Source organism: Lissotriton helveticus, chromosome 3_1 (assembly GCF_964261635.1).
Source record: "Lissotriton helveticus chromosome 3_1, aLisHel1.1, whole genome shotgun sequence".
NCBI classification, from domain to species: domain Eukaryota; kingdom Metazoa; phylum Chordata; class Amphibia; order Caudata; family Salamandridae; genus Lissotriton; species Lissotriton helveticus.
In genome coordinates, this window is record NC_136061.1 from 40,443,775 (window position 1) to 40,515,863 (window position 72,089).

A 72,089-nucleotide genomic window follows, 5' to 3' on the forward strand; every position below is an offset into this window, starting at 1 on the left:
CAAGGATGGGGTGGGGGCCCTACAAGAGTAGAGACAGGGACAAGGATGGCGGTGGGGGCCCTACAAGAGAAGAGACGGGGACAAGGATGGGGTGGGGGCCCTACAAGAGTAGAGACAGGGACAAGGATGGGGTGGGGGCCCTACAAGAGTAGAGACAGGGACAAGGATGGGGTGGGGGCCCTACAAGAGTAGAGACAGGGACAAGGATGGGGTGGGGGCCCTACAAGAGTAGAGACAGGGACAAGGATGGCGTGGGGGCCCTACAAGAGTAGAGACAGGGACAAGGATGGGGTGGGGGCCCTACAAGAGTAGAGACAGGGACAAGGATGGGGTGGGGGCCCTACAAGAGTAGAGACAGGGACAAGGATGGGGTGGGGGCCCTACAAGAGTAGAGACGGGGACAAGGATGGGGTGGGGGCCCTACAAGAGAAGAGACGGGGACAAGGATGGCGGTGGGGGCCCTACAAGAGTAGAGACAGGGACAAGGATGGAGTGGGGGCCCTACAAGAGTAGAGACAGGGACAAGGATGGGGTGGGGGCCCTACAAGAGTAGAGACGGGGACAAGGATGGGGTGGGGGCCCTACAAGAGTAGAGACAGGGACAAGGATGGGGTGGGGGCCCTACAAGAGAAGAGACGGGGACAAGGATGGGGTGGGGGCCCTACAAGAGTAGAGACAGGGACAAGGATGGGGTGGGGGCCCTACAAGAGTAGAGACAGGGACAAGGATGGGGTGGGGGCCCTACAAGAGTAGAGACGGGGACAAGGATGGCGGTGGGGGCCCTACAAGAGTAGAGACAGGGACAAGGATGGGGTGGGGGCCCTACAAGAGTAGAGACAGGGACAAGGATGGGGTGGGGGCCCTACAAGAGTAGAGACAGGGACAATGATGGGGTGGGGGCCCTACAAGAGTAGAGACAGGGACAAGGATGGGGTGGGGGCCCTACAAGAGAAGAGACGGGGACAAGGATGGGGTGGGGGCCCTACAAGAGTAGAGACAGGGACAAGGATGGGGTGGGGGCCCTACAAGAGTAGAGACAGGGACAAGGATGGCGGTGGGGGCCCTACAAGAGAAGAGACGGGGACAAGGATGGGGTGGGGGCCCTACAAGAGTAGAGACAGGGACAAGGATGGGGTGGGGGCCCTACAAGAGTAGAGACAGGGACAAGGATGGGGTGGGGGCCCTACAAGAGTAGAGACAGGGACAAGGATGGGGTGGGGGCCCTACAAGAGTAGAGACAGGGACAAGGATGGCGTGGGGGCCCTACAAGAGTAGAGACAGGGACAAGGATGGGGTGGGGGCCCTACAAGAGTAGAGACAGGGACAAGGATGGGGTGGGGGCCCTACAAGAGTAGAGACGGGGACAAGGATGGGGTGGGGGCCCTACAAGAGTAGAGACGGGGACAAGGATGGGGTGGGGGCCCTACAAGAGAAGAGACGGGGACAAGGATGGGGTGGGGGCCCTACAAGAGTAGAGACAGGGACAAGGATGGGGTGGGGGCCCTACAAGAGTAGAGACAGGGACAAGGATGGGGTGGGGGCCCTACAAGAGTAGAGGCGGGGACAAGGATGGGGTGGGGGCCCTACAAGAGAAGAGACGGGGACAAGGATGGGGTGGGGGCCCTACAAGAGTAGAGACAGGGACAAGAATGGGGTGGGGGCCCTACAAGAGTAGAGACAGGGACAAGGATGGGGTGGGGGCCCTACAAGAGTAGAGACAGGGACAAGGATGGGGTGGGGGCCCTACAAGAGTAGAGACAGGGACAAGGATGGGGTGGGGGCCCTACAAGAGTAGAGACAGGGACAAGGATGGGGTGGGGGCCCTACAAGAGTAGAGACAGGGACAAGGATGGGGTGGGGGCCCTACAAGAGTAGAGACGGGGACAAGGATGGGGTGGGGGCCCTACAAGAGTAGAGACGGGGACAAGGATGGGGTGGGGGCCCTACAAGAGAAGAGACGGGGACAAGGATGGGGTGGGGGCCCTACAAGAGTAGAGACAGGGACAAGGATGGGGTGGGGGCCCTACAAGAGTAGAGACAGGGACAAGGATGGGGTGGGGGCCCTACAAGAGTAGAGACAGGGACAAGGATGGGGTGGGGGCCCTACAAGAGTAGAGACAGGGACAAGGATGGGGTGGGGGCCCTACAAGAGTAGAGACAGGGACAAGGATGGGGTGGGGGCCCTACAAGAGTAGAGACGGGGACAAGGATGGGGTGGGGGCCCTACAAGAGAAGAGACGGGGACAAGGATGGGGTGGGGGCCCTACAAGAGTAGAGACAGGGACAAGGATGGGGTGGGGGCCCTACAAGAGTAGAGACAGGGACAAGGATGGGGTGGGGGCCCTACAAGAGTAGAGACAGGGACAAGGATGGGGTGGGGGCCCTACAAGAGTAGAGACAGGGACAAGGATGGGGTGGGGGCCCTACAAGAGTAGAGACAGGGACAAGGATGGGGTGGGGGCCCTACAAGAGTAGAGACAGGGACAAGGATGGGGTGGGGCCCTACAAGAGTAGAGACGGGGACAAGGATGGGGTGGGGGCCCTACAAGAGTAGAGACGGGGACAAGGATGGGGTGGGGGCCCTACAAGAGAAGAGACGGGGACAAGGATGGGGTGGGGGCCCTACAAGAGTAGAGACGGGGACAAGGATGGGGTGGGGGCCCTACAAGAGAAGAGACGGGGACAAGGATGGGGTGGGGGTCCTACAAGAGTAGAGACAGGGACAAGGATGGGGTGGGGGCCCTACAAGAGTAGAGACAGGGACAAGGATGGGGTGGGGGCCCTACAAGAGTAGAGACGGGGACAAGGATGGGGTGGGGGCCCTACAAGAGAAGAGACGGGGACAAGGATGGGGTGGGGGCCCTACAAGAGTAGAGACGGGGACAAGGATGGGGTGGGGGCCCTACAAGAGAAGAGACGGGGACAAGGATGGGGTGGGGGCCCTACAAGAGTAGAGACAGGGACAAGGATGGGGTGGGGGCCCTACAAGAGAAGAGACGGGGACAAGGATGGGGTGGGGGCCCTACAAGAGTAGAGACAGGGACAAGGATGGGGTGGGGGCCCTACAAGAGAAGAGACGGGGACAAGGATGGCGGTGGGGGCCCTACAAGAGAAGAGACGGGGACAAGGATGGGGTGGGGGCCCTACAAGAGAAGAGACGGGGACAAGGATGGGGTGGGGGCCCTACAAGAGTAGAGACAGGGACAAGGATGGGGTGGGGGCCCTACAAGAGTAGAGACAGGGACAAGGATGGGGTGGGGGCCCTACAAGAGTAGAGACAGGGACAAGGATGGGGTGGGGGCCCTACAAGAGTAGAGACAGGGACAAGGATGGGGTGGGGGCCCTACAAGAGAAGAGACGGGGACAAGGATGGGGTGGGGGCCCTACAAGAGTAGAGACAGGGACAAGGATGGGGTGGGGGCCCTACAAGAGAAGAGACGGGGACAAGGATGGCGGTGGGGGTGGGGGCCCCACCCCATAAGAGAAGAGACAGGGACAAGGATGGGGTGGGGACCCCAGAGACAGCAGTCTCCCCTGCTCCTCTGAGGCAGCTCAGAGCCCGGCCACCACTCTCTCCTCCCCATAAGCAAAGCCCACCCCACAAGAGAAGAGAAGACACAGGGACAAGCATTGGGTGGGGACCCCAGAGAGTAGGAGGCAGCACAGAGCACTGCTCAGAGTCAGGACCCTGATAAGGGTGGGGGTGGGGGCCCCCAGAGAGAGCATTCTCAAGGGCAAAGCTCATATGAGAAGGGATGAGGCAGCAAAATGGGGCCCTCAGGTAAGCACTCTTGTTAGAAGCACAATGGGCGTCCGTGGGGAGGGGGAGGGGGGCAAGGCAGAGAGGAGAAGGGCGCAAGGCAGAGAAGAGAAGGGTGCAAGGCAGAGAGGAGAAGGGTGCAAGGTATAGGGGAGAAGGGTGCAAAGGCAGAGGGGAGAAGGGTGCAAGGGGGAGAAGGGTGCAAGGCGGAGGGGGAGAAGGCTGCAAGGCAGAGGGGAGAAGGGTGCAAGGCAGAGGGGAGAAGGGTGCAAGGCAGAGAGGAGAAGGGTGCAAGGCAGAGGGGAGAAGGGTGCAAGGCAGAGGGGAGAATGGTGCAAGGCGGAGGGGAGAAGGGTGCAAGGCAGAGAAGAGAAAGGTGCAAGGCAGAGGGGCGAAGGGTACAAGGCAGAGCGGAGAAGGGCGCAAGGCAGAGAGGAGAAGGGTGCAAGGTAGAGAAGGGTGCAAGGCGGAGGGGAGAAGGGTGCAAGGCAGAGAAGAGAAAGGTGCAAGGCAGAGGGGCGAAGGGTACAAGGCAGAGCGGAGAAGGGCGCAAGGCAGAGAGGAGAAGGGTGCAAGGTAGAGAAGGGTGCAAGGCGGAGGGGAGAAGGGTGCAAGGCAGAGGGGAGAAGGGTGCAAGGCAGAGGGGAGAAGGGTGCAAGGCAGAGAGGAGAAGGGTGCAAGGCAGAGGGGAGAAGGGTGCAAGGCAGAGGGGAGAATGGTGCAAGGCGGAGGGGAGAAGGGTGCAAGGCAGAGGGGAGAAGGGTGCAAGGCAGAGGGGAGAAGGGTGCAAGGCAGAGAGGAGAAGGGTGCAAGGCGGAGGGAGAAAGGTGCAAGGTAGGGAAGGATGAAAGGCGGAGGGGAGAAAGGTGCAAGGCAGAGGGGAGACTGGTGCAAGGTAGAAAAGGGTGCAAGGCGGAGGTGGAGTAGGGTGCAAGGCAGAGAGGAGAAGGGTGCAAGGCAGAGGGGAGAAGGGTGCAAGGCAGAGGGGAGAAGGGTGCAAGGCAGAGGGGAGAAGGGTGCAAGGCAGAGGGGAGAATGGTGCAAGGCAGAGGGGAGAATGGTGCATGATAGAAAAGGTGCAAGGCGGAGGTGGAGTAGGGAGGGGGAGAGAGTGGAGAGTGGAGAGAGGGAGAGTGGAGAGAGGGAGAGTGGAGAGAGGGAGAGTGGAGAGAGGGAGAGTGGAGAGAGGGAGAGTGGAGAGAGGGAGAGAGAGAGGAGAGAGAGAGTGGAGAGAGTGGAGAGAGAGTGGAGAGAGAGAGAGAGAGTGGAGAGAGAGAGCGGAGAGAGACAGTGGAGAGAGAGAGAGAGTGGGAGAGAGAGTGAGAGAGTGGAGAGAGACAGTGGAGAGAGAGTGGAGAGATTGGAGAGAGAGTGGAGAGAGAGTAGAGACAGAGAGAGTGGAGAGAGAGAGTGGAGAGTGGAGGGAGAGAGTGGATGGAGAGAGTGCAGGGAGAGAGTGGAAGGAGAGAGTGGAGGGAGAGAGTGGAGGGAGACAGTGGAGGGAGACAGAGAGATAGTGAGAGAGTGGAGAGAGAGTAGAGAGAGACAGTGGAGAGAGAGTAGAGAGAGACAGTGGAGAGAGACAGAGTGGGGCAAGACAGAGTGGAGCGAGACAGAGTGGAGTGCGACAGAGTGGAGCGAGACAGAGTGGAGCGAGACAGAGTGGAGAGAGACAGAGTGGAGAGAGACAGAGTGGAGAGAGACAGAGTGGAGAGAGACAGAGTGGAGGGAGACAGAGTGGAGGGAGACAGAGTGGAGAGAGACAGAGTGGAGAGAGACAGAGTGGAGGGAGACAGAGTGGAGGGAGACAGAGTGGAGGGAGACAGAGTGGAGGGAGACAGAGTGGAGGGAGACAGAGTGGAGGGAGACAGAGTGGGGGGGAGAGAGTGTGGAGAGAGAGAGAGTGGAGAGAGAGAGAGTGGAGGGAGAGAGTGGAGAGAGAGAGTGGAGAGAGACAGAGTGGAGGGAGACAGAGTGGAGAGAGAGAGAGTGGAGGGAGACAGAGTGGAGGGAGACAGAGTGGAGGGAGACAGAGTGGAGGGAGACAGAGTGGAGGGAGACAGAGTGGAGGGAGACAGAGTGGAGAGAGAGAGAGTGGAGAGAGAGAGAGTGGAGAGAGAGAGTGGAGAGAGAGAGAGTGGAGAGAGAGTGGAGAGAGAGAGTGGAGAGAGAGAGAAGCGAGAGACAGTGGAGGGAGAGTAGCGAGAGACAGTGGAGGGAGAGAGTGGAGAGAGAGTGGTGAGAGAGAGTGGAGAGAGAGTGGTGAGAGAGAGATAGTGAGAGAGTGGAGGGAGAAAGTGGAGAGAGAGAGACAGTGGATAGAGAGTGGAGAGAGAGACAGTGGATAGAGAGTGGAGAGAGAGACAGTAGAGATAGAGTGGACAGAGTTGAGAGAGAGAATGACGATAAAGAATGGAGAGAGTGGAGAAAAAGTAGAGACTGACTGACTGACTCAGAGACTGAATACTGACTGACCGAGAGACTGACTGACTGAAAAACTGACCGAGAGAGAGAGACTGGCTGACTGAGAGAGTGACTGACTGACAGAGAGAGAGACTGATTGAGAGTGAGACTGACTGACAGAGATAGAGAGAGACTAACTGACTGACAGAGACTGACTTACTGACGTAGAGAGATACTGACGGACAGAGAGAGAGATTGACTGACAGAGAGACTGACAGAGAGAGACTGATAGAGAGAGAGAGAGAGAGACTGACTGACTGAGAGAGGCTGACTGACTGGGAAAGAGAGAGACTGACTGGGAGAGAGAGAGACTGACTGACAGAGAGAGAGAGACGAAGAGAGAGAGACTGACTGAGAGAGAGAGACTGACAGAGAAAGAGAGACTGACTGACAGAGAGAGAGAGACTGACTGACAGAGAGAAACTGACTGAGAGAGAGAGAGAGAGAGACTCTCAGAGAGAGACTGGCTAACAGAGAGAGAGAGAGACTGACTGACAGAGAGAGAGAGACTGACTGACAGAGAGAGAGACTGACTGACAGAGAGAGTCACTGACTGACAGAGAGAGAGACGGACTGAGAGAGACTGGCTCACTGCGAGAGAGAGAGAATGACTGACTTAGAGAGACTGACAGAGGGAGAGAGAGACTGTCTGGAAGACTGACTGACAGAGAGAGAGAGACTGAGTGAGAAAGGCTGAGAGCGAGAGCCTAACAGAGAGACAGAGAGAGAGGGACTGACAGAGAGAGGGACTGACAGGGAGAGGGACTGACTGAGAGAGAGACTGACTTAGAGAGAGACTGCCAGAGAGAGAGACTGACTAAGAGAGAGACTGACTGACTGAGAGAGACTGACTGAGAGAGACTGATTGAGAGAGAGAGACTGACTGAGAGAGAGACTGACTGAGAGAGAGACTGACTGACAGAGAGAGACTGGCAGAGAGAGACTGAGACTCTGACAGAGAGAGAGACTGACTGACAGAGAGAGAGACTGGCTGACAGAGAGAGAGACTGGCTGATTGATAGAGAGAGACTGGCTGACTGAAAGAGAGACACTGACTGACTGAAAGAGAGAGACTGACTGACTGGGAGAAACTGACAGAGAGACTGTGGGAGACTGACTGACAGAAAGGGAGAGCCTGACTGAGAGAGAGACTGACTAACTGAGAGAGACTGACTAACTGAGAGCGACTGACAGAAAAAGAGAGATAGAGAGACTGATAGAGAGAGGGACTGATAGAGAGACTGACAGACAGACAGACTGACTGACAGACAGAGGGACTGACAGACAGAGGGACTGGCAGACAGAGGGACTGACAGACAGAGGGACTGACTGAGAGAGAGACTGACTGAGAGAGAGACTGACTGAGAGAGAGAGACTGACTGAGAGAGAGACTGACAGAGAGAGGGACTGACTGAGAGACTGTTAGAGTGAGAGAGACCGACTGACTGACAGAGAGAGAGAGAGAGAGACTGACTGACTGACTGACTGAGAGAGACTAAATGAAAGAGAGAGATAGACTGACTGACAGACTGACAGAGAGAGAGAGACTGACTGACAGACTGACTGACAGAGAGACTGAATGACAGAGAGAGATAGACTGACTGACTAAGAGAGAGATTAAGAGAGAGAGACTGACTGACTGACTGACTGACAGACTGACTGACAGAGAGACTGAATGACAGAGAGAGAGAGACTGACTCACTGAGAGAGAGAGAGAGAGAGAGAGAGACTGTGATGGAATTGGGGTCAAAGTGTGTATGAAGCTATGCAATGCCTCTTAAGATTGCTATTGTCTACTAATAAAAATGTATTATGAAAATGTGCTCTTTGTAGTTATATCTGCTTTTGAAATACTGCATTGTCCTATTGTCTAATGTTTTAAAACGGAAACGAGAAGGAGCAGTCGATGCACTTTTGTCAAAATGAGTGGGCCCGATGTTGTATATCATGACAGGAGTCTGCATCAGGAAACCCACCTAACATTGGGCAAACTTCCCGGTCTACCGATGGCAGGGACCCTGTAATGAATGGACCACCACCTATGATAGCCTGCTGGCAGACTAAGCCCAACCTTTAACTCCACCATCCAGTGCTACTTATAACGGGTGCATTGGTGACAGTGGCGTAACAATCGCCCCGCACCCCCTGCAGTATGGCGGGTCGCTGGCCTGTGAGCTCTAGACTAGCACGGAGGATGGGAGGGGGGCCCCGTCCATGTAGTTTGCAGGGGGGCCCCCTCAAGTTTCGTTACGCCACTGGTCCCTTCTGTAACATGGATTGCTCCAGTGATAAATGTACTCCTGTGCAATCCCAAATGGGAGGGTCCTCGTTTCTACGGGATGTGATAGAAGGCAACAAGAGAATCATATCTTTGGTTCCTGTACTATAATATAGACACGGGCGCAGAGGCAAAGAGGGCAGGGGTTGCACTGACTGCCCCATACAGAAGTGGAGCACAGTCGGTGTGTTTCCAAGGATGCTCCTTGTAAGGTGGCGATTGGGGTCCCAGAGTTGCCTCAGGCTTCCCTCTAAAGGCGGGTGCAGTCGCTCACTGCAACAACCGGAAGAGGGGGCTTTGCCTCCCTTTGGAATGGAGGCCATGTTGGCATCTCCAGTAAAAGGCAAACGTAACATCACATATTAGACACTTGTTGGTGCACAAAGGTTCACCTGACAGGTACCATGGCAGTATAAAACCATTCTAGTAGGAGTCCTGCAAAGTAAGCTCAGTTCTAAAAAATGTAATGAAGTTCATTGGAATCTTAAATGGACAAGCAGTTATTGTGGAAATAGCCAGGTCTTCAGGTTCCTACTGAACCCAGTGAGAATTGGACTAGCTCTAAGGGGAGCTGGGAGAGGATTCCAGAGTTGAGCTGCTTTGACTTGCAAGGCTCTTCCTCCTGGTCTGACTCTTCTGAACTTTGGGACACAGACCAGGTTTGCAGAGGCAGAGCGCAAATACCTCTGGAGTCTGTAGCATCTAAAATGATGTTGTAGACCACCACCATGGATTTAAAGATTAGCCTCTCCTTGACTGGGAGCCAGTGTAGGTCTCCTAAGGTACTACAGGATGAGTCAAATCTGGATTTGTTGAGAGCGAGCTAAGCAACTGCTGCTTGTACTCGATTTAGCCCCTTTATCAAGTATTCTGGGACCCCCAGGAGAAGAGCATTGCAGTAGTCGATTCTGCTTAGAATCGTGCTCTCAACCACTAGTTTTTATTCAGGCTGGGGCAAGAGCGCTATAAACTCTTCCTAATGTTCCGAAGAAGACCAAAGCAGGTGCTAGCAGTTTTTTTGATGTGAGTCTCCAGATTCAGTTTGTCATCCACAATAATTCCCATGTTCCCGACTGTTAGAATTGGGGGTCTCTAGTTGGCACAGGTAGGTACTTGTGACTAATAGGGACCCTATAGCCACTGCTCACCCCCTTGGTAGCTTGGCACGAGCAGACAGGCTTATCTCAGAGGCATTGTGTAATACATTTGTGAACACATACAGTAATCAAGTGACAACACTACAAATGGACACCACACAGGTTGTATATTTATAAAATAAGTGTCTTTTATATAGCGTTACCACAAGACCATAAACAACAAGAATAATCCACAATACTAGTAGAAATCAAGAGATCTTGTTAAAAAGGCTTAAATCAAAGTTCTGTGCGAGTCAGTAGCCCTGTCCGGCTACAGCGTTGATAAAATAACTGCGAGTCTAACGATTCCAGTGGACCGCGTCGATACAGGCCCACTCAAGTGTAGACAGACTCGGTCACAATACCTTTACTTGATGCGGCAGGCACGGGCGTGCAAGCCGGTTCCGGCGTTCGTCGCGTTGCAGAAAAGAAAGCGTTGCAGGATGCGTTGTCCCTCATTATAAGATGTAATAATCTAACTGCCCATTCTGGCCTATGGAGAACAGGTAGCTTTGCAATAGTGAAAAACGAAAATGGCTGTAATTCACTATTAGGACATGCCACACACATCAGGGCTTGTCCTACCTTATACTTACAATGCACCATGCCCTTGGGCCTACCATAGGAGTGTCTGATATGAAGAAAAGGGAAGGTTTCGGGACTGGCGAGTTGGTGCACTTTGCTCAGTCAGCATGGCAGTACCAGACTGGGCACAGGCTCTGCAATGGCAGACCTTAGACACACTTTTACAGGCTGCGTCTGTGGGTGGCACAACCAGTGCTGCAAGCCCACTAGCAGCATTTGGTTTACAAGCCCTGGGCACTCCGACAGGTAAACCAAACAAGCCAATCATGGAATCACTAATTAATACATCAATTTACAATGGGGAGTGCATATGCATTTTAGCATTGATCAGCAGTGGTAAAGTGCCCAGAGTCATAAAACCAACAAAAACAGGTCAGACAAAATACAGGAGGAAGGCAAAAAGTTCAGGTATGACCCTGCAAAAAGCGCCACGTCCAACACCAAGTATGTGAGATATTTTGAGGATGTCTGTGGGAGTCCAGGGCCAGACTCCTACGGAATATAATGGGGCTCTTTGGAGGGTATGCAGCAGAGAAACTCAGATTTTCCTCTATTGAATTTCTGAGAGTTCCGTCTCAGCCAATGGGCCATCTCATTTATGCAGCTGTGCAGGCCTTCCACTGGAGCATGGTTGATTATATCCAGGATCAGCTGTGTGTTGTCTGCATAGATTACAAACGAGAGCTCCTAAGATCTAATCAGCATCACCAGCAGTCGTATATATATGTTGAAGAGGATAGGGCTCAGAGCAGAGCCCAGCGGTACTCCATACTCTGTTCTCTTAAATTCCAAATGAAAAGGTGCGAGTGAGATTGCCTTCGATCTGTCTGCCCGATAAGAATCTATCCATTTTAGGAGAGTGCCATCTACACATATTGCCCGCAGCCTAAGTATGAGAGTGTGATTATTTATCATGTCAATTGCAGCTGAAAGATCTAGTAACATCAGAACTGCTGTTTCACCACTGTCCACTCTCATCCCTAACTCATCCAAGGTGAGAATAAGTGCAGATTCTGCCACATGGGCTGGTCTAAAACCCATTTGTTCCACTTCCGGGAAAGTGTGCTTTTCCAAATAGCATGTCAGTTTTTTGCAGATGTATCTCTCCATTATTTGTATTGGCAAAGGAAGTTGTGAGATCAGCCTGTAATTACTGGGATCATTCTGTCTGCCGTTGGCTTCTTTAGCAATGGGGTAACCTAGGCTTTCTTCCAGATCAGGGTACTGTGCCTGTCGTCAGTGACTGGTTGCAAAGTTTAAATAAGCAAGGTAAAAGTTTCTCTGCTCTTTCTTTCTACCTAGTCGTGTGGTGGAGTACCTGATTGCGTAGTTCAGGGGGGGACCGGGTGCTTCAAGGGCTGCGCCAGGGAAGTTAGCCCCGCTTCTCGTTCTTTGGCTATCGTTGCAGGATCAGGCTTTAGTTTGGATGCAGGTTTGCCAACCAGCTGGCAGCGCGACGATCTCCGGGCAGCATGCTCTCTAGGTCCCTCCGTCCTACGCTGTGTTTTCAAGGCCTAACACTTTGTGTACTTCAGTGAGAGATCAAATCTGAATCAGTTTTCCTTGTAGTTTGAGGATGATGTGAAAGGAATGGCCCTTGGAGTATGGAGTCCCCTTCTCACAAAGATGGGAAGTGACCACTCTAAATTCTCGCAGTTTGGCCATGAGACTCCTGGGCTTTATGAATTATCTTTTCTTAGAGCTGAAAGTCATGAATACATACAAAAATGTCTGGTGGCGACACTTTGCCTCTTCTAGGAAGGCCCACCCTATGAACCCGGTCCATTTGTATGTCGTTCGCATCATCTTCACCCAAGCCTGCTAAAAAAGGGCCCTGACGTAAGAACTTAGATCGTCTCCTTCCACCCACTAAGGCACACCTCGGATCCGCACGTTATTTGTCCGAGAACGATTCTCAGGCCAAGGGGAGTCTGCTTAATGTGCTCACGCCGTTGCGCTAGGCCTCACACCCGTACTCACAGAGGGCAGCTGTTGATGACGCTTGGGTGCTCCACGCTGGGGTCTGGAAACTTCTCTACACCTCAGGTCCGGCACAGGGCAGACCGACGCCCCAAACTGGTGATGCGCAACGAGCAGCGTGTTCTCAGGCCACACCGGGGCCGACCACGTCTCCAGGGGCCTTGCTAGGCCCAGCGCGAGGCCTGCTGTCTGCAGGGTAATTGTGGACGTCCGCCCCTTCTTAACAGTATGTCGGGCGCCTGGGTGAATGTCCACTCGAAAGCGGCTGCGCTGCGTTCCTGCAGCAGCGTTATCGGCTCTCAAAGAGCCTCTTACAGCAGTATATCAGTACAGCTCCTCCCTGAGACGCTGCAGCCCGACAAAATGGTGGCCCCTGTGCCACCGCCAACCAAGGCATCCGCCGTGAGACCAAGTCTCTGCCTGTAAGGGTCTTTGCCAGTTTTCTGCGCATCACTGCGGGTCCTGTGAGCCTCTAGAAACGTACTTGTAGTAGGCGTCATCCGGCCGACTGCCCCGGCGTCTAACAGACGGCCCGACTCCGCCCACCACGCTTCCAACCTGGCCTCTGCTCCCGCTGCTCCGCGAAGCGGGCTGATGGGGTCGGGCGAGTCGTCTGAGAGTCTCAAATCGGGAACTCCACTGCTGCGATGCTAGAGGGACACGATTGTACGTCCTATCCAGTCTCCATCTTCAACTCACCATACTTGAAGCGAGATGGGGTCTCTTTGCTAGTACGAAACCGAAAGTGGAGTCTGATCAGATCATTCTCCAGTGGTTCCTTTCCATCTCGCCCCTCATTGCTTCCATATCCTTGAGCTCCTTTGTTTCTAAGGAAAAACAGACCTGCAAGTCCCAGAATGCCATGGACAATAGAGAGTGGGCTGGCTAGTGCACCTGACGCAGGGCGACCTTAGGTCAGATCTATAGCCAGTGGTTCCTTTTCAGCTCACGGGGAAATAAAACTATGTTAGTGATAAGTGAATATCATACTAGTATCATTGGCACTTGGGAGGTATTTTGCTGGGTAAAACACCTTTACAACGCAACTTTCATTCCGCATACCTTCACTCCGGATACCATTACAACAAAAGTACCATTACTCCGCAATACTATTATAATGCATGCCATTACATCTTATATGCTTTTTTACCATGCATGCTTTTACAACGAAATTCGTTTGGGGTATATGTTTTAGGGGTTCAGGGGTGTTTTAAGGGTGGGTTTGGGGTATGGGGTATTTTTAGGGTTCGGGGATAGGTTTGGGTTTTTGGGTACAGGGGTATTTTTAGGGTGCAGGGATAGGTTTGGGTTTTGGGGTACCGGGGTATTTTTAGGGTTCAGGGATAGGTTTGGATTTTGGGGTACAAGAGTATTATTAGGGTTCAGGGCTAGGTTTGGGTTTTGGGGTACAGGAGTTTTTTTAGGGTTCAGGGCTTGGTTTGGGTTTTGGGTACAGTGCTATTTTTAGGGTTCAGGGCTAGGTTTGGGTTTTGGCGTACAGGGGTATTTTTAGGGTTCAGGGCTAGGTTTGGGTTTTGGGGTAGAGGGCTATTTTAGGGTTCAGAGTTAGGTTTGGGTTTTGTGGTACAGGGGTATTTTTAGGGTTCAGGGCTAGGTTTGGGGTACAGGGGTATTTTCAGAGTTCAGGGCTAGGTTTGGGTTTTGGGGTACAGGGGTATTATTAGGGATCAGGGCTAGGTTTGGGTGTTGGGGTACAGGGGGATATTTAGGGTTAAGGGCTAGTTTTGGGTTTTGGGGTACAGGGGTATTTTTAGGGTCAGGATGGGCTAGTGTTTAAGGGTGCTGGGGTATTTTAAGGAGTAAGGGTGGGTTATGATTATGGGGTGCAGGGGTATTTAAAGGGACTAGGGTGGGATTAGTGTTTAGGGTGTGAAGGGTAATTAAAACATTAAAATAATTATATATATATATATATATATATATATATATATATATATATATATATATATATATGTATATTACCTACTGGCGGTCGCCAGTAGGTATATATAGTTAGGATTTTTTCTCTATGGGTTTTTTGAAAATTCTATGTCTAATAACTTTGCCGTTTGTGGACGGAATTGGCTGAAATTTTCAGGAAAATGGCACATTTTGTTTCTGAGCAGCCTTTGAAAATTTGGGGGGGGTTCGTCAAGGGGGGGCCGAGAAAAAAGGGGGGTCCCAAAACGCGTTTTTCCCATGTTAATTTCCATAGGGCGGTTGGCCTCACTTTTAGCCCGAACGGCTGAATGGATTTGCACGAAACTTGGCAAAATTGTAGGGACTGGTAGCCCGATGTGCCTTTTGTAGGTCTCAATATATGTGCTCCAGTGGATTTTGAGAAATTAACGTTTAAAAAAAGATATATATCTGTAAGCGCGGACCAGGCAGCGGTCTGGTTCGCGGACTTTTCGCGCAACGGAGCTTTGTGAAGCGAAGCTGATTGGTTCTCCGGCGTCTGTCAACATTCCAAACAGTCCGTAGCGGCCGCCATCTTGTCTCTCGGTAGGATCGAGAGACAAGAGGAGGCGAAAGCGAAGGGGCAAATGACCATAAGGGGGAATAGTAGATCCTCGCTGACCCCCTAGGTTTGATGTGGAGGTTTTAAAAGGGCCCCGCGGGGCAAAAAAAAAAATAATAATAATAATCGAACGGCTGAATGGATTTGCACGAAACTTGGCAAAATTGTAGGGACTGGTAGCCCGATGTGCCTTTGCTAGGTCTCAATATATGTGCTCCAGTGGATTTTGAGAAATTAACGTTCAAAAAAAGATATATATCTGTAACAGCGCTCCGCTTCGCGTACTTTTCGCGTTACGGAGGTTTGCGAAGCTGATTGGTTTTTCGGCGTCTGTAAACATTCCAAACAGTCCGTAGCGGCCGCCATCTTGTCTCTCGGTAGGATCGAGAGACAAGAGGAGGCCAAAGCGAAGGGGCAAATGACCATAAGGGGGCATAGTAGATCGTCCCTGACCCCCTAGGTTTGATGTGGAGGCTTTGAAAGGTTCTCGCAGGGCAAAAAAATATATACCGTTTTTTTAGTTTTTTTGCGTGGAGTGCGCTCGGTTCGCGAACCGGGAAGCGTTCTGGGGAGCGTACTTTCTTGAAAATTAGTGAAAAAAGTTAGAGTACAATAATAATTGTGAGTGATCAGATGTAGGGTAGCTCTGAGAAGAGCTTTTGGGTTTATGGTACATTTAGGTACTTATAAGTAGGTACCAATGCACATTCTTAAATTCAGAGTGAAAACTCTGTTGCCCTCATCTGAGAAGTGAACTCCATCTCCTCTGTAGATATCTTGCATGTAGTAACGCAAGTTATTGTTGTACAGGGAGCCCATTCCATGGTCTCTCATGTAAGCTGAAACAGATTTGTTTACATGCTTCCTCGATTTCTCAATTTGTGGACAAAATTGGTTCGACCACCTCCATTTCTGTCTTTGGCATATATTTGAGTATACCAAGGCAGTCTGAGGAAAAAGTGCCATCAATTGCTCAAAGGTGTCCTTTAAAAGCATTTCCAGACCTACCCCAGTCAAAGTGCCCAAATCATTACCTCCACAGTGCACAATTAACAGGTCAGGTTTTGGCAAATGCATAAAGGTTTTCACCAATGGTATCAATTGGTGACATTTTAATCCTCTGTGGCCAAACCACTTAATTTCCACATCTTGTAAATTGAGGTTAGGTAAATTCCTGTTTTCAGCGTACCTTTGAGCCCAATAGATGTAGCTATGTCCAACAATCCAGACAGAAAACATGGCGAGAGAAGGTTCTCTTGCAGTCAGATGAAGTGTGGCAATGAAATGGCAGTTGAAAAAATGAGAGTGTAAAATGAAAAAAACTGAGGAGTTTCTGTGTTAATGAAGCAGTAAGAGTGATTGGTGGATTTTGATTGCTGAAAACAGAAAGTTAGTGTGCATGGATGAGTTCGTTGAAAGATGTATTTTGAGTGGCGAAGAAAAAATCATTAAATGAAAGAATGCTTTGGATATGCAGGTGCACTGAGAGTTCAGAGTTCAATTGCAACATTGTTGTGTGAGAGGTCTTGCAAGAGGTGGTTGCTATGCAGAAAAAGCAGAGAGGGGGCAGAGGGGGGAAGGGTTTTGCTTTGAAAAAAAGTGAGGGAAGAGTTTTGATTGGGTGACATGAGAGATCTGTGTGAGGAATTACAGCATTTCTGTGCTTTTGATAGCTGCAGACTCTGGAGTGCATACCTTTTGCTCTGCTGAAGACAAATTGGTGTGTTTCTGAGACTGTTTTGAAACTCAAAGTACTTGCTAAGGTGAGAAAAAATTTCTTTAATTTAGATAGAAAATAGTGTGCTTTAAGGAGAAAATTATGAAGAAAGTTGTGTTTTTCAAATGTTGCTTTGTCTCAAGTGTTTCACAAATAGATTTTGTTTGTTTGAGAAATTGTAATTGGAGAAAATGTGAAGTATTAGTACTGACAGGGCTTTTATGTGCATAGGAGCTGTGGAGTGTTTTCAAATTATGACTTGTAAATCGTTTTTGAGAAAAAGCAATGGTTTTAATATTGATGAGAAGGACATAATGGTGTCTGCTTCTTTATAAGGTAATTGAGAGTCTTTCCCATTTCAATGTAAGAAGTTTGTCTGTGGAGCAAATTGCTTGTAAATATGCTCCCACCTGTGCATGGCAAATTTAGATTTTGAATGTTTCCGTTACATAGGCATGTTAAAGGTGACTGAAACATGCTGCAAAGGCAATCAAAAAATGCTTTTATGTGTCTTAAGGACATTTTAAGTCATTTCCCCATGTGCAGTGTTTTCAAATTATGAGTTGAAAATCGTTTTTGAGGTAAAGGAATGTTTTCAAAATTTATGTGCGCCATATGACCCCAAATTTTTTTTTCAGGGGTGCAGCAGGGTGTTCTTGAGATACCCCTGCACCGACGGAAAAATTCGTAATTTGCGATGAGGTAATTGCTAATCGCAAATTGCACCTTCATTCCTATGGGCCTCCTGCTGCATGGAAATGAATGGGTAATCTTGCTGAAATGCAAAGTCGAATCTGTATTTAAAAGGGTCTGCACCTCTGTACGGGTGTTCGCTATGTGAAGCACGAAAGTTTCACGGGCCGAACTCAAGGCCACCTCTCTCTGAGACAAAAGAGCTCTTATTCTTGCCATGCTGTTGAAATGTGCTCCCAAGGTTGGTATTTGTGGCCAGATTGAAAACTCCCTATGTTCATGTGTGGGAGGAAATAGAACATTTCTGCAGCAAATAACCCGTTCATTTACTGTTACGATAAAATGAATACTTTTAATTAACCCAGAACAATCTTCATTATTGAGCATCAAATAACTACCATTTTCCAAGAACTTGAACGTGGGGATGATAGCAGGAACTGGCGTGCCTTGCAACACGCAAGCCATATTTGGTCGGTGTTTGTTGCATGAACCGTGTAACTGTCTGTGCCTACACATTAGTGAATGATCTGGCGTCTCAGTGCATTCCTCTCCATTCAGATAAAGTTCTTGATCATCTTTGAAAATCTGTATGTGTATGGAAGCGACCAGACTTGATGAAGAAAACCACTACCTAAAGGTTAATAACGACCTATTGGTATATATTTCATACAATTTGAAAACTTATATAAAGCAAAAGGCAGCGTTATTAAACCGTGGATAAGGCACGTTGCCAAAGCAGTCAACCTTTTGGATTTATACTGGAAATGTTAAAGGAAGAATTACGGAGTAGGGCCTGTAAATCTTTAATAGACAACGAGTAAAATTACTCCAACCATCGTATTCCTCTAACTCCGGGGTAGTAGGGGTGTTTAATTTTTTAGAAGTAGCCAATCCAAAGCATTTGGTCTGGGAAATTGTTTCATTCACAAACAACATATGTTTTGGGATGAGACATGCACGGTGGAAAGCCTCAGTGCCTTGTACCTGCCAGGTTCGTGAACCCCAAACTGATGTAGATCCTGGATATTTTTACTCTGTATTACGTTAGCATGGTCTCATTACTGGTTTAAACGCCATTTTTCCTTTTTTGTAAGTTCTGCACACGACACTTAGTTGTTGCTTTAGCTTTCAGCCTACCTGCGTCAAGATCTATGCCTGCTTCAAGCAGGCGCAGGGTTTTGATGTAGCTTTGTCCTATCTGATTGTAAATGCGGCACACCGTGGGTGGCAGAGCAGCGGTGCACGTTAACTGGTGCATCCCTGGGGATGTGCTAGTTAATATAAATCTGCCCCTTTACATTTAATTATGTGCAGGGGACACAGAGTAGGTGAGGTTTATCCAAGGTTAAGAAGAGATGAGTCCTGTTCAGTGAAAAATTGAAGATAGGCTTCAGTATATTATATACTTAAGTAGTGTGTTAAGTTTTTGATGACTGTTATTAATTTACTGTTGGGTAATAGTGGTTAATAACATTTTTTATTATATTTTACCACAGATTCAACTGCACATTATTTCAAGATTTTAGGATGCCTAGCAAAGAAAGAGTAAGAAAGGCTGGAAAACGTCAAAGACAGCAGGAGCATGGAATATTGCAGCAGTCCTCTAACAAAAAGATTTGTCAAGTCACCAAGAAAGCACCGGGTAAGAGTCGAAAAACAGTCATAAGAAATATGTCTAGTAAAAAAAATATTACTACAGAAAATGTTTCACTCCAGAAAAGGAGACCGAATTCAAATGGTAAGGAAAGGCCAATGAGAAATGTTACTGCTAGAGTAAGAGATAACTCTATGCATGAAAGTAGAAGGAAACAACAGTTTAGGGATATTCGTAAACGAATGTTCCGCAACAGGATAATTGGGAATTTGTTAAAAAATATTAAGAAAGGTCAGCAGAAAGTGGTTTTTTATAAGAGAAAAAAAATAGTTGAGAAAGTTATTGATCAGGCCTTTGAAATTAAACGTAAGTTATTTATTTTGACAATCAATAGAATTAGGAAGCTAAACAAGGTAATTTATGATTTCAAAAGAAATAGTAGATGGAAGAGAATAGTTAATCGTAGTAATTTTTGTGAAGTTTTTTCTGGAGAATGGATGCATAGTTCAAGCTCTGAGGCATTTTTTAATGAGGAGAGTTATTTCCAGGATAATGATTTGGTGCATGCAGTTGACACCAGTGGTCGAGCTTATGAAGTGAAAGATGGTTGTCCAGTTGAAAAAGAAAAACTTGTGAGAACAGAGATAGAAGAGGTGTTAGGTAATGAGGTTTTAGGGAGACGTCCTAAGGGTCCTGTGTACACCTGGAAGTGTAGTAGTATTTGCAGTGTACGACAGGATTCCATCAATTTGCTTTGTGATTTTATACGGTCATTTAGTAAGAAAAGTTTGAAGCAGAAAATGAAGTTGTTGCAAGAATTAGATCCTTGCAGAGTGAGAGAAGTGATAGGTTTGCATGGTCATTCACTGGCTTGTCTTTCCAGGAGAGTATGCCAGAGTGTTTTTCATCATTTCAGGATGCTAGCAGTGCATCATAATAAAGTGAGGAAATTAGTTAGAATGTTGTATTATGCTAAGAGTCCAGCAATTATGCTAAAACAATTATGCGCTGCTCTTTTGCATGGTTCTGAAATAGATGTGAAAAATATATGTGAAGAAATTGAGTTTTGTTACTTTGGAAGTAAAGAGGAGAATGTTGAAATTGACCAAGAAGAAGAGAGTAATGTGGAAGATAGTGTACAGGTTTCCAGTACAGATAATTTCCAGAGGGAAATTGCGACGTTTGAGGTGAAATCAAGTGAGAGGCCAAATTTCACTTGTGTGTGTTGTCGACGCACTTATTATAAGAATCAAACTAAGTTAGTGGATTTATATGGAAAAAGTGAAAGGGAAAATAATAGTGAATGGAAGGATTTTACAACATACTTGATGGTAGAAAATTGTTTTGATTTGGGATTGGATCAACGTGTGTGTACTTATTGTTGTAACAAATTAAATCAAAACCAGATGCCTGCTAGAGCAGTTCATAATAATCTGGAATTGGTTGAAATTCCTTCTGAATTGAAGGATTTAAATACTTATGAATCTATTTTGATTCAAAGTATCCATCCCTTTCAGGCTATTGTAAGAATGGAGCCAAAGACAGGGAAATTGCCTCCATCAGATTTACAGAGAGGATTAAAGGGAAGAGTTGTTTATTTGCCTCTAGATTTGAAGAAAAACATTAACACAATTGGAGTAGAAAAAGTGGAAGAGGAACCTCTGGTTATCTTAGTTAATGGGGTTCCGACAAAGAATAAGAAAATATGGCAAGATTTAGTAGATGTTAGGAAAGTCAAAAGGGCAACATTGTATTTGAAAAAATATAATAAATACTATAAAAATGTATATGTTGCAGAAGAGGAAGTAAGTGAGGAAGAGGATAGCGATTTGTGTGCTGGTCAAATTGAGAAAGTAGAACCCTGTACTAGTGAAGAAATATATGAACATTATAGTGTTCATCCTTTGCATTCCAAGGAAGTCATGGGGAATGCTATTGAGTTGTTTCAAATGAAACAAGCGAAAGGGAGTCCCATTAGTGTTTGGGAGGAAAGTTTGGAAGCTCGGTGTTTCCCACAGCTTTTTCCAACAGGTCAGGGAGGAAGATATGATGAGCGACCTCATCAAATTCCTGCTTCTGAATACCGGACTTTGCGATTGTATGCAGGAGATCCTAGGTTTCGACAATGCATTCCTTATTTGTTTCATCTCCTGTTTGAAAGCGATCTGTCTGGACTGTCATATGCAGTGAACCACATCTTGAAAAGTGGTATACACATGCAAAACATCTCGGCAAGTGACTTTATGGATAAAGTCAATGTCCAAGACAGTATTTTGGATTCTCACCTGATTAATCTCATGGCGTGTCAGCGTGGTACTAATGAGTACTGGTACCGTCGTCATGGTGATTTAAAATGTATGCTGAGGAACTTAGGAACTCCCACATGGTTCCTCACTTTGAGCTGTGCTGAGTATGGCTGGGAAGACTTACTTGAATTTCTACGAGAGGCAAATGCTAACGTAGAAAACATCGAATTCAAGACACCCGGAGAACTGTGCTCTTTGGATCCAGTCAATGTATGTAGGTACTTCAATCATAGATTTGAAGGTATGATGTCTTTCATCATGAATAAGAAGAATCCACCTCTTGGAGAGGTGTTGGATTTCTTCTGGAGGAAGGAGTACCAAGCAAGAGGTGCTCCTCATATACATATGTTGCTGTGGATCAAGGATGCACCTAAATTTGGAACGGATGCAGACGACTCAGTGATGAGTTTCATAGAACAGTATTCTACGTGTGCTGTTCCAAACGCAAAGGAGAAAAAAAGCCTAAGAGAAAAAGTTCTACGTTTCCAAAGCCATCGATGTGGAAAGTACTGTCGTCGTAAATTCCGGAACAAAGACAAGTTCTACACCAAATGTCGTTTCGGCTTTCCACGATCGGTGATTTCTAAAGGAAGAGTGAACAGTTTGATGTCTTCGCTGCGACATAATGTGATGAAGAAATCACCTAAAAACACATACAATTTGAAGAGGAACGAAGAGTCTAAGTACATCAACGACTACAACCCGGTGATTTTGTCCATGTGGAATGCTAACATGGATATACAGTTTGTGGCTGATAACTGTATGGCTGTGGCTAGGTATGTGACATCTTACATCACCAAAAAAGAGAAGACAGAATTGAAGGATATGTGGGAGGACATTTCCCATGAAAAGAGCCTCAGCAAGAAGTTGTACAGTTTCAGTCTGAAGATGTTGTCGCATCGAGAAATCGGAGCTTACGAATGTTCTGACCGGTTGTCTTCAGCAAGTCTCTATGCCAAGTCCAGGAGTATCGTTTGGGCGAGTGTTGGTCTTGCTGCAACGCGTAATCGAGTTCTGAAACCTGTGCGGGAAATTGAGTATTTGGCGGAAAAGGAGCCAAACAGTACCGACATTTTGAAGAGCAACATGTTGGATACATATTATCCAAATCGAAGCAGTCACCTCGAGAATGTTTGTCTGTATGAGGTTCTGCAAAATTACATATTCAAGAGGAACATCAAAGAAGATACTGAGAAAGGAGTGTATGCTGTAATAGGAAGTGAGGGATGTCTGGTCAAGCAAAGAAAATGCCACTTGATAAACCATCGAAAATTGAGTGGCGAATCTCCTGAAAAAAAGGAGTTTTTCTATTTAGCACTTTTGCAACTTTTTAAGCCTTGGCGTGCAGAAGAGGAACTGCTTGGAGATTTCCTCTGTTACGAAGACTCTTTCAATGCTGCCAAGGAGACCATAGAATGTCCTGCTTTTCTCAAATATGTAGAAATGTTGAATGTGGAAATTGAGCAGGAAGCAACGATTGCAGCCGAGATTGCCAGAGACAGTTCTCAGGACAGTCAGAGTTCTGCTTCATTGAGTCAGGATCCACTAGGAGGACCTCTTATCGAAAATGAAGCTGCCACTGCTATGAATGAAGTGGAAAGAGCCATGGCACATGCTCAGGAGGATGCGGTTAACTTAGAAGAGTTGGAAAGACAACTCAACGTTGAGCAGAGGAAAATATATGACGAACTTACCATGCAAATTGATCATGGATTAAGTCATGATAAGAAAGAGTGCTCATGTACGTCGTTGAAGCCTGTCCGACTGTACGTGAGTGGAGAAGCGGGAACTGGAAAAAGTTTCCTTATTAAAGCAATTTCATGTTATTTGCAGGAAAGGACAGAGTCATCGCTGTCTTGTGTTGTCACCGCTCCAACTGGACTGGCAGCACATAACATTAAAGGGATTACTTTACATCGTTTACTGATGCTGCCAGTGGAGCATGACAACAAATTAGAATATCACAAGCTATCTGGAGATGCTTGTTTTGAAGTTTCAAGAGTCTTGAGGAAAATGAAACTTCTTATCATTGACGAAGTAAGCATGGTTTCCAATGTTATGCTTGCCTTTGTGCATTTGAGAATGCAAGAAGTTCTCAAAACAGAGTATGATGTGTTATTTGGTGGCAAACACATCATTGTTTTTGGAGATCTTCTGCAGCTGACACCAGTGAAAGGGCAACCTGTGTTCAAAATGCTCACGCATGAAGATACCAGGAAGTGCTTAGGGAGTATTGGCAACGTCAATATATGGTTAAACTTCAATTATGCTGAACTGCATGAAAATATGCGTCAGGCAAAGGATGAAGTTTACAAGACTATTCTACAAGATGTTAGAATTGGAAAAGTGACCGAGCATGGGAAAGAAGCTTTACATGCACGATTACTGACAAATTTATATCCAGACGAAGATGTTGTGCCTGAGAATATTTTTCAGAAAGTTACTGAGAAAAAATCTGGAATATGTTTGATGCCAACTCTTGCAGAATGTGCCAAATTCAACAACAAAATGTTGCATTTAGAAAAGCAAGAGATTGTGAAATTGGAAGCTATTGACAGAGTAGAGCATATGGGATCAACAATTATTTTGTCTGAGAATCTGAAAACAAAATTGGATTCATTAGAGAAGAGTATATCTAAAACTGCGGGTTTTGAAAAGACTCTGAATGTGTGCTTGAACTGCCGTATAATTTTAAGAAGGAATTTACATGTTGAAAGAGGTCTGGTAAATGGATCAATGGGTAATGTTGTTGATTTTGTGAAATACAGAAATAGAGATGGAATTGAATTTTTAAAAATTAAATTTGATGGCATTGAGGAAGTACAGCTAATTGCTCGTTGTTCTGCTAGATTTTTGCTTGTAAAAGACTTATATGTTCGTCGTAAGCAGTTTCCTGTTTGCTTGGCATATGCGGTGACAATCCATAAATCGCAAGGTTTAAGTGTAGACTGTGCATTGGTGAATATTGGCAGTTCTGTGTTCAAGGAGGGTATGGCATATGTGGCATTGTCACGAGTTAGGACTTTATCGGGATTGTACTTGATTGAGTGTGATGTCACAAACATTTGTGCGGATCTAGATTGTGTTAAGGAATACAATAGGTTGAGAAGAGAGTATGCGCCACATTTGCCTCAGTATCCTTTGTTTGAGAAACGTGTGGTAGGCCGGAAACGAAGAAATGTGACCAATACTGGGGAGGTTGTAGCAAAAAGACGAAAAGTTGATGAACCTGAAATTATAAGCAGAAACAAAAAGGATTCTGTTGAAGATGTTGTTGGTTTTCAATTTGAAAACAGTTCTGGTGTCAACTGCTATGCTAATGTAGTGGTTAATGTTGTCTTTTCTCTAGAAACTTTAAAAGAACAGATTGTGGTCAATTCGGATCAAAGATTTTGCAGTTTGTTAAATTCTGTGTTAGAGAAATGTAGCACTGATAGAACAAACATAGAAAGTGTGTCTGAAATTCGAAATCTGTTAGACAGATGTTCAGGCCAAACACAATTCTCTCAAAATAGTCAGCAAGATTGTCAGGAGTTTTTAATGTATATGCTTGATGTATTGCATGATGAAGGTGTAGATGTAGATCACCTGTTTGGGCTTTCTTATCAATGGCAGCATGACTGCGAGAATTGTAGGGTATCAGCTACTACTAGTGTAGACTCAGAAAGATTTATATATTTAACTTTGCCAGACAGTAAATCAGTCTCTTTTAATAAGCTAGTAAAAGCAGCTGATCACAACATGGAGTGTAGCCAATGTAAATCTGAAATGATGTCCACTTTATTTATACGAACATATGGCCAGTATGTCATTTTAATGTTCCAACGATGTAGGCCTGATGGAACAAAATTGACAACTTTAATTAAAAATGTTGTGGCTTCACAGTTGTCAATATCAGGAAGGACTTTTGTAACTGTAGCAATTATATATCATGATGGTCCTTCAATAACATCAGGACATTATACAGCTTATTTAAAGTGTAGAAATGGCTGGTCATTCTGCAATGATTCTGTTTTAATTTTCAAAAAAAAATTGCCATATGACCTTAAAAACTCTTACCTGGTGTTTTTAAAACCAAAATTTTAGGGAAAGAATCTCGGGATGTGCTCTGAGGAATTTCAAGAAGTTCTTATGGCTCCTACACTATTTGGCCTTGAGGATAAGTGTAGTACAGAGACATAACTTCTAACCATAAGACTGGACGTCATGGAAAAATAACTGCACTTTGAATGAGTTCAGAAAAACTATTTCTTTTTATAAGCTAATTGAAGCAGCGAATCAAAACATGGAGTAGAGGGAATGTAAGTCTGCAATGCTGTCTACTGTTTTACATTGCTTTGTGATTAAAAGTGATGTAGAGAATTAAATAATTGTACTAGTCATAAAGGTAGTGTAAGTCTGCTTCATAGTAAGCAGTATCAGTGTGATAGGAAATGTAGAACATGATTGAGCAAGAAGGGGAAGATATTACTAGTCCAGGATTGTGTAAATGATCTTCAACATTTTAATTCTGAAAGTTGCGGAAATGCGAAAAGACGGGATTGGCTTACAAGAAATCCAAGAGTTATACATGGCTCTGACACGATTTGGCCTTGTGGAATCGTGTGGTAGAGAGCGAGAAGTCATTTATTGTATGTAACATGTTTTTGAAAACGATGGAAGTTTTCTTTCAGAAAGTGGCGGGTTGAAAGTAATAACAGCACAACAGAGTGTAAGCTGTTCATAGGACATCCTTGGCCGTCATGGAAAGTAAGTTAACTTTAAGGAGTTCTGAATTCTGATTTGTAATGTATGGGTTTTTTAAACACAATCATTTTGATTGTGTTTTTTTTTCCCCGCTGTTATATGATGAATACCTTCAAGTCACTGTTTTAGTGAAATTTGATACATTCTGAGAACAGCAAAAATAAACCATTTAACATGTATAATTAATTCTGTTCTGTTTGCATTTATGATGTACATGTAGAACTGTGTAGGAGGCATGGAGAAGGTGAGGCTTCTGTCAGTGTCAAAGTTGTTGCATACAGTGCTCATATTCTACGTAGTCTTTTATATTTCATTACTTTCACTGTTTCTGACAGATCTAAAAAAAATTTTTTTAAAAGAACAGTAAGTATAAGGGAAGGAAACAGACAGTTATGTTAAAAGAAACACAGCTATAGGGAATAAACTAGGGATACTGTTACCCGCAATCCTCTGCTGATGATGTCACTGAGCATGTCATGAATGATGTAATATGTGACATCATCAGCAGTGGATTACGGGTAATAGTATCTCTAGTTTACTCCCCTATAGCTGTCTTTCTTTTAACATAACTGTCTGTTTCCTTCCCTTATACTTACTGTTCTTTTTTATAAAAAAAATTTTTTGGTTCGCTTCCGGTTCGCGTACCGGGGAGCGAACTGGGAAGCGAACTAAGAGAAATAGAGGTTGGCACAGTTGCAAATATTGTACCAATTTTTTTATAACGGGGAGGTAGTTCTGAAAAGAACTTTTTTTTAAATTGTTTTTGTTGTTTTATATTTTTTTTATTATTTTTCTGAACATTTTTTTTACTTTTTTTGAATTTTTCTGAACAGTTTTATATTTTTTTTGTTTTTTTTTCGGAGGGGGCAACGAAAACGATTCATTGTAAAGGGCTCAACAGGAGGAAGAAAACAAAAAAAAGAATTTATTGTTTGGGGAGTTTCGGACAAACATGAGCATGATTGTTAATAGCTCTGTTGATCAGAGTGATGCTACTTTCTGCGTAGCAAATGATTCCACTGCAATGTACGCAGACTTGTTTTACTTCACGAAATCTCGTTTGTACATTTGGCACCATCTCCCTGCCCTCTGGTCCCGTTACTTCCGGTACAACAGATCTTCTGGCCATAATAGGGAGATTATCTAGGTCGTCCTGTTCCTCTTCTTCCTCTTCTTGCTGAATTATAACTTTAGCAGGTGGTCCACTCTTCCTTGGATGTGGTGGAGGTGGTGGGGAAGCACCAGCTGAAGCTAGTAAAGAAGCCATTGCTCACTGGTAACAAAGGGTCTTTCTCTCACAATGATGAAAGTCAGAGTGAGGAAAGAAGGAGGGATTTTCACCATTTGGGAAAAAAAATAGTTCTCAACCAATGAAAAGTGTTCATTTTAGATCATATGACCTAGTCTTACATCATTAGGAAACCGAAAGTGAAATGAACCAATGAAAAGTGTTATTACCAAGTCACATGACCTGCTGTGTTTACGTTACGCGCTTTGCAGGGCCTCCCGGTTTGCTTCCAGAAACCTGTGCTTTGCGACTCGGTAAGCGTACGAGTTCGCTAACGTAGCACGTCATATGACGTATCACGCGACAACGCGAAACGTCATGCGGACGGGAGGCGTCACGATGTTGTTTTCTAACGCGGCAGTTGCGGTAAAGAAACGTTTACCGGCTCGCGGTCTATTTCGCGGCATCAAGGTCAGCTAACGGGAAGCTTCCCGATTCGCGAAGCGGGAACGAAGAAAAAAAAATATTTAAAAAAAAAAAATTATTCATAAACATATAAAATATATTTTTGGATTTAAAGAAGAATACATTTTACAGCTACAGATATTAGCTGTTAAAAAACCAATGAAATTCACAGAAAAAACCATAGGTTATAGACCATATATAGTTAGGAATTAGCATTTACAAAACCTTGAAAATTCACTGAAAAAACCATAGGTTATAGACCATATATAGTTAGGAATTAGCATTTAAAAAACCTTATTTTACTCACACAAAACCATTGAAATTCCATATATAGTTAGTTGCACTAACTATATATCGCGCACCCGTAATCCACTGCTGATGATGTCACATATTACATCATTCATGACATGGTCAGTGACATCACTGATGACATCACTGATGACATCTCAAATGACATCACTGATGATATCTCATTTGACATCAATGGTCACATCAATGATGATATCATTAATGTGACAATACAATGCATCTCCTCACACTTTAATATAACCTCTGTTACACCCAGTGTTAAATACAGAGTGTAATTTTTGAAACCATTGACACACCAATACTAGTTACTACATACCCACTCACTGATTCCTACGTCTACACACACATTCACTCATTCACCCATACAATCATTCATACATACAATCACTCATCTTTACAACACTATCATATGCACTCATACACCTATACAGACACTCACACTCTGCCACTCATCCATGGAGTTACTCACACACCTAGTCAGTCCTGTAAAGAATCAATCACAGTTCCATTTTCTAATCTACACAGTTAAACATAGAGTACCTTACATTTTAAAACATATACTAACACATACTTACTCTCTTATAGAATCACTGATACAAGTACACATTGATCTGCACAGAGTCACACACCTCCCAGCCAGTCATACACACACTCAGTCTCCCATATAAATACTTGTGCAACCAATCAATAACCCATATAGCTACTTATATAGCTACTGATCAACACATGCAGCAGCTTGCACAACAACAGACATGCTGATGCACACTTTCAGACAGTTTAGTCACTAACCCGTGCATTTAGTAAGACGCATTTAATCACTCACTCATACAGTCAATCACGCACCTACTAAAACCTTCATTGAGACACTTATACATCCACTCATTCTTCAATATGTAAAACATATTTAAACTTTACAGAAACACATAATCACTGGATGTTGTCATCAGTGATGTCATTTGAGATGTCATCAGTGATGTCATCAGTGATGTCACTGACCATGTCATGAATGATGTAATATGTGACATCATCAGCAGTGGATTACGGGTGCGCGATATATAGTTAGTGCAACTAACTATATATGGAATTTCAATGGTTTTGTGTGAGTAAAATAAGGTTTTTTAAATGCTAATTCCTAACTATATATGGTCTATAACCTATGGTTTTTTCAGTGAATTTTCAAGGTTTTGTAAATGCTAATTCCTAACTATATATGGTCTATAACCTATGGTTTTTTCTGTGAATATATATATATATATATGTATATATATATATTCACTGAATAAACCATAGGTTTCACACCAGTTATAGTTAGGAATTAGCATTTAAAAAACCTATTAAATTCACTGAAAAAACCATAGGTTTCACACCAGTTATAGTTAGCTGTAAATTTTACTGACATGAAACCATTGAAATTCCCACGTTATAGTTAGTTGGACTCACTATAACTTGCGCGCCTGCAATGCACTGCTGATGACGTCACATATTACATCACTCATGACATGGTCAGTGACATCACTCATGACATCACTGATGACACCATCCAGTGAATGTGTGTCTTTCTGAAAAAAAAATATGTTTTATATATGTATATGTAAAGGTCGATGGAAGAATAAATGTTTAAATAAGTGTCTAAATGGATGTTTTTTTATAAAAAATTGATTGGTTAACTGGCTTATTAAGTGTATCTTAGTGAATACATATATTAGCGAGTAATGTTTAAATATTTAAATATATGTATCAGTGTTTCACTTTGTGTATAAGTGGCTGCATGGGTTGGTGAGTAGCTACATGTGTGTGTATATGGGTTATTAGATGTTTTTTTTAGTATCAGTATGAGTGTCTGTATGGTTTGGTGGGGGTATTACTTAGTACATAGATGCATCAATGACTGACTCACTGTTTGTATGTGTTTTGAAGACAGCATATGTGCAGGACTGTATGGGTGGATGAGTGTGTATATGTGTGTGTTAGTGAGTGAACGACTGTCTCACTAGTGTCTTTATCAGTAACTACATATGTTTTAATCTAGTATATGTGAGTATTGATGTATATAAGTGAGTATATATGAGAGTGAGAGATTGTAAGAGTTCCTGTTTAAATAAGTATGTGTTTCTATAAGTGATTGTTTAAGAGAGTAAGTATGTGTAAATTTCCTTAGAAGTAAGGTGGTAGTGTGGGTATGTGTATATAGATGGTGGAATTAATGAATTGGTTGTTGTAACTGGTATGGGTATCTCCATTATTTTGAAAATTTTAGTTTCTATTTTTGAATATGTGTTTCAAGGGTTACATTACACTGAAAGGAGGTCTGTCACTCTGTCACAAGGATGGTGTCATCACTGATGTCATGAGTGATGTCACTGACCATGTCATGAGTGATGTAATATGTGACGTCATCAGCAGTGCATTGCAGGCGCGCAAGTTATAGTGAGTCCAACTAACTATAACGTGGGAATTTCAATGGTTTTATGTCAGTAACATTTCCAGCTAACTATAACTGGTGTGAAACCTATGGTTTTTTCAGTGAATTTAATAGGTTTTTTAAATGCCAATTCCTAACTATAACTGGTGTGAAACCTATGGTTTTTTCAGTGCATTTCAAAGGTTTTTTAATAGCAAATTTCTATAGCTATGAAATATAATATTTTTTATAATGAATCCTATATTGTATATTTATGTAATACAATTTTTTTATGTATATTATTCATGGTTTTTTTTTTGCCTTGGAGCGCTCCCGGTGCGCGTACCGGTGAGCGCACCGGTAAGCGCAGTATTGCGGCGCGCCCCGGTGCGCGTACCGGTGAGCGTCCCTTTAGCGCCATTGCCACGGACGAAAACATCATCGTGATGTATCGCGTAGCCGCGCGATGCGTCTTATGACGCACGGCGTAAGCGCACCCGGAAACGCCCGAGCGCATACGATCGCGCTACGCTACGCGCCCCGGGGCGTCGGGTCATGTGACCTGAAAATAACACTTTTCATTGGTTCAGAACAGTTTTTTCTTCCAAATGATAAAAGCTTTTTTCCTCATTCTCACTTTTTACTTTGACTGAGGAAGACCTGTTTCTAGTAAGTGAGAAATGGCTACAGTAGCAGCAGCAGCAGGAGCATCTCAACCACCACCACCACAAGGACCAGCACAACACCACAGTGGTGGTGAAGAAGAAGAGGAGGAGGAGGAGGAGGTGGAGGAGGAGGAGGAGAGGCAGTTCCGGCCTGAAGATAATACCCCCAATAAACCAAAGGAGCACATTGTGTGGGAGTTTTTTAAAATCCCAAGGGAACTAAAGAAAGTCAATGCGCCAAAAGTGACATGTTTGATCTGTGGCACTGTACTTTCCAGGGGGAACCCTGCAAAAAAGTATTCATTTGGCAACAATACAATGATGCGCCATATGCAACGCAGGCACCCCAACAACTATGCTGCGGCAGAGGTCAGAGAACTGACCAGAAACCCTCCCCAATCTTCTCCCAGCACCTCCAAAAGCAAACAACCCACTCCATCGGGTCCAGAGACAAGGGAGATGGTCCCAAATATCCAAGCCCAGTTTGGAGATTTTAAAATAGTTTGTAAATTTTGTGGGACTACAATTTGCTATGGAGAGCAAAGTATCAAACTAATCAACCGTGCTGGAGACAACCACAACTGCAAAAAGAAACCTTAATTTTTTCCTGATATTTTTTGCTCCAGTTGAGCCGTTTACAATTCCCTGTTTTTTGTTTGTCCCCATAAAAATTACAAAAAAAATATAAAATTGTTAATAAAAGACAAAAAAAGTAAAAAAAATAAAAAAATATAAAACAACAAAAAGAATAAAAAAAACAGTTCTTTTTAGAACTACCTCCAATTTATTAAAAAATGCTACATTTTTAAAGAACTGTCATTCTTTTTTCTCCAGGGTACGCTCCCCGGTACGCTCCCCGGTGCGCGTACCGGGCGCTCCCCCCGCGAAAATCGAAATTTATGGCCCCCACATCAAACCTAGGGGGTCAGGGGGGTCTACCCTGCCCCCATTTGGTCATTTCCTCCTTTGTTTTTGCCACCTCTTGTGTCTCAACCCTATCGAGACACAAGATGGCGGCCGCTCCGGACTGTTTGGAATGTTGACAGACACCTGAGAGCCAATCAGCTTTCTGCTCGCGAACTTGCGTAGCGCGCTGGTGAGCGCCCCGGTGCGCGTACCTGGGCGTGCTTATAGATATATATATTTTTTTGAACCTGAATTACTCAAAATCCACTGGAGCACATATCTTGAGACATAGCAAAGGCACATCGGGCTACCAGTCCCTACAATTTTGCCAAGTTTAGTGGAAATCCATTCAGCCGTTCGGGCTAAAAGTGAGTCCAACCGCACTATGGAAATTAACATGGGGAAAACACGTTTTGGGACTGTGGTAAATAAATAAATAATACCCTATTTTTGGATGAATGAATGAATAACAGATAGCTCAATAAATAAGAGTCAAGATTCGAGGTAGTAGGAGTTTCTGTAGGTTTATTACAGCATAAGGACAGGATCAGGACAACCTGCATAGGAACAGGATGACAGGGGAAAAGAGGCCCGGCAGCTGCCGGGGCTTGGTCTGGGATGAGCTCGCTAACATTCAATAACAAGACATTCATTTATATACATAACGCAAACACATAGCATTACATTGCAGTAGGCGTAGCAGTGGGTGGAGCAGAAGGCATGACGTGTAGCAGTCGCGAGAGATAACAGTAAAAAGAGGTGTAACTGGGAGTTTACTTAGACATGTGAAGTAAAACGTAACAGAATATGTCATGAATGGGCGGACACATAGGAGGGGGCTACCTAAGGAGCCGGGACCTCTAACCTAATGGTGCGCGAAAACTGGCAATGACGTGTTACTAGGAGAAGCTGGGGGCTACGAACTCTGTGCTAGGAGCAGAGACTAGAGTCTGGAGGGTCGGAGCGACATGTACCTAAACCCTATCTGGTATCTAATGTTTAGGGAACATGTTGATATAAACTAGAAGTCATGAGGGGAGAGGCTAACTTGATTCTAAGACTGGACCATGCATTATTCTACATGAAATGCGTGATGAAGAATACTAAATGACCATTAAATACAGTATTTCTCTAACAGGGAGACGAGAAGGCTAGACAACGACGGAAACTATTGATGCAGTTCAGTAGCTTAGGAATGCAGAGGAGGAGGACTGAACTGATAGCTGGAACTATAACATACTTTTGACAGACTTAGAGGCAGGGCCGGGCTGCACCGGGCAGTGCGAGGCAGGAAGTAAGTGAAAGGTCGAGGATACAGGTGGGGGCTGTATCGCTCCTCAGCGAGGCTTTCAGGAGACAGGAGCTGAATCCAGGGTCCGGGCCCTTTTGAGGCCTAGAAACGGGGACTTTATAATGGAATAACGTGCACACTGAGAAACGTGGCAACATTATTTTACATAGGCCTGATATTCGTAGTATTCACGAGGACTGGAAACTAACATATTAGAGGTGGACACAACTGTAATTGCGTCATTAATCAGAAATGGGGAATAACATATGCATATTGATCATGCATACATAACATATGATGGATGAGGCGTAGGGACACAGAACATGGCAAAATTTACTTTTCCACATTCCCTCCTTGTCACTACGTTTCCATCAGGAAACATCAATATTCATGATACCGTCTATCATTTCATACAGTACCATTTGCTCGTCTCGAATTGTCTTGGAACGGGATTTAGAACGGGGCTTGGGACTAGGAATACAAGAGGTAGCACACATGCTGCAAATCGCAGGGCCACATTGTATACAGAGGCAGCAGCTAAATATGATCGCTACTGCAATACCTAGAAAGGACAGGACTTTCCATCCCCATGCGGAAATTACATTCCAGAACCAACCGGACCATGTCCAGGTGCCTGGATCTTGATGTAACAGATGGGCAATTTTATGGAGTCTGGTTATAGCTGAATAAACAGACGGCGCGTTATTTGGAATGAAAATGCAACAACTGGATCCGAGAATTCTACAGGCCCCGCCCCTATCGGCCAGTATGACGTCAAGGACGAGACGATTCTGTAAAACGACAATTCTCATAAAGGATTGTTCTTCAGTTAAGTTACCTAGAGCAGAGGCAGTCTCATCTACTACAGCTTCAAGGGTTCTTGTTAACCTACGAATTAACTTACTATTTACAACTGTACCTAAATAAGGGAAAACACCTTTATCTATATCAATGAATTGCTCTGCGGCGGTTTCAGTATAATCGACAATCGGGAGATTTCTCTTGTGTCTAGTGTGCACTAAGAAAGAATTCCTATGATAATCAGGTGGGGCTAAAAAAACAGGTGGCAGTAGGAAAGCAATGTAACAGGTTCCCTCCCAATCGAGGGGCAGACGGACATATGCAGTTTGACCACAAACAAAATAAGAATGACGTGAAGCTTTAAAAATAGATTTCCTACTGTCACTATACTGGATAACAGTAGTACATTCACTATGACCTATATGTACAGAACCATAACTAAGGACACATAATTCGCCTTTGACTGGTAGTACTGAAATAGCGGGTGAGTCTGGAGTAGTATCAGACTGAACATTCAGAACCATGAAATTCGACGAATAATTTCCTAAATTATATACTTCATTTTCTAGATCTAAACCTGTTCTATGGGGGAAACCTTGCTTGTCTGGGAAACATGTACTGTTAAGAAAAGACATATCTGTTGAGGATGACGTTAGCGTGGACCATGCTCCACACGAACCATTGTGTGAAAATGGATAAGGAAACAGTGGCAGAACTCCCTTCGGTGTCTGGAAAGGGGGGAGTCGACCACACACCCAACAATTAGTGGCATTGCTGGTCTGGTGTGAATAATGTAACATACGGATGAATGTGTTATTACGCATGGCGAGGCGGTATGAATATTCGTGAGGAGGCAGATCACTAAACGTGTGCTCTACTGTAGCATGAGCAGACATATTTACATGAGGAACTGGAAAACACAGATAGAAAGCATAACTGGTGCAGGAAATCATTATGCTGATGAATAGTATGAAACTCAGAAAAACGATGCATTGAAATGAACTTCGACTGACTCTCTCACTATGGGGGTCTATTTTATACATGTCAGAAACAGTCTAACCGTTTCACCTAGGGGAGGACTTATACAATCAAACTGGCTGACTTATTAGACCTGAGCTTTAACTTATACTCCTGTTGCGGAGTTTTCTCTACCAAGGGAGGGGTTGTAATAAAGTCTGGTGCGGGACAGTCCTTTAAAACAATGTTCTGGCAATCCTTCGAATCCGGGGAAATGTTCTTGGCAATGTCTTTGAAGTCTGGCTTTGGTCCTTTGAAAAGTTTTACATGAGAGAGGTGGACCCACCCCTTCCTGCCTTCTAACTTGACGGCAGTTCGGGTGGTCAAGAGGACCTGACGTGGCTCCTTCCAACGTGGTTCCAGCGGACTTGATCTGTCAAAATTGCGGACCATCACCAAGGATCCTGGAACGATCTCGTGCGGTGCCACCTCTGTATTGTCTGGAAATGCGGCGGCAACCTGTGAACGACATGAGTTGAGGGCAGACATCAAGGAAGCTAGGTAATCTGTCAGCATATTACATGAAACATCGGTAATACTTCGGGGTCTAGGAGTACCCCACATGTTAGGGGGGCGGCCGAATACGACCTCATACGGGGACAGACCTGATCTGGAATGTGCGACCATACGCATGTAAAATAGAGCGACTGGCAAAGCTACTAACCAGTCCACACCCTTGTCTTTACAGATTTTTGCTATACGGATTTTCAGAGTCTGATTATGTCTCTCGACTAGTCCAGCTGCTTCTGGATGGCGTACACAATGGAACTTCCACTGGTACCCTAACAACAGGGAAACGTGTTTCATGAGTTCGGATGAGAATGGCTGGCCGTTGTCAGAATATACGACTCTAGGGAGTCCGTATCTAGGGAAGAATTCACGAACCAGCTGCTTGGCAGTGGTCGCGGCTGTGTAATCTGGGACTGGATATGCTTCTGTCCACCTGGACAAAGCGCATACAACTACAAGGACATACTTGAAACCTCGACATCGCTCCATCTGAATATAATCCATCTGGAGGACCTCAAAAGGGTGGTCAGGGGGCTGGAAACCACCTTGTTCCACCGGGACACTTTTACCTGGATTAAACTGGCAACATATCATACAGGTACGGACTTTCTGCTTGGCTGCAGCTCGTAAATGCTTGTTGAACCAAATGTTCTGGATACTGTCTAACATAGCTTTTTCTCCTAAATGTGCTGGACTATGTGCGGTATTGATAATAACTTGAACCATAGAATCGGGGAGAAACCATGTGGCTCTACCCTTCGTTAACCATCCTTGATCTGTCTGGACCCCTCCTTGTACAGACCATTTCTTGATTTCATCGGGAGTAGCATGTGACTGAATATCTATGACATCTTGTGTAGGGTCCTTAACTGTCATGCATGTAATCAGATCTGGAGTATGTGTCATGTTTACTGGAATGTCTGGTGTCTGTGCTGTAAGCTTGGCTGTGCGGTCTGCTAGATCATTACCTTGGGAAATAATGTCAGTAACTTTCGTATGTGCTTTGCACTTCATGATAGCAATAGATGTCGGTAAATGTATGGCATCTAACAGAGCTTGAATAAGGAGACCATGCTGAATCTTGGTTCCATGAGAAGTCATAAAACCTCTCTCCTGCCAGAGCACTCCGAAGTCGTGTACAACTCCGAATGCGTAACGTGAATCTGTGTAAACATTAACCTTCAGGTTCTTGGCGTGTATACAGGCTTGTGTCAGAGCAACTAGCTCTGCTGCTTGAGCGGACAGGGTATCAATACGGTGTGTTTCAATAACTTCAGTGTCAGTAGTCACTGCATATGCGGCGACTAGTTCTCCTGTACTAGTTCTCATACATGAACCATCCACATAAAGTGTCAGGTCAGGATCTGGTAACGGAATGTCTGTCAGGTCTTGTCTTGGCTTTGTCGTAACGTTAACTACTTCCACACAGTCATGTGTGTCTGGATTTGAATTAACTGATGGTAACAGTGTAGCAGGATTCAGGACATTGCAGCGTCTAATTTCTATGTGTGGCTGGAACAGTGTCAATTCATAACCTGTTAAACGTGCAATTGTCAAGTGCTGAGTTTGTGTTCGGTTTAAAAGAACTTCTACTGAATGTGGAACTTGTACTGTCAGGGAATGTCCTAAAACTATGGAATCACTTTGTCTGATAGCTAGTGCTGTGGCTGCAACTGACTTGAGGCACGCAGGCAACGCCTGGGCGACCGGATCTAATGTGCTTGAAAAATAAGCACAGGGCTTGTATTGACCTGCTTGATCTTGTGTGAGAACAGATAATGCTGTACCTTTGCGTTCTGTAACGAAAAGTGTAAAAGGCTTACTGTAGTTCGGTGTAGCTAGAACTGGAGCTTGGCATAGGGCTTTCTTTAACTCGTTGAAACTAAGTGTATGTTCAGATGTCCAAGGGAGGACAGTCGATACGGCTGCCTCCTGTGTCGTTAACTGTATCAGTGGCTTGGCTAGAAATGCATACTGGGGAATCCATTGTCTACAATAAGAAGTAAGGCCGATAAAAGCACGTACCTCCTTCTGGGTTCTGGGCTGGAGAAGATTCGCTATTAACTGGATACGGTCGGGTGTCAACTGCCTACCCCTCTTGGACAGCAAGTGTCCTAAGTATACCACTTGCTGGACACAGAATTGAAGCTTTGAAGGTGACACCTTGTGCCCCATCTCGGCTAGAAAATACAGAACTGTAAGTGATGCTCGCTCGCAAGCACGTTCAGAACGGGCTGTGATCAGTAGATCATCGACATACTGGAGCAGGGCAGTGTCAGTTGGCATGTGAATATTGTCTAGTTGTCTCTTGAGTGCTTGACTGTAAATACTAGGGCTTTCTGTGAAACCTTGAGGAGCGCGTGTAAACATATAGCTCCTTCCATTTAAACAAAATCCGAAAAGAAACTGGCTGTCTGGATGAATTGGAACACTAAAAAATGCATTCTTGAGGTCAATAACAGTGAAAAACATGGCTTCGGAATCAATGGCAGTTAACAGGGAAGAAATGTCTGGAACAACTGGATACTGAGGAATAATACATTTATTAAGCTCTCGTAAATCAATCACTAATCGATATACTGGGGGTGCATTTGGATCAGTACGTTTCATGACTGGAATGATCGGAGAATTGCATACATTGGAGTCAGTTTCTACAACTACTCCTTGAGCCATGAGCTCGTCAATAATTTTGGATAAGGCTGCTACAGCCTCAGGTGGCAATCTGTACTGTCTGATTCGGGGTAACACTACACCTGGTTTGAGAGTCACACGATAGGGTGTGATTTGCATGTAACCTACATCAGTTGGACCTTGCGCCCATAAATGCTGCGGAACATTAGACAATCTGGAATCAAAATCTCGTAATACATAGTGACCCTTAAAGTCACGTAGGAACAGACGTATTCCCTCTGGGGAACAGCAAATAACTGCACCTAACTCTTTCAGTGTCTTAATACCTAACAGATTTTCTGGACATGCCTTAGTAAGTAACAGATCAGTAGTACGGGACAATGGACCTACTTCTAGAGTAACTGGCTGAGATATTTCATTAACTATGGGTTTTCCTGAAAATCCAAGGGAAACATTTCTTGAGCCTGAGAGCGGAGCCCCTGGAACTTCGGCGTGACTAATTGTGGTCCTACTTGCCCCTGTATCGATCAGAAACTTTCTGTCTTTCCCTAATACTTGACTGTGTACATAGGGACCTTCTTGGTCTACAGGTATCTCGATGAGAGGCAAGCCTACCTCCCTCTCTAGGCTGTTTCATGAATATGACTGGTACTCTGGATACTCAGACTGTGCATACTGGTACATCTGCGATGTAACGTGCTGTGTTGCAGCAATAGGCTGCGGTACTGTAACTGTCTGTGGTGCATTCTGTGACTGAGGAATCTGTGAAACTTGTTCTTGTCTCGGCGGACGTGGTCTTTCTTTAGTCTTACCAGTAGCTATGTTATGTTTCAGAACTGCACACTCGTTTATAAAATGACCTGGCTGTTTACAATAATTGCAGTTCCCTTTAACGGGAGCCGCAGGATGACTGGCTTGAATCGGACCCCTCTTCTGACTGTCTTGAGGAATAGATTGTGCAACTAGCACTTTCATTTTCGTGTCTTTCATACGTTTTCTTTCGTGTTCTTGCTCTTCTCTGATTCTATTCTGGTGATACTGAAGCATCTGGAGCATCTGGGACGGAGTATTTGCTTGCCAGGTGCTTTCGACTTTCAAAACTCGGTTTTTAATTTGTGGACTTGAATTCTCGACTAATTTGGTAACGAAAAGATGAGGGTATGACTCACTACTTGTCTTGAGACCACTATTAATACTGAAACATTTCTCAAATCTAGAATAAAAATCACTAATGTCTTCATCTTGTTTCTGTTTACAGGCTGAGATGGCATCCCAGTCTTCTTTTCTAGTTGTCAATAATCTGGGTAAAACTTGAATCAATAATTCTGGTAATTCTTTACATTTATCTCCAAGACCGGTACCTGGTACTCGTGCCTTGTCTTCAGCTTCTAGAGCTGTCCAATCGATCTTTTTCTCTCCCACCTCCCATTCTTTTTCCTTTAACTTTTCATACACCCCTGCGGGTAGCAGAACCTTTAACATTTTAATGACATCTGGGTACGTGTATTCTCCCATACGGAGCATGTCTTTTAATTCTCTATGGAACCCTGCTGGATCTTTGTCATGACAGGGAATTAGCTTTTTCATTTCGAGGAGTTCCATCTTTGAAATCGGAGTGTATACAAACACTCGTTGCATTTCGCCACCCGTCCCTTGGACTGGGTGGACTTCTCGTAACGGATTCTGTCTGTCTATGTAGAATGGTTTACTTTCTGGGGGTGAGACGTGAACAAAATGCGGGTTCAGGAACGTTCTATACTTGTGACGCTGTTCTAGAATAACACTAATTAAATCGGTACCTAGACCTCTCCATCTGTACTGGAGTAACTCGTTCAGGATATCGTGTAACGGGCCTGGATCAGAGTGTTGACCCTCATACTGAGTAATGAGGTGCTGGATCATATACATACCCACCAGTCGTTGCTCGGCTGGGGGCAGTTTCAGAAACATTTGTGCCACTATTTCGTCTGGAAAAGTGGTAGAATCAGTAATCCATCGGACTGCTGATCGGGCTAATTCTTGTTCATGCATGGTGCTTAACTCGCTATAACCGACTCGTGATTTCAGAATGTGATCGGTAGCTTGAAATACTTGTTCTAGAGAACAAGGCTCTCGTTCTGGTGCTGGATGATGAAAAATAGACTTGGGTTCTAGACGTAAATGGCGATCTGGAAATCTGGATTTCCCTACATACGCTATTCTGGCGGGATTCTCGTCTTCCTCTTCAGGATCAGAGATACTTTCTTTCTCACTTACTTGTGCTGCTTTACGCTGTTCGTGTAACCTTACTATTTCTTTACGAATTTTCTTGTACATACTTTCCATGGCACTAATGGTCTTGTGCTTACCCTCGGCTATATTATCACTCCACCTTGTTAAGATTCTCATTTCGGCGGGATCTTTAGACGGGTAGTCTTGTTCTCTTATTAGACAATTGATCAGGAATTTTAATATCATGAGCTGAATCTCGGCTTTCCTTTGAGACATAATCTCGCCAATACTTTCTGGATCATCCCCTGTACGGATGAAACGATATATTCTGTCTAGATCTTCTTTCATATTTGGTAAGGTGACTAGATACTCGTCACCCTTCTTACACGTACGGAATATAAAACCATATTATACTCGCCTGGGACTGTGTCATAGACACATTCGGCAAGGGCTTGTCTGATTTCTGTAACAGACTTATTACTTTTAGGAGTACGCTGTGATGCTTGAGCATGTAATTCGAGTGCCGATAAACGCTTGTGTGGCGGCGGGGTTTGAGGAGGACCTCCTCCTGCGGCCCCTAGACTAGAATCGTCGACTGACATTCTTCGTGCTTGCAGGGTCGGTAATTGTAACGTGGGCTGAACTTGTACGGCGGGCTGACCCGGGGGTACCGTAACAGGTACTCCGGTGTCTGGAGGAACATGAAGTGCCTGATTTGCAGGGACTGGCGGAGCGCGAACTGGATTTGCATATTCTGGAATTGTGTCATCCAAATAGGACGAAATAAAAATATCAGCTGCGGTCGGTTTGTGACGTAGCTTGGTCGGAACTAATGGTGGCGGGAAATTACTGGGTGCCTCTGGGGTCGCTTTTGGCGAGCCTTCGGCAAGGAGAGGATACATACCCTTAATAAGGGCATGCCTCTGTCTGTCTGACTGTTCGGCTTTAACTTGTTCACCTATCTCGATTAATTCTCTTTCTTGGGTTCGTTCTTGGGATTCTCTACTTAACTCTGACTTTCTGACTTCCTTTTCCGTTCTTTTATGAGCTTCCTTACGCCATAACTCGATGGCATCTTTCTGTGACTGTCTGGCTTTCTTTTTCCATAATGCTTCTTCTACTCGCATGATACATTCGGCATCCCATGTACCCGATACGGGCCATCTATACTTTTCTTCTAACTGTTTGGTATACTCTACCCATAAATCTAGATACAATATGGCGCTTATGCCATGTTTCTGATACATAAAGTGACCTGGACTGTCCCTAGGCGGAACAGGAACTGCTGCTTCCAGCAGACCCTTTCTAGTTTTTAACTGACGTAACTTGGAAAAGAGCGGCATTCTAAACTTGAATCGGAACACAATACAATACACGAAAAACAATAACAATTGGGGAAACAATTCAGGCATACCACGACATTGGAAATACATTAAACAACATTATAAATAACAGTTCGAACAGAATACTACCTGAAAATACTGAAAACAGAACAGAATTCTCGAGAACGGAACAGACTAGAGTTACTGGATGCACTGCTATAACAGTACGGAACATACCGGTCCCATAAAGGAACACATCAAGACCCGTATCCACCTAGGTGAACACTTCGTTTGTGAGCTTGGGTACCACCAACCCACGGACCAGAGTCAATTTAGACTGACCCTGTCTAGACACTACCCCAGCAATGGTACTCACCGGGCAGCACGGAACGGAAGGCCTCGGACGGGACTGGACTACGACGACGAACTTCGGACTTCGGACTTCAGTTACGGGTGGACCTCCGGATACCTCGGACCTTGGACTCTCGGCTTGGGCTCTGGTCGGGACTCGCCGCGTTCCTCCACCGTCTCGTTCGGATGCTGGACCGCCTCCTCCGTCTCCTCCGTGGGCCTGAGGGATACTTGAAGCAGAAATATCTGCCAGGTGCACGGTATGGTTCCGTCACGACTGCAGAGGGTCAGGGGGTCGGCGTGGCTTCACCGACGCGTGGGGAAAGGGCAAGTCCCTATTCGGGCGCCATTATGTGGTAAATAAATAAATAATACCCTATTTTTGGATGAATGAATGAATAACAGATAGCTCAATAAATAAGAGTCAAGATTCGAGGTAGTAGGAGTTTCTGTAGGTTTATTACAGCATAAGGACAGGATCAGGACAACCTGCATAGGAACAGGATGACAGGGGAAAAGAGGCCCGGCAGCTGCCGGGGCTTGGTCTGGGATGAGCTCGCTAACATTCAATAACAAGACATTCATTTATATACATAACGCAAACACATAGCATTACATTGCAGTAGGCGTAGCAGTGGGTGGAGCAGAAGGCATGACGTGTAGCAGTCGCGAGAGATAACAGTAAAAAGAGGTGTAACTGGGAGTTTACTTAGACATGTGAAGTAAAACGTAACAGAATATGTCATGAATGGGCGGACACATAGGAGGGGGCTACCTAAGGAGCCGGGACCTCTAACCTAATGGTGCGCGAAAACTGGCAATGACGTGTTACTAGGAGAAGCTGGGGGCTACGAACTCTGTGCTAGGAGCAGAGACTAGAGTCTGGAGGGTCGGAGCGACATGTACCTAAACCCTATCTGGTATCTAATGTTTAGGGAACATGTTGATATAAACTAGAAGTCATGAGGGGAGAGGCTAACTTGATTCTAAGACTGGACCATGCATTATTCTACATGAAATGCGTGATGAAGAATACTAAATGACCATTAAATACAGTATTTCTCTAACAGGGAGACGAGAAGGCTAGACAACGACGGAAACTATTGATGCAGTTCAGTAGCTTAGGAATGCAGAGGAGGAGGACTGAACTGATAGCTGGAACTATAACATACTTTTGACAGACTTAGAGGCAGGGCCGGGCTGCACCGGGCAGTGCGAGGCAGGAAGTAAGTGAAAGGTCGAGGATACAGGTGGGGGCTGTATCGCTCCTCAGCGAGGCTTTCAGGAGACAGGAGCTGAATCCAGGGTCCGGGCCCTTTTGAGGCCTAGAAACGGGGACTTTATAATGGAATAACGTGCACACTGAGAAACGTGGCAACATTATTTTACATAGGCCTGATATTCGTAGTATTCACGAGGACTGGAAACTAACATATTAGAGGTGGACACAACTGTAATTGCGTCATTAATCAGAAATGGGGAATAACATATGCATATTGATCATGCATACATAACATATGATGGATGAGGCGTAGGGACACAGAACATGGCAAAATTTACTTTTCCACAGGACCCCCCTTTTATCTCGGCCCCCGCTTGACGAATCCCCCCCAAACTTTCAGGAGCGGAGCGGAGCTGGCCATTTTCTTGGAGAAATTCAGCCAATTCCATCCATTAACGCCAAAGTTATTCCCAATAGAATGTTGTGGATTTCCTATGGAAACTAGGTCCTAACTATAACTACCTACTGACGACCGCCAGTAGGTAATAAATATATATGTAATATTAATACATATATATATACATATGAATAATACAATTTAAAAGATTTTTTTTTATTTTAACAAAAAAAAATATGCATTATATATATATATATATATATATATACATATATATATATGTATATATATGTATATATATATATATATATATATATATATTTATATATATATATATATAAAATTCTCTGAAAAAACCATAGGTTTCTCACCAGTTATAGTTAGGTGGAAATTTTACTCGCATAAAACCATTGAAATACCCACGTTATAGTTAGTTGGACTCACTATAACTTGCGCGTGCATTGCACTGCTGATGACGTCACATATTACATCACTCATGACATGGTCAGTGACATCACTCATGACATCACTGATGACATCTCAAATGATATCACTGATGACATCATCCAGTGAATGTTTATCTTTCTGAAAAATAAATATTTTTTATATATGTATATCTAAAGGTTGATGGAAGAATAAATGGGTAAATAAATGTCTAAATGGATAAAAGATACACATTCACTGGATGATGTCATCAGTGATGTCATTTGAGATGCCATCAGTGATGTCATGAGTGATGTCACTGACCATGTCATGAGTGATGTAATATGTGACGTCATCAGCAGTGCATTGCACGCGCAAGTTATAGTGAGTCCAACTAACTATAACGTGGGAATTTCAATGGTTTTATGCGAGTAAAATTTCCACCTAACTATAACTGGTGTGAAACCTATGGTTTTTTCAGTGAATTTAATAGGTTTTTTAAATGCTAATTCCTAACTATAACTGGTGTGAAACCTATGGCTTTTTCAGTGAATATATATATGTGAACAAGGGCTTTGGTAGCCCGAAACGCGTCTTGCCCTCGCTATTTTCAACCCTTGCACAATAAAACAGCTGTGTATCCAGTTCGTGGTCCGTCTCCTTATTGCCTGGAGGGTTCTGATTCTCACAAGAACCAGTAGTGGCTGTTTTTGGAGTTTGCGCTGATATATATATATATATATATATATATATATATATATATATATATATATATATATGTATATATAAAATTTCTATGGCAAAATGAAAACCCTCATTTTGTTCCTTTTCAAATTAAATGTATTAAGTGTTGCCACTTTATTCCAATCAAGATGACTTCAGGTGTGCCATACTTTTGTCATAAGTAAGACTGTTAGCGTTCTAGTTGTTCTTTAGAACACTCTGGGGCATTCTGTCATTGGGCTATAGTTGGGCTACATCTGGCTGATATTTGGGCTACATTTGGGCTCTTTTGTCTCTGGTGGCCATCTTGGGAGACTGCATATCAGAATTTTTTTAATGAAATATAAGAGGATTTGAGAAGTCACTCAAAATGTGCCCTAATTTTTCTTTCTTCAGCACTAATCATAATTTCTATGGCAAAATGAACCCCCTCATTTTGTTCCTTTGCAAATTAAATGTTTTAAGTGTTAACACTTTATTCCAATCAAGATGACTTCAGGTGTGCCATACTTTTGTCATAAGTAAGACTGTTAGCGCTCTAGTTGTTCTTTAGAACACTGTGGGACATTCTGTCATTGGGCTATAGTTGGGCTACATCTGGCTGATATTTGGGCTAGATTTGTTTTTTTTTGTCTCTGGTGGCCATCTTTGGGCTACATTGGGCTATATTGGGCTACATTGGGCTACATTTGGGCTCTAACATATATATAGCCCAATGTAGCCCAATATATATTTTTTCAAAGATAATTTTCGTAAAAAACACTGGAGCATATATCTTGAGACATAGCAAAGGCACATCGGGGTACCAGTCCCTACAATTTTGCCAAGTTTGGTGGAAATCCATTCAGCCGTTAGGGCTAAAAGTGAGTCCAACCGCCCTATGGAAATTAACATGGGGAAAACACGTTTTGGGACCCCCTTTTATCTCAGCCCCCGCTTGACGGATGCCCCCGAAACTTTCAGGGAAGGAGCGGAGCGCAGCGAGGCAAGGTTAAGGAAAATTACAGGCAGATCCCTCATTCGGCGCCAAAGTTATTCCCAATAGAATGTTGCGGATTTCCTATGGAAAACGATCCTAACTATAGCTACCTACTGGCGACCGCCAGTAGGTAATATATATATATATATATATATATATATACATATATATTTTTTTAACATAATACTTTTGAGGAGCATATGACTTCACCACACATGCATTTGCGTTGTAATGGCATGCGTGATAAAGTCATATGCGTTGTAAAAGCTTGAGGAATTATGGCTTTGCGGAGTAATTGTTACCGCGTTGTAAAAAATGCGGAGTGATGGTATGCGGGATGAAAGAATGCGGGATAACATCAAAGCTGTCCTCTTTGCAAATACAGTGTATATGATTCCACGTTTTCTCTATGATAAGTGACCCTTAAATGCAAAATGAGGTTTATTTCATGTTTCTTGGGAAGTGCTTACGATTTCATTAGAGTTTGGGATTTCTCTGTTAATGATTGTGACTTGAAGCTGAGATTAACTCCTTTTTTGAAACTCTGCCTTTGGTAAAGTGATCACGATTCCTTGGTAGAAGCCAATAAAAGGCTCATTACTAAGGCAAATAGAGAGGAAGAGAGAAGGAAACCACGTAGGAGGGCAGATACAAAAGCCAGGACCTGTGACCAACCACTTCAGTGCACAGCCAAAGACCAGGCGCAGGGGGCGCTGCTACTCATGGTTGGTTGGGGCAGGGAACTATTGCTTGTGGTATAGAATATATAAACCCCCAAAAGTCACTGAAAAAAACAAAGGTTAAAGTTAGCTTTGGTTATAACACCTTAGGCTCCTGATGATTTAAAAATTTGCATTTCAAGGAATGAAAGGCATGTAACTTACAAAAAGTCCATCTCTTGTCAATCAAATTTTGCAGAAGAAACTCATAAATGGAATTGGTTGCCAGGGGTTCTGTCAAGCAAATCCATCTCTATTCCAAAACCGCATCCCTGTCTTTAACACCGACTTAAAAATAATCTCATGGAATGCGGCAGGAATAAAAAACAATCTTGAAAAATTATCATATTTACATACATTAGAAGCAGACGTGATCTGTCTCCAGGAAACTTGGGTCGATGAAAGATTTCCTATGGTAAAGGACTATTATGTGCTGGATAGTAATGCCATCCCTTCTAGGAGAGGCCATGCCAAAGGAGGAATGGCTTGTTTACTATCGAATAACATAAGATGGAAATGTGTTCACTATTTGGATCCAGATAGATTGTTCCAAGCAATAACTTTATCAAATCTCGTCAATGGAGATCCTAAAAAAACGTTGGTACTGATAAATGAAATGAAATGAAATGAAATGAAAAAGAAATTTAATAAAGCGCACTGCGGCCAAGCGGCTTCCTGGCGCTGAGACCAAACTAGACTCAACTGAGGAAACCAAAGGAGCTAACAGGGGAATGCCTGGGAGAAAAGAAATGTTTTCAAAGCTTTGCGAAAGTGAGCATAGGTGGGAATAGAACGGATAGAGAGAGGGAGGGTATTCCAGAACCGAGGGGCCAGAACCGAAAAGCGGGTGCCCCCCGTTCTGGATTTACGAAAGCGGGGGACATGTAGGAAGGAGAGAGAAGAGGAACGAAGAGTGCGGGTGGGGGTGTAAGGAGTAATCAAAGAACTAATGAAGAAGGGGGCTGAGTCAGTGTAGGCCCGAAAAGTCAGACAGGCCAATTAAAAAAATTATCTGAGGTGCACGGGGAGCCAATGGAGGGACTTAAGTGCAGGCGTGATATGAGATGATTTGGGGAGGCGGAGGATGAGACGGGCAGCCTGGTTTTGAATGGCCTGTAGGCGTCAGGTTTCATAAGCAGGAATGCCTACATACAGACCATTCCCATAGTCAAGGCGAGAGGTGATAAGGGCCAGGACTATGGATTTAAGGGCGTCCGCTAAAAAATACCGGGAAATCTTCCGGATGAGACGAAGGGACAAAAAACAAGAGGATACAACGGAACTGACTTGGGCGTGCATGGTAAGGTCATGGCTGACCTTGATGCCCAAGGTCCGAACAGAGGGGACCGGAGAAGGGGGGGAGCCGAAGGAGGGGGGCCAGTGGATCGTGGACCAAGGGTTGGAGGGACCACCCGTGAGGACAAGCTCCGTTTTATCGGGATTGAGCTTTAAATGATTGGTGCTCATCCAATCAGAGATAAAGACTAGAGTGGAGCAGAATTTAGGAAGAGAGATCGAGGGAGAAGAAAGATCAAAGACGAGCTGGAGGTCATCCGCGTAATTATACACAGAGACCCCCAGCTCGCGAAGGGAAATAATGAGAGGATGAATATAAAGGTTAAAAAAAAGAGGTGAAAGGGAAGAGCCTTGAGGGACCCCACAGGTGACTGAGCGGGGGGGGAGCAGAAAAGCCCGAGAGGTGAACCGCTTGAGACCTGCCCGAAAGGAAGGACGCCAGCCAAGAAAAGGCTACGCCACAAATGCCCGCTTCCCCCGGATGCCTGTTTTAATGATGGCTTAATAAAGGTCTTTTCATTTGTTAAGAATCTTTTAGATTCCGATGATCCCCCTCACATATTATTAACAGGGGATCTAAATTGTAAAATTTCCAATTACAGCCTAGAATTGTTTAGGAACATAATTAAGGAAGAATCACTACACATACCACAAGCCTTATTCCCCAGTAACATCAAGACCAATAAGAGAGGGAAATTACTGCTGGAGGAATCACTAGAGGCAGATTGTATCATTATAAATGGAAGGCTTCCCTCTGATATTCCAGCTCATTCCACACATAAATCTAATAACAGTAATTCCGTTAACATTGAATCCATTCTTGATTATGGGGTAGTGGATAGTTCTTCCTTCCATCTTTTAAAAGACCTGTTAGTAATTAATGCAGAATTTAGTGACCATAAGGTACTTGTAATTTCGGTAAACATAATTCCACCTTCGGTAGATACGTGGTCTTTAAATAGTGAACAGGTAAATTTTGGAGTTAATTCCGGGAGATGTTATTGGAATTTTAAGGTAATAGAGGGTTTGACGAGTATTCTAGAGACTGCCATAGAGAATTTGGTTCAATGGGATGGATGTATATTAAAATGCTTCTCTGACCTTTTGCATACAGTAATTTCAACTGCAAAGAAACCCCGACCTGTAAAAAAGCCTACAGCAGTCCCTAGCTGTCTTCGTTATCTCAATATCGAAATAAATAAATTGGTAAGTGAGCAATACCTTATAGACATCCCCGAAAGATATCATAGGATCATCTTATTGAGAAGACGAAGGAAAAGGATGAAAGCTAAATTAAAAAGGGGGCAAGAAGATGCTCTTTGGATTAGACTTCGTGAGGCTGTTTATAAGGGTCAAGCTAGGACATTTTGGTCAATAATTGGGGAGGGCTGTGGATTAAGATCTAGACCTCTGCCAATCCCCATTGAAGAGCTTATTTGGGTTGAATACATCGAAAAGTTATATGCTAGTAACGGTAGGGCACACGAGGACAGCAGATTATTAGTGGATGATCTCATTTATGGTCCTCCGTCCAAAAAGGACATTGAATTAGCGATTAAGGGCCTGCGATCATCTGGAGCAATGGGTCCGGACGAGCTCCCCATCGCTCAGGGGCGTAACAAACACCCCCGCAGCCCCCGCGGTGCGAGGGGCCACACTCTGTTCAGTTAATTAAGGGGGCCCGGCCCCCTCACCTCTTCTGAAAGCTGTGAGAGGCTTGCGCTAACGCAAAGCCTCTCTCCCTCTGTGTCTGAAGCAGGTGCAGCCTGCTGCCTGCTTCGCCCCCTCCCTCTGACTAAAGAGAAACAAAGTATCAACATTGTTTCTCTTCAGTCAGAGCCGGAGGCAGGCCCGGGACAAGGGTGGGGTGGGGTGGGGGCCCCAGGCACAGCAGTCTCCACTGCTCCTCTGAGGAAGCACAGAGCCCGCCCCACTCTCTCCTCTCCACAAGCAAAGCCCACCCCACAAGAGAAGACAGGAACAAAGGTGGGGTGGGGGCCCCACCCCACAAGAGAAGACAGGGACAAAGGTGGCACTCCATAAGAAAAGAGTAGAGACAGGGACAAGGATGGGGTGGGGGCCCTACAAGAGTAGAGACAGGGACAAGGATGGGGTGGGGGCCCTACAAGAGTAGAGACGGGGACAAGGATGGGGTGGGGGCCCTACAAGAGTAGAGACAGGGACAAGGATGGGGTGGGGGCCCTACAAGAGTAGAGACAGGGACAAGGATGGGGTGGGGGCCCTACAAGAGTAGAGACAGGGACAAGGATGGGGTGGGGGCCCTACAAGAGTAGAGACAGGGACAAGGATGGGGTGGGGGCCCTACAAGAGTAGAGACAGGGACAAGGATGGGGTGGGGGCCCTACAAGAGTAGAGACAGGGACAAGGATGGGGTGGGGGCCCTACAAGAGAAGAGACGGGGACAAGGATGGCGGTGGGGGCCCTACAAGAGTAGAGACAGGGACAAGGATGGGGTGGGGGCCCTACAAGAGTAGAGACAGGGACAAGGATGGGGTGGGGGCCCTACAAGAGTAGAGACAGGGACAAGGATGGGGTGGGGGCCCTACAAGAGTAGAGACAGGGACAAGGATGGGGTGGGGGCCCTACAAGAGTAGAGACAGGGACAAGGATGGGGTGGGGGCCCTACAAGAGTAGAGACAGGGACAAGGATGGGGTGGGGGCCCTACAAGAGTAGAGACAGGGACAAGGATGGGGTGGGGGCCCTACAAGAGTAGAGACAGGGACAAGGATGGGGTGGGGGCCCTACAAGAGTAGAGACAGGGACAAGGATGGGGTGGGGGCCCTACAAGAGAAGAGACGGGGACAAGGATGGGGTGGGGGCCCTACAAGAGTAGAGACAGGGACAAGGATGGGGTGGGGGCCCTACAAGAGTAGAGACAGGGACAAGGATGGGGTGGGGGCCCTACAAGAGTAGAGACAGGGACAAGGATGGGGTGGGGGCCCTACAAGAGAAGAGACGGGGACAAGGATGGCGGTGGGGGCCCTACAAGAGTAGAGACAGGGACAAGGATGGGGTGGGGGCCCTACAAGAGTAGAGACGGGGACAAGGATGGGGTGGGGGCCCTACAAGAGAAGAGACGGGGACAAGGATGGCGGTGGGGGCCCTACAAGAGTAGAGACAGGGACAAGGATGGGGTGGGGGCCCTACAAGAGTAGAGACAGGGACAAGGATGGGGTGGGGGCCCTACAAGAGTAGAGACAGGGACAAGGATGGGGTGGGGGCCCTACAAGAGTAGAGACAGGGACAAGGATGGGGTGGGGGCCCTACAAGAGTAGAGACAGGGACAAGGATGGGGTGGGGGCCCTACAAGAGTAGAGACAGGGACAAGGATGGGGTGGGGGCCCTACAAGAGAAGAGACGGGGACAAGGATGGCGGTGGGGGCCCTACAAGAGTAGAGACAGGGACAAGGATGGGGTGGGGGCCCTACAAGAGTAGAGACAGGGACAAGGATGGGGTGGGGGCCCTACAAGAGTAGAGACAGGGACAAGGATGGGGTGGGGGCCCTACAAGAGTAGAGACAGGGACAAGGATGGGGTGGGGGCCCTACAAGAGAAGAGACGGGGACAAGGATGGGGTGGGGGCCCTACAAGAGTAGAGACAGGGACAAGGATGGGGTGGGGGCCCTACAAGAGTAGAGACAGGGACAAGGATGGCGGTGGGGGCCCTACAAGAGAAGAGACAGGGACAAGGATGGGGTGGGGGCCCTACAAGAGTAGAGACAGGGACAAGGATGGGGTGGGGGCCCTACAAGAGTAGAGACAGGGACAAGGATGGGGTGGGGGCCCTACAAGAGTAGAGACAGGGACAAGGATGGGGTGGGGGCCCTACAAGAGTAGAGACAGGGACAAGGATGGGGTGGGGGCCCTACAAGAGTAGAGACAGGGACAAGGATGGGGTGGGGGCCCTACAAGAGTAGAGACAGGGACAAGGATGGGGTGGGGGCACCTACAAGAGTAGAGACAGGGACAAGGATGGGGTGGGGGCCCTACAAGAGTAGAGACGGGGACAAGGATGGGGTGGGGGCCCTACAAGAGTAGAGACGGGGACAAGGATGGGGTGGGGGCCCTACAAGAGTAGAGACGGGGACAAGGATGGGGTGGGGGCCCTACAAGAGAAGAGACGGGGACAAGGATGGGGTGGGGGCCCTACAAGAGTAGAGACAGGGACAAGGATGGGGTGGGGGCCCTACAAGAGTAGAGGCGGGGACAAGGATGGGGTGGGGGCCCTACAAGAGTAGAGGCGGGGACAAGGATGGGGTGGGGGCCCTACAAGAGAAGAGACGGGGACAAGGATGGGGTGGGGGCCCTACAAGAGTAGAGACAGGGACAAGGATGGGGTGGGGGCCCTACAAGAGTAGAGACAGGGACAAGGATGGGGTGGGGGCCCTACAAGAGTAGAGACAGGGACAAGGATGGGGTGGGGGCCCTACAAGAGTAGAGACAGGGACAAGGATGGGGTGGGGGCCCTACAAGAGTAGAGACAGGGACAAGGATGGGGTGGGGGCCCTACAAGAGTAGAGACAGGGACAAGGATGGGGTGGGGGCCCTACAAGAGTAGAGACAGGGACAAGGATGGGGTGGGGGCCCTACAAGAGTAGAGACAGGGACAAGGATGGGGTGGGGCCCTACAAGAGTAGAGACAGGGACAAGGATGGGGTGGGGGCCCTACAAGAGTAGAGACGGGGACAAGGATGGGGTGGGGGCCCTACAAGAGAAGAGACGGGGACAAGGATGGGGTGGGGGCCCTACAAGAGTAGAGACAGGGACAAGGATGGGGTGGGGGCCCTACAAGAGAAGAGACGGGGACAAGGATGGGGTGGGGGCCCTACAAGAGTAGAGACAGGGACAAGGATGGGGTGGGGGCCCTACAAGAGTAGAGACAGGGACAAGGATGGGGTGGGGGCCCTACAAGAGTAGAGACGGGGACAAGGATGGGGTGGGGGCCCTACAAGAGAAGAGACGGGGACAAGGATGGGGTGGGGGCCCTACAAGAGTAGAGACGGGACAAGGATGGGGTGGGGGCCCTACAAGAGAAGAGACGGGGACAAGGATGGGGTGGGGGCCCTACAAGAGTAGAGACAGGGACAAGGATGGGGTGGGGGCCCTACAAGAGAAGAGACGGGGACAAGGATGGGGTGGGGGCCCTACAAGAGTAGAGACAGGGACAAGGATGGGGTGGGGGCCCTACAAGAGAAGAGACGGGGACAAGGATGGCGGTGGGGGCCCTACAAGAGAAGAGACGGGGACAAGGATGGGGTGGGGGCCCTACAAGAGAAGAGACGGGGACAAGGATGGGGTGGGGGCCCTACAAGAGTAGAGACAGGGACAAGGATGGGGTGGGGGCCCTACAAGAGTAGAGACAGGGACAAGGATGGGGTGGGGGCCCTACAAGAGTAGAGACAGGGACAAGGATGGGGTGGGGGCCCTACAAGAGTAGAGACAGGGACAAGGATGGGGTGGGGGCCCTACAAGAGAAGAGACGGGGACAAGGATGGGGTGGGGGCCCTACAAGAGTAGAGACAGGGACAAGGATGGGGTGGGGGCCCTACAAGAGAAGAGACGGGGACAAGGATGGGGTGGGGGCCCTACAAGAGTAGAGACAGGGACAAGGATGGGGTGGGGGCCCTACAAGAGTAGAGACAGGGACAAGGATGGGGTGGGGGCCCTACAAGAGTAGAGACAGGGACAAGGATGGGGTGGGGGCCCTACAAGAGTAGAGACAGGGACAAGGATGGGGTGGGGGCCCTACAAGAGTAGAGACAGGGACAAGGATGGGGTGGGGGCCCTACAAGAGAAGAGACGGGGACAAGGATGGGGTGGGGGCCCTACAAGAGTAGAGACAGGGACAAGGATGGGGTGGGGGCCCTACAAGAGAAGAGACGGGGACAAGGATGGCGGTGGGGGGTGGGGGCCCCACCCCATAAGAGAAGAGACAGGGACAAGGATGGGGTGGGGACCCCAGAGACAGCAGTCTCCCCTGCTCCTCTGAGGCAGCTCAGAGCCCGGCCACCACTCTCTCCTCCCCATAAGCAAAGCCCACCCCACAAGAGAAGAGAAGACACAGGGACAAGCATTGGGTGGGGACCCCAGAGAGTAGGAGGCAGCACAGAGCACTGCTCAGAGTCAGGACCCTGATAAGGGTGGGGGTGGGGGCCCCCAGAGAGAGCATTCTCAAGGGCAAAGCTCATATGAGAAGGGATGAGGCAGCAAAATGGGGCCCTCAGGTAAGCACTCTTGTTAGAAGCACAATGGGCGTCCGTGGGGAGGGGGAGGGGGGCAAGGCAGAGAGGAGAAGGGCGCAAGGTATAGGGGAGAAGGGTGCAAAGGCAGAGGGGAGAAGGGTGCAAGGGGGAGAAGGGTGCAAGGCGGAGGGGGAGAAGGCTGCAAGGCAGAGGGGAGAAGGGTGCAAGGCAGAGGGGAGAAGGGTGAAAGGCAGAGGGGAGAAGGGTGCAAGGCAGAGAAGAGAAAGGTGCAAGGCAGAGGGGCGAAGGGTACAAGGCAGAGCGGAGAAGGGCGCAAGGCAGAGAGGAGAAGGGTGCAAGGTAGAGAAGGGTGCAAGGCGGAGGGGAGAAGGGTGCAAGGCAGAGGGGAGAAGGGTGCAAGGCAGAGGGGAGAAGGGTGCAAGGCAGAGAGGAGAAGGGTGCAAGGCAGAGGGGAGAAGGGTGCAAGGCAGAGGGGAGAATGGTGCAAGGCGGAGGGGAGAAGGGTGCAAGGCAGAGGGGAGAAGGGTGCAAGGCAGAGGGGAGAAGGGTGCAAGGCAGAGAGGAGAAGGGTGCAAGGCGGAGGGAGAAAGGTGCAAGGTAGGGAAGGATGAAAGGCGGAGGGGAGAAAGGTACAAGGCAGAGAGGAGAAGGGTGCAAGGTAGAAAAGGGTGCAAGGCGGAGGTGGAGTAGGGTGCAAGGCAGAGGGGAGAAGGGTGCAAGGCAGAGGGGAGAAGGGTGCAAGGCAGAGGGGAGAAGGGTGCAAGGCAGAGAGGAGAATGGTGCAAGGCAAAGGGGAGAATGGTGCACGATAGAAAAGGTGCAAGGCGGAGGTAGAGAAGGGTGCAAGGCAGAGAGGAGAAGGGTGCAAGGCAGAGGGGAGAAGGGTACAAGGCAGAGGGGAGAATGGTGCAAGGCAGAGGGGAGAAGGGTGCAAGGCAGAGGGGAGAATGGTGCAAGGCAGAGGGGAGACTGGTGCAAGGTAGAAAAGGGTGCAAGGCGGAGGTGGAGTGGGGTGCAAGGCAGAGAGGAGAAGGGTGCAAGGCAGAGGGGAGAAGGGTGCAAGGCAGAGGGGAGAAGGGTGCAAGGCAGAGGGGAGAAGGGTGCAAGGCAGAGGGGAGAATGGTGCAAGGCAGAGGGGAGAATGGTGCACGATAGAAAAGGTGCAAGGCGGAGGTGGAGTAGGGAGGGGGAGAGAGTGGAGAGTGGAGAGAGGGAGAGTGGAGAGAGGGAGAGTGGAGAGAGGGAGAGTGGAGAGAGGGAGAGTGGAGAGAGGGAGAGTGGAGAGAGGGAGAGAGAGAGGAGAGAGAGAGTGGAGAGAGTGGAGAGAGAGTGGAGAGAGAGAGAGAGAGTGGAGAGAGAGAGCGGAGAGAGACAGTGGAGAGAGAGAGAGAGTGGGAGAGAGAGTGAGAGAGTGGAGAGAGACAGTGGAGAGAGAGTGGAGAGATTGGAGAGAGAGTGGAGAGAGAGTAGAGAGAGAGAGAGTGGAGAGAGAGAGTGGAGAGTGGAGGGAGAGAGTGGATGGAGAGAGTGCAGGGAGAGAGTGGAAGGAGAGAGTGGAGGGAGAGAGTGGAGGGAGACAGTGGAGGGAGACAGAGAGATAGTGAGAGAGTGGAGAGAGAGTAGAGAGAGACAGTGGAGAAGGGTACAAGGCAGAGGGGAGAATGGTGCAAGGCAGAGGGGAGAAGGGTGCAAGGCAGAGGGGAGAATGGTGCAAGGCAGAGGGGAGACTGGTGCAAGGTAGAAAAGGGTGCAAGGCGGAGGTGGAGTGGGGTGCAAGGCAGAGAGGAGAAGGGTGCAAGGCAGAGGGGAGAAGGGTGCAAGGCAGAGGGGAGAAGGGTGCAAGGCAGAGGGGAGAAGGGTGCAAGGCAGAGGGGAGAATGGTGCAAGGCAGAGGGGAGAATGGTGCACGATAGAAAAGGTGCAAGGCGGAGGTGGAGTAGGGAGGGGGAGAGAGTGGAGAGTGGAGAGAGGGAGAGTGGAGAGAGGGAGAGTGGAGAGAGGGAGAGTGGAGAGAGGGAGAGTGGAGAGAAGGAGAGAGAGAGGAGAGAGAGAGTGGAGAGAGTGGAGAGAGAGTGGAGAGAGAGAGAGAGAGTGGAGGGAGAGAGCGGAGAGAGACAGTGGAGAGAGAGAGAGAGTGGGAGAGAGAGTGAGAGAGTGGAGAGAGACAGTGGAGAGAGAGTGGAGAGATTGGAGAGAGAGTGGAGAGAGAGTAGAGAGAGAGAGAGTGGAGAGAGAGAGTGGAGAGTGGAGGGAGAGAGTGGATGGAGAGAGTGCAGGGAGAGAGTGGAAGGAGAGAGTGGAGGGAGAGAGTGGAGGGAGACAGTGGAGGGAGACAGAGAGATAGTGAGAGAGTGGAGAGAGAGTAGAGAGAGACAGTGGAGAGAGAGTAGAGAGAGACAGTGGAGAGAGACAGAGTGGGGCGAGACAGAGTGGAGCGAGACAGAGTGGAGCGAGACAGAGTGGAGCGAGACAGAGTGGAGCGAGACAGAGTGGAGAGAGACAGAGTGGAGAGAGACAGAGTGGAGAGAGACAGAGTGGAGAGAGACAGAGTGGAGGGAGACAGAGTGGAGGGAGACAGAGTGGAGAGAGACAGAGTGGAGAGAGACAGAGTGGAGGGAGACAGAGTGGAGGGAGACAGAGTGGAGGGAGACAGAGTGGAGGGAGACAGAGTGGAGGGAGACAGAGTGGAGGGAGACAGAGTGGGGGGAGAGAGTGTGGAGAGAGAGAGAGTGGAGAGAGAGAGAGTGGAGGGAGAGAGTGGAGAGAGAGAGAGTGGAGAGAGACAGAGTGGAGGGAGACAGAGTGGAGAGAGAGAGAGTGGAGGGAGACAGAGTGGAGGGAGACAGAGTGGAGGGAGACAGAGTGGAGGGAGACAGAGTGGAGGGAGACAGAGTGGAGGGAGACAGAGTGGAGAGAGAGAGAGTGGAGAGAGAGAGAGTGGAGAGAGAGAGAGTGGAGAGAGAGAGAGTGGAGAGAGAGTGGAGAGAGAGAGTGGAGAGAGAGAGAAGCGAGAGACAGTGGAGGGAGAGTAGCGAGAGACAGTGGAGGGAGAGAGTGGAGAGAGAGTGGTGAGAGAGAGTGGAGAGAGAGTGGTGAGAGAGAGATAGTGAGAGAGTGGAGGGAGAAAGTGGAGAGAGAGAGACAGTGGATAGAGAGTGGAGAGAGAGACAGTGGATAGAGAGTGGAGAGAGAGACAGTAGAGATAGAGTGGACAGAGTTGAGAGAGAGAATGACGATAAAGAATGGAGAGAGTGGAGAAAAAGTAGAGACTGACTGACTGACTCAGAGACTGAATACTGACTGACCGAGAGACTGACTGACTGAAAAACTGACCGAGAGAGAGAGACTGGCTGACTGAGAGAGTGACTGACTGACAGAGAGAGAGACTGATTGAGAGTGAGACTGACTGACAGAGATAGAGAGAGACTAACTGACTGACAGAGACTGACTTACTGACGTAGAGAGATACTGACGGACAGAGAGAGAGATTGACTGACAGAGAGACTGACAGAGAGAGACTGATAGAGAGAGAGAGAGAGAGACTGACTGACTGAGAGAGGCTGACTGACTGGGAAAGAGAGAGACTGACTGGGAGAGAGAGAGACTGACTGACAGAGAGAGAGAGACGAAGAGAGAGAGACTGACTGAGAGAGAGAGACTGACAGAGAAAGAGAGACTGACTGACAGAGAGAGAGAGACTGACTGACAGAGAGAAACTGACTGAGAGAGAGAGAGAGAGAGACTCTCAGAGAGAGACTGGCTAACAGAGAGAGAGACTGACTGACAGAGAGAGAGAGACTGACTGACAGAGAGAGAGACTGACTGACAGAGAGAGTCACTGACTGACAGAGAGAGAGACGGACTGAGAGAGACTGGCTCACTGCGAGAGAGAGAGAATGACTGACTTAGAGAGACTGACAGAGGGAGAGAGAGACTGTCTGGAAGACTGACTGACAGAGAGAGAGAGACTGAGTGAGAAAGGCTGAGAGCGAGAGCCTAACAGAGAGACAGAGAGAGAGGGACTGACAGAGAGAGGGACTGACAGGGAGAGGGACTGACTGAGAGAGAGACTGACTTAGAGAGAGACTGCCAGAGAGAGAGACTGACTAAGAGAGAGACTGACTGACTGAGAGAGACTGACTGAGAGAGACTGATTGAGAGAGAGAGACTGACTGAGAGAGAGACTGACTGAGAGAGAGACTGACTGACAGAGAGAGACTGGCAGAGAGAGACTGAGACTCTGACAGAGAGAGAGACTGACTGACAGAGAGAGAGACTGGCTGACAGAGAGAGAGACTGGCTGATTGATAGAGAGAGACTGGCTGACTGAAAGAGAGACACTGACTGACTGAAAGAGAGAGACTGACTGACTGGGAGAAACTGACAGAGAGACTGTGGGAGACTGACTGACAGAAAGGGAGAGCCTGACTGAGAGAGAGACTGACTAACTGAGAGAGACTGACTAACTGAGAGCGACTGACAGAAAAAGAGAGATAGAGAGACTGATAGAGAGAGGGACTGATAGAGAGACTGACAGACAGACAGACTGACTGACAGACAGAGGGACTGACAGACAGAGGGACTGGCAGACAGAGGGACTGACAGACAGAGGGACTGACTGAGAGAGAGACTGACTGAGAGAGAGACTGACTGAGAGAGAGAGACTGACTGAGAGAGAGACTGACAGAGAGAGGGACTGACTGAGAGACTGTTAGAGTGAGAGAGACCGACTGACTGACAGAGAGAGAGAGAGAGAGACTGACTGACTGACTGACTGAGAGAGACTAAATGAAAGAGAGAGATAGACTGACTGACAGACTGACAGAGAGAGAGAGACTGACTGACAGACTGACTGACAGAGAGACTGAATGACAGAGAGAGATAGACTGACTGACTAAGAGAGAGATTAAGAGAGAGAGACTGACTGACTGACTGACTGACAGACTGACTGACAGACAGACTGAATGACAGAGAGAGAGAGACTGACTCACTGAGAGAGAGAGAGAGAGAGAGAGAGACTGTGATGGAATTGGGGTCAAAGTGTGTATGAAGCTATGCAATGCCTCTTAAGATTGCTATTGTCTACTAATAAAAATGTATTATGAAAATGTGCTCTTTGTAGTTACATCTGCTTTTGAAATACTGCATTGTCCTATTGTCTAATGTTTTAAAACGGAAACGAGAAGGAGCAGTCGATGCACTTTTGTCAAAATGAGTGGGCCCGATGTTGTATATCATGACAGGAGTCTGCATCAGGAAACCCACCTAACATTGGGCAAACTTCCCGGTCTACCGATGGCAGGGACCCTGTAATGAATGGACCACCACCTATGATAGCCTGCTGGCAGACTAAGCCCAACCTTTAACTCCACCATCCAGTGCTACTTATAACGGGTGCATTGGTGACAGTGGCGTAACAATCGCCCCGCACCCCCTGCAGTATGGCGGGTCGCTGGCCTGTGAGCTCTAGACTGGCACGTAGGATGGGAGGGGGGCCCCGTCCATGTAGTTTGCAGGGGGGCCCCCTCAAGTTTCGTTACGCCACTGTTGGGGGCGCTGTAGGCCAGGAGGTGATACTGTAGGGGAACCACGTGCGAGCCCCAGTGTGAGGATGACAGGGTGCAGAAGAGGTCAGGGTTCAGGCACCTCTGCAGAGATGTTTGAGGGGGTCAGTGCGGTAATAGTGGGGGAAATCCGGTGCAGAATCGGTTCGCTTTAAAAGGGGTGGAGTGCATGGCAGAGGTTTATGTGGGTCCCAATGTAATAACAGGGGGTCACAGGTACAGCCCTCTTTGGGGTGCATTGGGGGGGGGCTGCCCCAGAGGAGGGACTGCACGCTAGAATGGATTATGCTGCAGAGCTCTGTGTGGGCCCAATCACTGCACGGGGGCAATACAGAGCATGGGTGCCAGCACCTAAACAGCAGAGGGGGGTGCAGATCAAGATTGGGGTGCACTGACAGAGCGAAGCATGAGCCCTGGCAGCCTGGCAGCGATGTAAGGCTGTGTGCCGTGATGTGGTTCATTGGCAGAGCTGTGTGCCACTCTCAGGGCCGAATTAGCAGATGGGGTGCAGGCTACTATTGGGGTGCATTAACAGAGCCGAACTTGTGCCCTGGCATCCTGGCAGAGATGCAAGGCTGTGTGCCATGATCTGGTTCATTGACAGAGCTGTGTGCCACTCTCAGGACCGAATTAGCAGATGGGGTACAAGCCATTTCCAGGGTGCGCTGCCGAACTGTGCGTGGGTGCCCCTTTGTCTTTCCTCAGCTTGTTTCTCCATGTCTTCCTTTGCTGCCTTTTCCAGCTGCAGAGAAACAAACCCAGAAAGTGAAGCGCGAGGCGCTGCTGCCAGAGTGAAGGATGCGGGCCATTAATAGAGTGATTAGGGGAGCTGAGCTAATGCTGCTCCCCTCACACGTGCTTCTGATAATCCGCGTCTACCGAGGACACGTGAAAACACATTTCTAATTTAAGACTTTCTAATTGCTCCGCTGCTGTCTGTAAGGTGTCAGGTAACAGAAGCCTCAGGTTTGCATCTGCATACCTTACCAGCTCGCCTCCATCGTACGCCCCTCGCCCCCCGCCTCCCCAGTTTCACCGAGGCTCCCCTCACCCTCAGGGCCTGTCAGGTGCACGGTGCACTGACGGCAGGAACTATTTATACCCAGCCCAAAACAAATGCTCTTGTCTCTAAGTGACAGGCGGTGACAGACTACAACTCTATGGTACTCATATTATCGACCCGTGAAGGATGAAAGGTCGAGCCGGCCCCTCACATTCTCCAACTCACAAACCACCTGCTCTCCATCCGTTCAAAAGACCAGCAGTCTGGGGTGACACTGGAGGAAGACTCCTCCCCCCGCCCCCCACCTTTGTGCTGTAAGGAAACAGAAGTAAATGTTCAGATCGCCGATTGATAACACAAGACTTGCGCAATCTCACAAGCATCATGAAATGGATTCCAAACTTCCATCGGTGATGTGACATCTTGACAGATGTGTCAATGGTTTGAAACAACAATCAGGGGGCACTCTGGTCAAAAATATTAGGGGGGGGGGGTGAATCTGAAATATCTTAAAAGGCAATAGACTGCACCCAACTGATAAGGACATGGGGTTAACTGGGGCATGATTTAGGATGAGTGACGTTAGGGTTATTAGTTTGTAGCTCACAAAATGGAGGGATATTCTCGGGAGCATTAATACATACATAGAACCTTCCACTGGCAAAACGACTTTGTCTGACTCCAAATGGTTACTTGCTCAAAGATCAGAGACCAGTTGAATAATGAACAAACACTGGACCGTACAGTACTGCAAGCACCAGACAGTACTGTGCGTACAAAGAGCGACAACGCAGTTTCACAATCGCATTGTATACATTAGTATGAATGAGAACTCTCCTTGTGGGGATTCCATCTTAAGTGCAGAGACTCCCAAGATTGCGGGTCACTCTGCCATGACTGCGGGTCCCTCCACCATGACTGCAGGGCCTCCGTTACGAGTGCAGAGACTCCCACGACTGCAGGTCCCTCCGCCATGACTGTGGGGCCTCTGTTCCGAGTGCAGAGACTCCCACGACTGCAGGTCCCTCCGCCATGACTGCAGGGCCTCCGTTACGAGTGTGGAGACTCCCATGACTGCGGGTCCCTCTGCCATGACTGCAGGGCCTCCGTTACGAGTGTGGAGACTCCAACGACTGCAGTTCCCTCCGCCATGACTGCAGGGCCTCCGTTACGAGTGCAGAGACTCCCACGACTGCAGGTCCCTCCACCATGACTGCGGGGCCTCTGTTACGAGTGCAGAGACTCCCACGACTGCGGATCCCTCCGCCATGACTGCAGGGCCTCCGTTACGAGTGCAGAGACTCCCACGACTGCGGGTCACTCTGCCATGACTGCAGGGCCTCCGCCATGACTGCGGGGTCTCCGATACGAGTGCAGAGACTCCCACGTCTGCAGGTCCCTCCGCCATGACTGAGGGGCCTCCGTTACGAGTGCAGAGACTCCCACGACTGCGGGTCCCTCCGCCATGACTGCAGGGCCTCCGTTACGAGTGCAGAGACTTCCACGACTGCGGGTCACTCTGCCATGACTGCAGGGCCTCAGCCATGACTGCGGGGCCTCCGTTACGAGTTCAGAGACTCCCAGGACTGCGGGTCACTCTGCCATGACTGCAGGGCCTCCGCCATGACTAAGGGGCCTCCGTTACGAGTGCAGAGACTCCCACGTCTGCAGGTCCCTCCGCCATGACTGAGGGGCCTCCGTTACGAGTGCAGAGACTCCCACAACTGCGGGTCACTCTGCCATGACTGCAGGGCCTCCGCCATGACTGCGGGGCCTCCGTTACGTGTGTAGAGACTCCCACGACTGCAGGTCCCTCCGCCAGGACTGCAGGGCCTCCGGCATGACTGCGGGGCCTCCGTTACGAGTGCAGAGACTCCCACGACTGCAGGTCCCTCCGCCATGACTGAGGGGCCTCCGTTACGAGTGTGGAGACTCCCACGACTGCGGGTCCCTCTGCCATGACTGCAGGGCCTCCGTTACGAGTGTGGAGACTCCAGCGACTGCAGTTCCCTCCGCCATGACTGCAGGGCCTCCGTTACGAGTGCAGAGACTCCCACAACTGCAGGTCCCTCCGCCATGACTGCGGGCCTCTGTTACGAGTGCAGAGACTCCCATGACTGCGGGTCCCTCCGCCATGACTGCAGTCCCTCCGTTATGAGTGCAGAGACTCCCATGACTGCGGGTCACTCTGCCATGACTGCAGGGCCTCCGCCATGACTGCGGGGCCTCCGTTACGAGTGCAGAGACTCCCACGACTGCGGGTCACTCTGCCATGACTGCAGGGCCTCCGCCATGACTAAGGGGCCTCCGTTACGAGTGCAAAGACTCCCACGTCTGCAGGTCCCTCCACCATGACTGAGGGGCCTCCGTTACGAGTGCAGAGACTCCCACGACTGCGTGTCCCTCCGCCATGACTGCAGGGCCTCCGTTACGAGTGCAGAGACTCCCACAACTGCGGGTCACTCTGCCATGACTGCAGGGCCTCCGCCATGACTGCGGGGCCTCCGTTACGAATGGAGAGACTCCCACGACTGCGGGTCACTCTGCCATGACTGCAGGGCCTCCGCCATGACTAAGGGGCCTCCGTTACGAGTGCAGAGACTCCCACGTCTGCAGGTCCCTCCGCCATGACTGAGGGGCCTCCGTTACGAGTGCAGAGACTCCCACGACTGCGGGTCACTCTGCCATGACTGCAGGGCCTCCGCCATGACTGCGGGGCCTCCGTTACGTGTGCAGAGACTCCCACGACTGCAGGTCCCTCCGCCATGACTGCAGGGCCTCCGCCATGACTGCGGGGCCTCCGTTACGATTGCAGAGACTCCCACGACTGCAGGTCCCTCCACCATGACTGCGGGGCCTCCGTTACGAGTACAGAGACTCCCACGTCTGCAGGTCCCTCCGCCATGACTGAGGGGCCTCCGTTATGAGTGTGGAGACTCCCACGACTGCGGGTCCCTCTGCCATGACTGCAGGGCCTCCGTTAAGAGTGTGGAGACTCCAACGACTGCGGTTCCCTCCGCCATGACTGCAGGGCCTCCGTTACGAGTGCAGAGACTCCCACGACTGCAGGTCCCTCCGCCATGACTGCGGGGCCTCTGTTACAAGTGCAGAGACTCCCACGACTGCGGGTCCCTCCGCCATGACTGCAGGGCCTCCGTTACGAGTGCAGAGACTCCCACGACTGCGGGTCACTCTGCCATGACTGCAGGGCCTCCGCCATGACTGCGGGGCCTCCGTTACGAGTGCAGAGACTCCCACGACTGCGGGTCACTCTGCCATGACTGCAGGGCCTCCGCCATGACTAAGGGGCCTCCGTTACGAGTGCAGAGACTCCCACGCATGCAGGTCCCTCCGCCATGACTGAGGGGCCTCCGTTACGAGTGCAGAGACTCCCACGACTGCGGGTCACTCTGCCATGACTGCAGGGCCTCGGCCATGACTGCGGGGCCTCCGTTACGTGTGCAGAGACTCCCACGACTGCGGGTCACTCTGCCATGACTGCAGGGCCTCCGCCATGGCTAAGGGGCCTCCGTTACGAGTGCAGAGACTCCCACGTCCGCAGGTCCCTCTGCCATGACTGAGGGGCCTCCGTTATGAGTGCAGAGACTCCCACGACTGCGGGTCACTCTGCCATGACTGCAGGGCCTCCGCCATGACTGCGGGGCCTCCATTACGAGTGCAGAGACTCCCACGACTGCAGGTCCCTCCACCATGACTGCGGGGCCTCCGTTACGAGTGCAGAGACTCCCACGTCTGCAGGTCCCTTCGCCATGACTGAGCGGCCTCCGTTACGAGTGTGGAGACTCCCACGACTGCGGGTCCCTCCGCCATGACTGCAGGGCCTCCGTTATGAGTGCAGAGACTCCCACGACTGCAGGTCCCTCCGCCATGACTGCAGGGCCTCTGTTACGAGTGCAGAAACTCCCACGACTGCGGGTCCCTCCGCCATGACTGCAGGGCCTCCGTTACGAGTGCAGAGACTCCCACGACTGCGGGTCAGTCTGCCATGACTGCAGGGCCTCTGTTACGAGTGCAGAAACTCCCACGACTGCGGGTCCCTCCGCCATGACTGCAGGGCCTCAGTTACGAGTGCAGAGACTCCCACGACTGCGGGTCAGTCTGCCATGACTGCAGGGCCTCCGCCATGACTAAGGGGCCTCCGTTACGAGTGCAGAGACTCCCACGTCTGCAGGTCCCTCCGCCATGACTGAGGGGCCTCCGTTAGGAGTGCAGAGACTCCCACAACTGCGGGTCACTCTGCCATGACTGCAGGGCCTCCGCCAAGACTGCGGGGCCTCCGTTACGTGTGCAGAGACTCCCACGACTGCTGGTCACTCTGCCATGACTGCAGGGCCTTCGCCATGACTAAGGGGCCTCCCTTATGAGTGCAGAGACTCCCACGTCTGCAGGTCCCTCCGCCATGACTGAGGGGCCTCCGTTACGAGTGCAGAGACTCCCACGACTGCGGGTCACTCTGCCATGACTGCAGGGCCTCCGCCATGACTGCGGGGCCTCCGTTACGAGTGCAGAGACTCCCACGACTGCGGGTCACTCTGCCATGACTGCAGGGCCTTCGCCATGACTAAGGGGCCTCCGTTATGAGTGCAGAGACTCCCACGTCTGCAGGTCCCTCCGCCATGACTGAGGGGCCTCTGTTACGAGTGTGGAGACTCCAACGACTGCGGGTCCCTCTGCCATGACTGCAGGGCCTCCGTTACGAGTGTGGAGACGCCAACGACTGCAGTTCCCTCCGCCATGACTGCAGGGCCTCCGTTACGAGTGCAGAGACTCCCACGACTGCAGGTCCCTCCGCCGTGACTGCGGGGCCTCCGTTACCAGTGCAGAGACTCCCACGACTGCGGGTCACTCTGCCATGACTGCAGGGCCTCCGCCATGACTGCGGGGCCTGCGTTACCAGTGCAGAGACTCCCACGTCTGCAGGTCCCTCCGCCATGACTAAGGGGACTCCGTTACGAGTGCAGAGACTCCCACGACTGCGGGTCCCTCCGCCATGACTGAGGGGCCTCCGTTACGAGTGTGGAGACTCCAACGACTGCAGTTCCCTCCGCCATGACTGCAGGGCCTCCGTTACGAGTGCAGAGACTCCCACGACTGCAGGTCCCTCCGCCATGACTGCGGGGCCTCTGTTACGAGTGCAGAGACTCCCAAAACTGCAGGTCCCTCCGCCATGACTGCGGGGCTCTGTTACGAGTGCAGAGACTCCCACGACTGCAGGTCCCTCCGCCATGACTGCGGGGCCTCTGTTACGAGTGCAGAGACTCCCACGACTGCAGGTCCCTTTGCCATGACTGCGGGGCTTCCGTTACGAGTGCAGAGACTCCCACGTCTGCAGGTCCTTCCGCCATGACTGAGGGGCCTCCGTTACGAGTGCAGAGACTCCCACGGCTGCGGGTCACTCTGCCATGACTGCAGGGCCTCCGCCATGACTGCGGGGCCTCCGTTACGAGTGCAGAGACTCCCACGTCTGCAGGTCCCTCCGCCATGACTAAGGGGCCTCCGTTACGAGTGCAGAGACTCCCACGACTGCGGGTCCCTCCGCCATGACTGAGGGGCCTCCGTTACGAGTGTGGAGACTCCAACGACTGCAGTTCCCTCCGCCATGACTGCAGGGCCTCCGTTACGAGTGCAGAGACTCCCACGACTGCAGGTCCCTCCGCCATGACTGCGGGGCCTCTGTTACGAGTGCAGAGTCTCCCACGACTGCAGGTCCCTCCGCCATGACTGCGGGGCCTCTGTTACGAGTGCAGAGACTCCCACGACTGCAGGTCCCTCCACCATCACTGCGGGGCCTCTGTTACGAGTGCAGAGACTCCCACGACAGCAGGTCCCTCTGCCATGACTGCGGGGCCTCCGTTACAAGTGCAGAGACTCCCACATCTGCGGGTCCCTCCACCATGACTGCGGGGCCTCCGTTACGAGTGCAGAGACTCCCACGACTGCCGGTCCCTCCGCCATGACTACAGTGCCTCCGTAACGAGTGCAGAAACTCCCACGACTGCCGGTCCCTCCGCCATGACTGCAGAGCCTCCGTCACAAGTGTGGAGACTCCAACGACTGCAGGTCCCTCTGCCATGACTGCGGGGCCTCCGTTACGAGTGTGGAGACTCCAACGACTGCGGGACCCTCCACCATGACTGAAGAGCCTCTGTTACGAGTGCAGAGACTCCAACGACTGCAGGTCCCTCTGGCATGACTGCGGGGCCTCCGTTACAAGTGCGTAGACTCCCACGACTGCAGGTCCCTCTGCCATGACTGCGGGGCCTCCGTTACGAGTGCGGACACTCCCACAACTGCAGGTCCCTCTGCCATGACTGAGGGGCCGCAGTTACGAGTGCGGAGACTCCAACGACTGCTGGTCCCTCCGCCATGACTGCAGAACCTCCGTTACGAGTGCGGAGACTCCAACGACTGCAGGTCCCTCTGCCATGACTGCGGGGCCTCCGTTACGAGTGTGGAGACTCCAACGACTGCAGGTCCCTACGCCATGACTGCAGAGCCTCTGTTACGAGTGTGGAGACTCCAACGACTGCAGGTCCCTCCGCCATGACTGCGGGTCCTCCGTTACGAGTGCAGAGACTCCAACGACTGCAGGTCCATCCACCATGACTGCGGGGCCTCCGCTACGAGTGGGGAGACTCCCACGACTGCAGGTCCCACTGCCATGATTGCGGGGCCTCCGTTACGAGTGCGGAGACTCCCAAGACTGCAGGTCCCTCCGCCATGACTGCAGAGCCTCTGTTACGAGTGCAGAGAGTCCCACGACTGCAGGTCCCTCTGCCATGACTGCAGGACCTCCGTCACGAGTGCAGAGACTCCAACGACTGCAGGTCCCTATGCCATGACTGCAGAGCCTCCGTTACGAGTGTGGAGACTCCCCACGTCTGCGGGACCCTCCACCATGACTGAAGAGCCTCTGTTACGAGTGCGGAGACTCCAACGACTGCAGGTCCCTCCGCCATGACTGCGGGGCCTCCGTTACGAGTGCGGAGACTCCAATGACTGCAGGTCCCTCCGCCATGACTGAGGGGCCTCCGTTACGAGTGCAGAGACTCCCACGACTGCGGGTCACTCTGCCATGACTGCAGGGCCTCTGCCATGACTGCGGGGCCTCCGTTACGAGTGCAGAGACTCCCACGACTGCAGGTCCCTCCACCATGACTGCGGGGCCTCCGTTACGAGTGCAGAGACTCCCACGTCTGCAGGTCCCTCCGCCATGACTGAGCGGCCTCCGTTACGAGTGTGGAGACTCCCACGACTGCGGGTCCCTCTGCCATGACTGCAGGGCCTCCGTTACGAGTGTGGAGACTCCAATGACTGCAGTTCCCTCCGCCATGACTGCAGGGCCTCCGTTACGAGTGCAGAGACTCCCACGACTGCAGGTCCCTCTGCCATGACTGCAGGGCCTCTGTTACGAGTGCAGAGACTCCCACGACTGCGGGTCCCTCCGCCATGACTGCAGGGCCTCCGTTACGAGTGCAGAGACTCCCACGACTGCGGGTCACTCTGCCATGACTGCAGGGCCTCCGCCATGACTGCGGGGCCTCCGTTACGAGTGCAGAGACTCCCACGACTGCAGGTCCCTCCACCATGACTGCGGGGCCTCCGTTACGAGTGCAGAGACTCCCACGTCTGCAGGTCCCTCCACCATGACTGAGCGGCCTCCGTTACGAGTGTGGAGACTCCCACGACTGCGGGTCCCTCTGCCATGACTGCAGGGCCTCCGTTACGAGTGTGGAGACTCCAATGACTGCAGTTCCCTCCGCCATGACTGCAGGGCCTCCGTTACGAGTGCAGAGACTCCCACGACTGCAGGTCCCTCTGCCATGACTGCAGGGCCTCTGTCACGAGTGCAGAGACTCCCACGACTGCGGGTCCCTCCGCCATGACTGCAGGGCCTCCGTTACGAGTGCAGAGACTCCCACGACTGCGGGTCACTCTGCCATGACTGCAGGGCCTCCGCCATGACTGCGGGGCCTCCGTTACGAGTGCAGAGACTCCCACGACTGCGGGTCACTCTGCCATGACTGCAGGGCCTCCGCCATGACTAAGGGGCCTCCGTTACGAGTGCAGAGACTCCCACGTCTGCAGGTCCCTCCGCCATGACTGAGGGGCCTCCGTTACGAGTGCAGAGACTCCCACGACTGCGGGTCACTCTGCCATGACTGCAGGGCCTCCGCCATGACTGAGGGGCCTCCGTTACGAGTGCAGAGACTCCCACGACTGCGGGTCACTCTGCCATGACTGCAGGGCCTCCGCCATGACTGCGGGGCCTCCGTTACGTGTGCAGAGACTCCCAAAACTGCAGGTCCCTCCGCCATGACTGCGGGGCTCTGTTACGAGTGCAGAGACTCCCACGACTGCAGGTCCCTCCGCCATGACTGCGGGGCCTCTGTTACGAGTGCAGAGACTCCCACGACTGCAGGTCCCTTTGCCATGACTGCGGGGCCTCCGTTACGAGTGCAGAGACTCCCACGTCTGCAGGTCCTTCCGCCATGACTGAGGGGCCTCCGTTACGAGTGCAGAGACTCCCACGGCTGCGGGTCACTCTGCCATGACTGCAGGGCCTCCGCCATGACTGCGGGGCCTCCGTTACGAGTGCAGAGACTCCCACGTCTGCAGGTCCCTCCGCCATGACTAAGGGGCCTCCGTTACGAGTGCAGAGACTCCCACGACTGCGGGTCCCTCCGCCATGACTGAGGGGCCTCCGTTACGAGTGTGGAGACTCCAACGACTGCAGTTCCCTCCGCCATGACTGCAGGGCCTCCGTTATGAGTGCAGAGACTCCCACGACTGCAGGTCCCTCCGCCATGACTGCGGGGCCTCTGTTACGAGTGCAGAGTCTCCCACGACTGCAGGTCCCTCCGCCATGACTGCGGGGCCTCTGTTACGAGTGCAGAGACTCCCATGACTGCAGGTCCCTCCACCATCACTGCGGGGCCTCTGTTACGAGTGCAGAGACTCCCACGACAGCAGGTCCCTCTGCCATGACTGTGGGGCCTCCGTTACGAGTGCAGAGACTCCCACATCTGAGGGTCCCTCCACCATGACTGCGGGGCCTCCGTTACGAGTGCAGAGACTCCCACGACTGCCGGTCCCTCCGCCATGACTACAGTGCCTCCGTAACGAGTGCAGAAACTCCCACAACTGCCGGTCCCTCCGCCATGACTGCAGAGCCTCCGTCACAAGTGTGGAGACTCCAACGACTGCAGGTCCCTCTGCCATGACTGCGGGGCCTCCGTTATGAGTGTGGAGACTCCAACGACTGCGGGACCCTCCACCATGACTGAAGAGCCTCTGTTACGAGTGCAGAGACTCCAACGACTGCAGGTCCCTCTGGCATGACTGCGGGGCCTCCGTTACAAGTGCGTAGACTCCCACGACTGCAGGTCCCTCTGCCATGACTGCGGGGCCTCCGTTACGAGTGCGGACACTCCCACAACTGCAGGTCCCTCTGCCATGACTGAGGGGCCGCCGTTACGAGTGCGGAGACTCCAACGACTGCTGGTCCCTCCGCCATGACTGCAGAACCTCCGTTACGAGTGCGGAGACTCCAACGACTGCAGGTCCCTCTGCCATGACTGCGGGGCCTCCGTTACGAGTGTGGAGACTCCAACGACTGCAGGTCCCTACGCCATGACTGCAGAGCCTCTGTTACGAGTGTGGAGACTCCAACGACTGCAGGTCCCTCCGCCATGACTGCGGGTCCTCCGTTACGAGTGCAGAGACTCCAACGACTGCAGGTCCATCCACCATGACTGCGGGGCCTCCGCTACGAGTGGGGAGACTCCCACGACTGCAGGTCCCACTGCCATGATTGCGGGGCCTCCGTTACGAGTGCGGAGACTCCCAAGACTGCAGGTCCCTCCGCCATGACTGCAGAGCCTCTGTTACGAGTGCAGAGAGTCCCACGACTGCAGGTCCCTCTGCCATGACTGCAGGACCTCCGTCACGAGTGCAGAGACTCCAACGACTGCAGGTCCCTATGCCATGACTGCAGAGCCTCCGTTACGAGTGTGGAGACTCCCCACGTCTGCGGGACCCTCCACCATGACTGAAGAGCCTCTGTTACGAGTGCGGAGACTCCAACGACTGCAGGTCCCTCCGCCATGACTGCGGGGCCTCCGTTACGAGTGCGGAGACTCCAATGACTGCAGGTCCCTCCGCCATGACTGAGGGGCCTCCGTTACGAGTGCAGAGACTCCCACGACTGCGGGTCACTCTGCCATGACTGCAGGGCCTCCGCCATGACTGCGGGGCCTCCGTTACGAGTGCAGAGACTCCCACGACTGCAGGTCCCTCCACCATGACTGCGGGGCCTCCGTTACGAGTGCAGAGACTCCCACGTCTGCAGGTCCCTCAGCCATGACTGAGCGGCCTCCGTTACGAGTGTGGAGACTCCCACGACTGCGGGTCCCTCTGCCATGACTGCAGGGCCTCCGTTACGAGTGTGGAGACTCCAATGACTGCAGTTCCCTCCGCCATGACTGCAGGGCCTCCGTTACGAGTGCAGAGACTCCCACGACTGCAGGTCCCTCTGCCATGACTGCAGGGCCTCTGTTACGAGTGCAGAGACTCCCACGACTGCGGGTCCCTCCGCCATGACTGCAGGGCCTCCGTTACGAGTGCAGAGACTCCCACGACTGCGGGTCACTCTGCCATGACTGCAGGGCCTCCGCCATGACTGCGGGGCCTCCGTTACGAGTGCAGAGACTCCCACGACTGCGGGTCACTCTGCCATGACTGCAGGGCCTCCGCCATGACTAAGGGGCCTCCGTTACGAGTGCAGAGACTCCCACGTCTGCAGGTCCCTCCGCCATGACTGAGGGGCCTCCGTTACGAGTGCAGAGACTCCCACGACTGCGGGTCACTCTGCCATGACTGCAGGGCCTCCGTCATGACTGCGGGGCCTCCGTTACGTGTGCAGAGACTCCCACGACTGCGGGTCACTCTGCCATGACTGCAGGGCCTCCGCCATGACTAGGGGGCCTCCGTTACGAGTGCAGAGACTCCCACGTCTGCAGGTCCCTCCGCCATGACTGAGGGGCCTCCGTTACGAGTGCAGAGACTCCCACGACTGCGGGTCACTCTGCCATGACTGCAGGGCCTCCACCATGACTGCGGGGCCTCCGTTACGAGTGCAGAGACTCCCACGACTGCAGGTCCCTCCACCATGACTGCGGGGCCACCGTTACGAGTGCAGAGACTCCCACGTCTGCAGGTCCCTCCGCCATGACTGAGGGGCCTCCGTTATGAGTGTGGAGACTCCCACGACTGTGGGTCCCTCTGCCATGACTGCAGGTCCTCCGTTACGAGTGTGGAGACACCAACGACTGCAGTTCCCTCCGCCATGACTGCAGGGCCTCCGTTACGAGTGCAGAGACTCCCACGACTGCAGGTCACTCTGCCATGACTGCAGGGCCTCCGCCATGACTGCGGGGCCTCCGTTACGAGTGCAGAGACTCCCACGACTGCGGGTCACTCTGCCATGACTGCAGGGCCTCCGCCATGACTAAGGGGCCTCCGTTACGAGTGCAGAGACTCCCACGTCTGCAGGTCCCTCCGCCATGACTGAGGGGCCTCCGTTACGAGTGCAGAGACTCCCACGACTGCGGGTCACTCTGCCATGACTG